The 72,089-nt window shown below is 45.4% G+C and overlaps 1 protein-coding gene across 1 annotated transcript; it reads right to left on the bottom strand.

Annotated features, from left to right (window-relative positions):
• Positions 1-44,417: 44,417 nt before the first annotated feature.
• LOC136626507 (phospholipid scramblase family member 5-like) lies at positions 44,418-69,442 on the bottom strand. Its single transcript, XM_066601575.1, has 5 exons — positions 69,400-69,442; positions 61,660-61,880; positions 54,646-54,807; positions 44,755-44,916; positions 44,418-44,471 (listed from the first exon to the last, which is right to left on the bottom strand). Exons 1-5 carry the CDS (start codon positions 69,440-69,442, stop codon positions 44,418-44,420), a joined length of 642 nt encoding a protein of 213 aa, XP_066457672.1.
• Positions 69,443-72,089: the final 2,647 nt, after the last annotated feature.

The following is a 72,089-nucleotide window of genomic DNA, read 5'->3' as shown; positions in this document are numbered from 1 at the left end:
CGTAGAGTGTAATATGTGTATCTTCATATGAAGAGTGTAATATGTAGACGCCATCCCATAATAGATAGATACTGGAATGAGGAGTGACCGATTGCAGGGAATTGTTATACAGATGGGTAAGGGTCCTTTTACACAAGACAATAATAATTCAGATTCTTCCTGGATCGCGGGAATCTGAACAAGTATCGTTCAGTATCAATGCATGCAGCGACTAAATGACGAATGAGAATTCATTTACTTATCTGCATTAGAGATGAGCGAACACCAAAATGTTCGGGTGTTCGTTATTCGGAACGAACTTCCCGCGATGCTCGAGGGTTCGTTTCGAACAACGAACCCCATTGAAGTCAATGGGCGACCAGAGCATTTTTGTATTTCGCCGATGCTCGCTAAGGTTTTCATGTGTGAAAATCTGGGCAATTCAACAAAGTGATGGGAACGACACAGCAACGGATAGGGCAGGCGAGGGGCTACATGTTGGGCTGCATCTCAAGTTCACAGGTCCCACTATTAAGCCACAATAGCGGCAAGAGTGCCCCCCCCCCCTCCCAACAACTTTTACTTCTGAAAAGCCCTCATTAGCATGGCATACCTTTGCTAAGCACCACACTAGCTACAACAAAGCACAATCACTGCCTGGATGACACTCCGCTGCCACTTCTCCTGGGTTACATGCTGCCCAACCGCCCCCCCTCCCCCGCCACAGCGCACACCAAAGTGTCCCTGGGCAGCCTTCAGCTGCCCTCATGCCACACCACGCTCATGTCTATTTAGAATTGCGTCTGCCATGACGAAGGACCGCAGGCACACACTGCAGAGGTTGGCACGGCTAGGCAGCGACCCTCTTTAAAAGTGGCGGAGCGATAGCCCACAATACTGTACAGAAGCAATGACAAATAGAATCCTGTGCCACCGCCATCAGGAGCTGCACACGTGGGCATAGCAATGGGGAACCTATGTGCCACACACTATTCATTCTGTCAAGGTGTCTGCATGCCCCAGTCAGACCGGGCTTTTTAATTCATAGACACAGGCAGGTACAACTCCCTATTGTGAAGTCCCTGTCGACCCACAGCATGGGTGGCTCCCTGGAACCCACCGGCGGTACACAGAAATATCCCATTGCATTGCCCAACACAGCTGAGGTAGTAATGTCGTGCTTAATGCAGGTGGGCTTCGGCCCACACTGCATGCCCCAGTCTGACTGGGGTTCTTTATAAGTGTACAGATGTAGTAAAAACTCCGTGTGCACCTACAGCATGGGTGGGTGCCAGGAAGCCACCGGCGTTACATAGAAATATCCCATATCCCATTGCATTGCCCAACACAGCTGAGGTAGTAATGTTGTGCTTAACCCTTTCCAATCCAATTTGTATATGGTTTTCCTAGGGGGCTTACTCTTTTTCTGCTGTTATACAACGGCGCTATATGCTGGCTAAAGCCAGTACTGCATGAGCTGACACGTAGGATAGGCTCCGACAGCAGAGAGGCTGGCAATATACAGTAAGAGAACCCCGACGGACGTCTACCAACAACGGAGCTGTACAGCCTTAAACCCTAATGTCTTCACAGGTCACACAGTGGACTGGAAAGGGTTAATGCAGGTGGGTTTCGGCCCACACTGCATGCCCCAGTCAGACTGGGGTTCTTTACAAGTGGACACATGTAGGTTAAACTCCCTGTGGACCCACTGCCTGGGTGGGTGCCAGGAAGCCACCGGCGGTACATAGAAATATCCCATTGCATTGCCCAACACAGCTGAGGTAGTAATGTCGTGCGTAATACAGGTGGGCTTCGGCCCACACTGCATGCCCCAGTCAGACGGGTTCTTTAGAAGTGTACAGATGTATTAAAAACTCAGTGTGCATCTACAGCATGGGTGGCTCCCTGGAACCCACCGGCGGTACATAAAAATATCCCATTGCATTGCCCAACACAGCTGAGGTAACGTCAGCTGTAATGCAGGTGGGCTAAAAATTAATTTGATTACACTGTAGGCGAGGGCCCACAAAAATTGCTGTATCAACAGTACTAATGTACATCCCAAAAATTGGCCATGGCCAGCCAAGAGGGCAGGTGAAACCCATTAATCGCTTTGGTTAATGTGGCTTAAGTGGTAACTAGGCCTGGAGGCAGCCCAGTGTAACGAAAAATTGGTTCAAGTTAAAGTTCCAATGCTTTTAAGCGCATTGAAACTTATAAAAATTGTTCTGAAAAATTATTTGAGTGAGCCTTGTGGCCCTAAGAAAAATTGCCCGTTCAGCGTGATTACGTGAGGTTTCAGGAGGAGGAGCAGGAGGAGGAGGAGGAATATTAGACACAGATTGATGAAGCAGAAATGTCCCCGTTTTGGATGGTGAGAGAGAACGTAGCTTCCATCCGCGGGTGCAGCCTACGTATTGCTTACGTATCGCTGCTGTCCGCTGGTGGAGAACAGAAGTCTGGGGAAATCCAGCCTTTGTTCATCTTGATGAGTGTTAGCCTGTCGGCACTGTCGGTTGACAAGCGGCTACGCTTATCTGTGATGATTCCCCCAGCCGCACTAAACACCCTCTCCGACAAGACGCTAGCCGCAGGACAAGCAAGCACCTCCAGGGCATACAGCGCTAGTTCAGGCCACGTGTCCAGCTTCGACACCCAGTAGTTGTAGGGGGCAGAGGCGTCACCAAGGATGGTCGTGCGATCCGCTACGTACTCCCTCACCATCCTTTTACAGTGTTCCCGCCGACTCAGCCGTGACTGGGGAGCGGTGACACAGTCTTGGTGGGGAGCCATAAAGCTGGCCAGGCCCTTAAAGACTGTTGCACTGCCTGGGATGTACATGCTGCTCGATCTACGCACATCCCCTGCTACCTTGCCCTCGGTACTGCGCCTTCTGCCACTAGCGCTGTCGGCTGGGAATTTTACCATCAGCTTGTCCGCAAGGGTCCTGTGGTATAGCAACACTCTCGAACCCCTTTCCTCTTCGGGAATCAGAGTGGGCAGGTTCTCCTTATACCGTGGATCGAGCAGTGTGTACACCCAGTAATCCGTCGTGGCCAGAATGCGTGCAACGCGAGGGTCACGAGAAAGGCATCCTAACATGAAGTCAGCCATGTGTGCCAGGGTACCTGTACGCAACACATGGCTGTCTTCACTAGGAAGATCACTATCAGGATCCTCCTCCTCCTCCTCCTCCTCCTCAGGCCATACACGCTGAAAGGATGACAGGCAATCAGCCGGTGTACCGTCAGCAGCGGGCCAAGCTGTCTCTTCCCCCTCCTCCTCATCCTCCTCATGCTCCTCCTCCTCCTCCTGTACGCGCTGAGAAATAGACAGGAGGGTGCCCTGACTATCCAGCGGCATACTGTCTTCCCCCGCCCCCGTTTCCGAGCGCAAAGCAGCTGCCTTTATGGTTTGCAGGGAATTTCTCAAGATGCATAGCAGAGGAATGGTGACGCTAATGATTGTAGCATCGCCGCTCACCACCTGGGTAGACTCCTTAAAATTACCAAGGACATGGCAGATGTCTGCCAACCAGGCCCACTCTTCTGAAAGGAATTGAGGAGGCTGACTCCCACTGCGCCGCCCATGTTGGAGTTGGTATTCGACTATAGCTCTACGTTGTTCATAGAGCCTGGCCAACATGTGGAGCGTAGAGTTCCACCGTGTGGGCACGTCGCACAGCAGTCGGTGCACTGGCAGCTTAAAGTGATGTTGCAGGGTGCGCAGGGTGGCAGCGTCCGTGTGGGACTTGCGGAAATGTGCGCAGAGCCGGCGCGCCTTTACGAGCAGGTCTGACAAGCGTGGGTAGCTTTTCAGAAACCGCTGAACCACCAAATTAAAGACGTGGGCCAGGCATGGCACGTGCGTGAGGCTGCCGAGCTGCAGAGCCGCCACCAGGTTACGGCCGTTGTCACACACGACCATGCCCGGTTGGAGGCTCAGCGGCGCAAGCCAGCGGTCGGTCTGCTGTGTCAGACCCTGCAGCAGTTCGTGGGCCGTGTGCCTCTTATCGCCTAAGCTGAGTAGTTTCAGCACGGCCTGCTGACGCTTGCCCACCGCTGTGCTGCCACACCGCGCGACACCGACTGCTGGCGACATGCTGCTGCTAACACATCTTGATTGCGAGACAGAGGAGGAGGAGGAGGGTGCTTTAGTGGAGGAAGCATACACCTCCGCAGATACCAGCACCGAGCTGGGGCCCGCAATTCTGGGGGTGGGTAGGACGTGAGCGGTCCCAGGCTCTGACTCTGTCCCAGCCTCCACTAAATTCACCCAATGTGCCGTCAGGGAGATGTAGTGGCCCTGCCCGCCTGTGCTTGTCCACGTGTCCGTAGTTAAGTGGACCGTGGCAGTAACCGCGTTGGTGAGGGCGCGCACAATGTTGCGGGAGACGTGGTCGTGCAGGGCTGGGACGGCACATCGGGAAAAGTAGTGGCGACTGGGAACTGAGTAGCGCGGGGCCGCTGCCTCCATGATACTTTTGAAGGACTCAGTTTCCACAACCCTATACGGCAGCATCTCAAGGCTGATGAATTTTGCTATGCGGACGGTTAACGTTTGAGCGTGCGGGTGCGTGGCGGCGTACTTGCGCTTGCGCTCGAACACTTGCGCAAGCGACGGCTGAACGGTGCGCTGAACTACACTGCTGGATGGGGCCGAGGACAGCGGAGATGAGGGTGTGGGTGCAGGCCATGAGGCGGTAGTGCCTGTGTCCTGAGAGGGGGGTTGCATCTCAGTGGCAGGTTGGGGCACAGGGGGAGAGGCAGGGGTGCAAACCGGAGGCGGTGAACGGCCTTCGTCCCACCTTGTGGGGTGCTTGGCCATCATATGTCTGCACATGGTGGTGGTGGTGAGGCTGTTGGTGTTGGCTCCCCGGCTGAGCTTTGCGCAACAAAGGTTGCACACCACTGTTCGTCGGTCGTCAGGCGTCTCTGTGAAAAACTGCCAGACCTTAGAGCACCTCGGCCTCTGCAGGGTGGCATGGCGCGAGGGGGCGCTTTGGGAAACACTTGGTGGATTATTCGGTCTGGCCCTGCCTCTACCCCTGGCCACCGCACTGCCTCTTGCAACCTGCCCTGCTGATGCCCTTGACTCCCCCTCTGAAGACCTGTCCTCCTGAGTAAGCGTTGCACACCAGGTGGGGTCAGTCACCTCATCGTCCTGCTGCTCTTCCTCCGAATCCTCTGTGCGCTGCTCCCTCGGACTTACTGCCCTTACTACTACCTCACTGCAAGACAACTGTGTCTGATCGTCATCGTCCTCCTCACCCACAGAAAGTTGTTCAGACAGTTGGCGGAAGTCCCCAGCCTCTTCCCCCGGACCCCGGGAACTTTCGAATGGTTGGGCATCAGTGACGATAAACTCCTCTGGTGGGAGAGGAACCGCTGCTGCCCAATCTAAGCAGGGGCCCGAGAACAGTTCCTGGGAGTGTTCCCGCTCCTGAGCAGGTGTTATTGTAGTGGAGTGAGGAGGCTGGGAGGAAGGAGGAGCAGCAGACAGAGGATTCGGATTGGCAGCAGTGGACGGCGCAGAACTGCGGGTAGACGATAGATTGCTCGAAGCACTTTCTGCCATCCAGGACAGGACCTGCTCACACTGCTCATTTTCTAATAACCGTCTCCCGCGTGGACCCATTAATTGGGCGATGAATGTGGGGACGCCAGAAACGTGCCTCTCTCTTAATCGCGCAGCAGTCGGCTGCGACACACCAGGATCAGGAGCTCGGGCTGTGCCCACACCCTGACTTGGCCCTCCGCGTCCTCGGCCGCGTCCACGTCCTCTAGGCCTACCCCTACCCCTCAGCATGCTGTATTACCAGTGATTTGATTTCACAGGCAGGAAATAAATTGGCGCAAGACTGCAGGCCAAATATAATTTTTGCCCTTTTTGGAAAACGAAAGGCCCCACTGCCTCTAGTGAATGAATTATCTAAGTTTAATAACTGTGCTGTGTCCCTGCTAATGTGTCACAGAACGTGAGGGTAGCAGAGTTATTATAACTCTTGGAGAGCAGGTATTTTTTTCCCAATTAAGGAAAGCAAATGGCGAAGCCAGCAGTAAAGCGTAGCTGGGTGCGTCTGATTTAGCAATGTTGTTCACGCAGCTCACACGTGTCCACCGCCCTTAGGACGGACAGAGGCTGGACAAATAGATTTGTTTTCAGTTTTTTTCCACCAAAAGGCAGCACTGCGTATATTCAATGAACATGAGAAGTTTAATAACTGTGCTGTGTCCCTGCTTATGTGTCACAGAACGTGAGGGTAGCAGAGTTATTATAACTCTTGGAGAGCAGGTATTTTTTTCCCAATTAAGGAAAGCAAATGGCGAAGCCAGCAGTAAAGCGTAGCTGGGTGCGTCTGATTTAGCAATGTTGTTCACGCAGCTCACACGTCTCCACCGCCCTTAGGACGGACAGAGGCTGAACAAATAGATTTGTTTTCAGTTTTTTTCCACCAAAAGGCAGCACTGCGTATATTCAATGAACATGAGAAGTTTAATAACTGTGCTGTGTCCCTGCTTATGTGTCACAGAACGTGAGGGTAGCAGAGTTATTATAACTCTTGGAGAGCAGGTATTTTTTTCCCAATTAAGGAAAGCAAATGGCGAAGCCAGCAGTAAAGCGTAGCTGGGTGCGTCTGATTTAGCAATGTTGTTCACGCAGCTCACACGTGTCCACCGCCCGTAAGGACGGACAGAGGCTGGACAAATAGATTTGTTTTCAGTTTTTTGGCACCAAAAGGCAGCACTGCGTATATTCAATGAATAACAACTGTGTTGTCGCCCTGCCTATACAATTCTTTCCCTGCAGTATCAATGGAGGGTGCAATGGTCTGCAGAGGCGATTTTGAGAAGCAAAAAAAAATGCAGCACAGCTAACAGCAGCCTGGACAGTACTGCACACGGATAAATATGGCCCTAGAAAGGACCGTTGAGGTTCTTGAAGGCTACACTCACTCCTAACACTCTCCCTGCCTATGCAGCACTTCTGTCCCTAATGCCAGGTGCAACGGTCTGCAGAGGCGATTTTGAGAAAAAAAAATTTGCCACTGCTAACAGCAGCCAACACACAGCTATCAGTGGCCCTAATAAGGACCTTTGGGGGGTCTTGAAGCCTACACTAACTACCAATTCTTTCCCTACAGCAGCTCCGGTACAAACAGCACTGTCCCTCATCTAACTCACACCGCATCTGAGGCGAACCGCAGGAGGGGCCGACTTTTATGTTCGGGTGACACCTGATCTTCCCAGCCACTCACAGCAGGGGGGTGGTATAGGGCTTAAACGTTGCAGGGGGAAGTTGTAATGCCTTCCCTGTCTTTCAATTGGCCAGAAAAGCGCGCTAACGTCTCAGGGAAGGAAGTGAAAATAACCAGAACACCGCATGGTGTTCGTTACGAATAACGAACATCCCGAACACCCTAATATTCGCACGAATATCAAGCTCGGAAGAACACGTTCGCTCATCTCTAATCTGCATGCATAAAAACTAAACTACGATCATCTATGTACCACTACCTCTTTACTGGCTTGCTTCACCTCCAATCACTGAGCCATGCTAATCCTTATCCAAGATTGCTCCTGTGTAAAGGCACAGAAGCTATTGTCACTAGGATGGCCATTAGGAGTATCTGCACCTGACGATCGTCCTGTGTAAAAGGGTCCTAAAGCGACCCTCTGGGCCTGTAGAAATAAGGATGGCTGCACCAGCTTCTCTGACTGCCTGATGTACACTGTGCATTAGTATGCATCATTAGTCTAACATACTACACCTGCTTTGATTGACAGTGCTGTCCACATGGGCAGTGTCAGACCATCATGTAGTATCTTAGATCAGTGCTCCCCAACTCCAGTCCTCAGGGACCCCCAACAGGTCATATTTTCAGGATTTCCTCAGTATTGCACAGGTGATGAAATCATTGTCGGTGCCTCAGACATTGCCACAGGTGTTCTTACTAAAGGATATCCTGAAAGCATGACCTGTTGGTGGTCCCTGAGGACTGGAGTTGGGAAATACTGTCTTAGATTACCAGTGCATGCATGTTATGCACACTGTGCACCAGGTAGTCAGAAAAGTAGTCCGGCCATCTTTGATTGTTTTGCCTGGAAGGTCACTTTAGGGTACCTTTACACAGCCCAATAGTTGCCGGAGTAATTGCTCAAGGAACAATTTCGGGCAAGTCGCCCCGTGTACATACGACCCCCGCCAGAGCATCGAGCGAGAAGTCAGTCAGTTATCACTATCATTCCGTTTCAGAAAGCCAATGACTACAGAGTGGCTTTATGCTCAGCGCACATAGGAGGCAGTCAATCTGAGCAACTCCTGGTTACTGTGAATGGAGGCGGCAGCTGATCCCTGCCCTGCTCTCCTCCATTCACTTAAACAACTATCGCTCCTGTGTAAAGCACAAGAGTGTTAGTCACAGGTACTGCACATACCGCTTATGTGCCCGACAATTGTACTGTGTAAAGGTACCTTCACCCTCTAGCTTGACTCATAACGTGATGTGATATCATGATGCCATAAGGGTGGTTTATTTACACTTTAAATTACTTTACAATGGGTTTCTAATAGGTTTAGATAACTTTCTGCACCCTGCTATCACAAGGAAGGTAAGAATGTCATGTCGTTCCAACATATCTTCTAAGGGCTTTTACCCACTAGCGTTTTGTAACGCTGCAATATCACTGCGTTTTTTTTTCAATTGGACTTCCTAATGTTAAAATCGCATCGCACAAAAATCGCAAGTTTGTGCTTTTGCGATTTTAACATTAGAAAGTCCCACTGAAAAAACGCAGCAATACCCTACTGGGTAAAAAGCCCATAGACTGCAACAGCTGCTGAGTAAAGTTATTTTTCATACCCGTGCTCCACCTCTTATTTGCACCTGCATATGGGGATTATCCACAAGTGAAATGTAACAGGGTGATCTCTAACATTATTCATACTGTTCAAATATGTTTATTATATCTTGTTATGTTTCTTTAAATCAGTGCAGAAGTGGGTGCTGCAGGAAGCAGAGCATGAAGTTTTGCCGGTGCCATGTTGATGGTGCAGTTGGCGCTACTGAGTTAATGCAAGAAGACATGGGAGCTCCAGCCTGTGTTGTGTAGAAGGAGCAGTGTGAAGAAACTGCTACCACATGCTACATTACAGGACTGATGACAAGGATCCGGTTTTCTAATATATTAGGCATGGAAGAGAATTCCGGTTATGTTTTGCTTATTGATTCTCAAGGGCCACCTGCTACCTGATTACCACATTGGTTTTGGTTGTTGATGCAGAGTTATCTGGTAGAAGCGGTCCAGACTCATTTTTAATGACTCTAGGGAAGCTGGAATGGAACTATGTTATATTTGTTGTCTCTCAGCTCTCCCTCCAAAATGAAAAATGACTAAATATATTTTAAAAAGTTCCTCTGTTGCACTAAGGTGTTATTTACATGAGTCTGTTTCTAGTGCATGTGCTGCCCTAGTCTGCAATGTACTAGACAGACAGAACATAAGGACATCACAACATGTCCGATTCTGAGTGGAACAGGTTGCCACTGCAGGTGGCGAGTTTTCCTTTAATGGAAGTGTTCAAACAAAGGCTGGACAAATATCTGTCTGGGATGATTTAGTGATCCTGCACTGAGCAGGGGGTTGAACCCGATGACCCTGGAGGTCCCTTCCAACTCTACCAGTCTATGATTTTATGTTCACACAGACAATAGGACATGCAATATGTGTGGCTCCATGCACTGTGTCCATGATTTGTCTGGTGAATTTTGTGTCCAGCTCTGCAAACAGATGGGCTTACTCATGTGAATTCAGCCTAAAGGGTGGCTTCAGACGATCGTATTTGCGCACGTGCCCAAAATTGGCGCATGCATGGCGCAGAGAATAGAACCCAGTTCATCCTCACCGCACTTTTTTGTGCATGCATTTTGCTCACGCAAAAAAAAAAAGCTACATGCTCTATTGCACACCAAAGGCTCCACATATGGGTACGTATGTATGCGCTTACCTGCGAAAACTGGCACCTCATTTAGCTTAATAGCCATTTAGATATGTCACAAATTGCACAACGCACAAATCTCTCACGATTTTCTTGGCTGTGTGAAAGAGGCCTAAAAGTACAGTGAAAATTGCAGTCGCATGACGGGACAAAACAAGACCATTCATTTCAATGGTTTCATTTACACTACTGCTAATAGGACTGCCCTATCTTCTCTGCATATATATAACAGTATGCAGGAGAGAAGTCCAATATCAGACCTCTCTTCTGCACACTGTAATATACATATATAAAATACATATGTATATTAGACGCTGTGTATATATATATATGTATATATATATATATATATATATATATATATATAAAAAAATTTTAAACTCTGGTTTATTAAAAAAAAAATGCTAATAAAATCATCATGACGGATCATTTTTACGTGTTTCCAAGGAATCCACAAAGCGCTTTCCTACCCAAAATACACAAGGGCTGGGGAGTGTGTGGGCAGATTGGATTGGAAAGGGTTAAAATATTTGTAAGCTTCAGAAGAAAAATGAAGAAAAATTTTTAAAAGATAAAATTGCAGATGTTTTATATATAAAAATACGTGCAATGTAAAAAATGCCTTCAAAAGGAGTCCGTGGCCTTTAATTTTGTGCAGTTTTCCAACTTCATTTTTTGAGAAAGGTTAACAAAAAAATTCTATATAACCGGTAAATGACAAAAATGTAATCTCTTTCTTGCTGTTAGACTGGTGCTGCCCTCTGCTGACCGCATCCAGGAAATGTCTGACTATGGTCACCGCAGTAAATGCTCATCACCCCAGCAGTGGCAATAGATACAGCAGAGCAGTACATGTGCTGGAGTTGCTCAGTCAGTCGCAGGAAGGAAGCAGCAGCTTTGCACGGCACATAAGAGCGATTATGCAGGCGTTACGCAGCAGGATAGCAGCGTGCAAAGTAAGGGCTTGTCTTATCATTGCTAGATTTCAGGTTATGCCAAGTTTGAAAAAGTAGCATTCTGTGCAGCATTTTTTTGCTGTATGCCCTACCGGTTTATATATAAAGCGCAAAATTTGTTTGTTTGTGTTGTATACAAATCCACACTGCTGGGCCAGATTTGAAATTTTCATGAGTGTTCTTCAGCACCAGGGGCGAATACTGGCGTAATTAAAATTCAAAAACTCACTGACTTCTCCTGTAATTTTTGTTGCCCAGAGCAACCAATCACATCTCAGCTTTCATTTTTTATGCTGCTGAGGTAAAATGAAAGCTGTACTGTGATTGGTTGCTATGGGCAGCACAGAATTTCTTTTGTACAGCTTTCATAACACTGCAGTGCTGGGTTCATTTTTGTGGCCACTTTGTATATTCCAGGACAGCCAATTTTTAATAACCAATCTTGACCTGGGTATAACGGAGTCATCTCCGCTGTAGCCATTCCCCCTTCAGAACCTCCCTCACCCCACTTACCTAAAGTAACCACTGACACCATTTCATTTTTGGATAATTTTGGCCACAGCAGCCATATTTATTGACAAACAACATTAACATAAAACAAAATTTATAACCCTCTGGAAAAACTGGGGAGAGATCCTTGGAGCCCTGTACCACTCTGTCGCCTCACCACCGGGAAATAGTTGTAACTGCCACCTGTCGCATAATAACCGGCTCGGGCGACTCTATTTCCAAACACATGCCTCCTGCCGCAAACCAACCGACTCGGGAGGCTCACCAACTTGCCTCTAGTCTCCGACCTCCTGACACAGAGGAAGACTAGCCATACCCTGGATAGCCACACCCACCAACTTTGCAGGGCACCGACCTGGTAAAGCAAAGAGACGACAGACCCATCAATTAAAGAATCAAAGGGGAAGTTAGCTATTGAGCCCCTGCCATGCCCCCCCCCCCTCACACCATACTTTTCTGCTGACTCCAAGGACCCCTCCCCTCACCGCCACAGCCAGCACGGCTTGACCCCCTCAAGCCTCCGCCGCCCTCCACAACACTGGAGCTCTTTAAAGCCCTCTTGAATTCCTTTTGAGCACAAATCCATCCCTATGACATTTCCATGATCCCCGTCTGATCTCCAATAATTACCTGTGCCTGCCTCCAAATCTAAATACCTAACTGCCACCCTGCCCTTGCGACCTATGCAACAAGAAAATCCCCGTTTAGCTTTATCCTGGCCTTATTCACCGACCTCACTCCCCTCCAACTCCTCCTAGGGCCTCCCTCCGACCATACAATTACCTGGCCCCGGTATGATGTTAGCAGCCAGCACCTGTCATACCTTATATACCTCGAGAGGTGCCTGAATGGTCTCCTGCCTAAATCGTTCTCCCCCTTGTGCAAAAACTAGTATATCTGGCACTCTATCCAGACTCACCATCCTCTCCACTTCTTCTAACACCCTGCACCACCACACCCCTCTCAAGCCCATCTACCTAATGACTGCCTCGCTTCTTTCAAACCTTAACTGCCTCCCTTCTGGTCTAACTGCTGCTCTTACTGCCCCCCACAAAACGTAGGAGTGCCCCCAATATCCACACTAATGCAGGCTGATGACCTTTAACAAAAATAGAAACACAGAATAATTCGTTACCCCGCGAACACCACCTATCCTCACTACTCCTGTAGTCTTCCCGCACTCGTACGGGGCACATCCGCACACCCTTTAACCAATGCACACTCTCTGTCCATGATCCCCTTGATCCATTTTTGACCGCTGAATGAAAAATTCTAGCCTCCCGTCCACCAATCTAACATCCTCCACCTGTAAACCACCTTTTTCTAGGCGAAACTAACTCCCCTATGCTTAGTGCCCCAAAAAGCACCACTGAGAATGCTGCCTGAAATAACATTCTCTCAAAAGGATCCACACATATGGTATCCAACATTGACCCCATACTATCCAGCCAGCTTAAAGATACTGGTCTCCCCAAATCATGCCGCACCTTCTCCCTCCTAAATCCTCTCACTGCCTGCTTAACTAAAAAATTCTTTGCAACATTCCTCAAGCCCCTCAACTAACCCCCACCCCTAAAGAATGCCACTCTGGCCATAAACCGATACTACTGATCACTACTCCTTCAAAACCGTACCAAGCCAACTCAACAAGGCCCTCCCCCCCACCCCGTCATCCTCAGTGTCCACAGCCTCACACTAATATCCAGGCCTCCCACTCATGCCATGCCAAATCGTATGCCGCCCTAATACTCTGAGCCAGTGACCCTCATCAGGTGTCCAACTGCTCGCTTACAACTTCCAGAGCTGAATCGTGCAGGTCTACTCCTCCATGTCAGCTTCTGAAGCCGGCATCCTGAACTGCTCCCACTGGAAACTAGAGAGCATTGGCAAGAGAATTTTCCATCCCCAGGACGTGCACTGCCACTATCCGCACATTCAATGATAATGTTTCTAGCACCAGATGGTGCAGCAAAGTCACCACTGGGGAAGATGACGCTGTAAGTGTGTTAACTAACTGAATCACTTCCAGGTTATCACCATGAAACCTCACCTTCCTGCTCCAGAAGTGAGCACCCCAAAGCACTATAGCCCCCACTTTTGGAAAAAAGATCCAATAACACCAGCTTCCGTACCAAGCCAGCCTGTTTCCAAGCCTCGGGCCACTCCTCTGTCCTTGGAAATATGCACCGAACCCAGCACTGCCCGTATATAACTCCAAATCAGCATTCTCACTTATTCCGTAAATTCTTACCGATCTGCTATTATACCTTTCCAGGAAGGAGGCCCACACAGCCAGGTCACCTTTGTGACCTTTTCCCAATCTAATGAAATGATGCGGGGCCTTCACACCAGCCGTGGCTGCTGCCACTCTCCTACATAAGACAGCCCATGGGCAATATCCTGCACGCAAAGTAAAGTTTTCCCAGCCACGACTGCAGCCCTTGCAAGGAAATTTTCTTTTCCCTAGGGCCTTTGCCACCTCCTTCTTTAAATCCTACAACTTTCCCTGAGCAATCGGCAAACCCAATGCCTAGGTGTCAATGGTTATGCCCAAAAACTTGAACATGTAGCGGGTTCCTCCCTCTTATCCGGGCCAGTGGTACCCTAAAACGCTGAGCAGTCCATTAAAACATAGCCACCAAAGACGCACATCGGCGACCCGTTCGCCCCAAGCACAAAATCATCCAGGTAACGGATACCCGACTGGGTCTCGCACACCCACTCTGAGAATGAGCTAAACGCTTCAAGAAATATGCGCATGAGATGAAACGTCACATGGGCAAACAATGATCAGCCAAATAACTTCCTTCCCAAAATATTCCAATATCCTAGTGCTCTCTCCGGCACCACCAGTAGCAAGCGAGAGGCCAATGTGATATGTACCTTTTCCAGTAAAGCCCTGTGTCCATATATCCGCACCCAACGCCATGCAGTGTCAAAGGACGTATAAACCACCGAACAAATGTCAGGGTCTCTGCCATCATTTACGGACGCCCTTTTGGGGTAGGACTAGTGATGAATTTAACCAAAGCTTGTTTGGTTCCTTTCTTTATGTCTACTCCCAGCCGGGACACCACCAAATCCTGTTAAGGGGGGTTTCTGAACAGACCCGACATATAGCCTAAGCTAACCTCCTTACCCAGTTTCTCTAACACCTCACTCGGGTACTCAAGTGCCGAGCACAGAATTTCTGTGGAAAAACGGGACTTTATATGCAGGGGGTGGAATAATATATCCCTCGCTAAAAACACTTAAACAAGAACGCCTTTTTCTCCCTGTCCAGATATGTATTCAGAAACGGCACGATATCTGCCAATTTCAGCAGAGTCCTCTCTTTTTTTCAAAATCCATGCCCCCCCCTTTTTTTGAAGCATTTTGATGCTCCGTGCGACCCTGCGCTATAATGGAAGCAGGCATGCTTAAACTTGCATGCTGCACCAAACCTACACTGGCCTTCATTGAACTGCCAACAAAAGCCAAGTTTGTTTCCCTGCCCACCTGTCCCCCTTGACCCCTTGCCACGGATGTGGATTCTGAGCCAGAAGACCCTGCTCCCCCCCTGCAAGGGCAGCCCAAAACGCACTGGGGACGTTACTCTCAGCCCCAACCCAATGTTCTCTTGATCTCATCAAATCAATGGATGGACCGCTTTCCTCTGCCTGAATTGCTCATCATAGCACAGCCAGGTCTGACCCCTATAAACCCAATAAGCTTCCCAGATCGACTTCAAGTAGCAGAAAGAGGCTGGAACAATTTTCTGGCGCCTTTTCATCTATGACGCTAGCCAAAATGGCAAAACCCTGTAAGCAGTTTGTGAATATCCACCTGTCCTTTTCCTCCTTTTTGTACTCTGTCTGTTTTCCCCTGTCCAACTGAATTTTTAAGGGCAAGAGGGAGAATATCTCAACGTATTTATCGCTCCAAATTTTTTTCCCCGTACCTCCTTCTTCAAATTAGCCGCCAAAGGCCACTCGAAGCAAACATATACCTCGCCAGTTGCCCTATCATCCAGGCAGATCCCGTCCCCGCCATTCTCCGTCTGGACCGCTACTGCGACTCCTACCCCACTGGCGGAGCTTTTGCCTGGGACACTCTTCCAGCTAGACAACCCGCCATCTGGCAGGTTTAATGCCGTAACCAGCACTGGGGTGGGCCAAGTTTCTATCACACCCACCACCTGCTCTATCCCAGTCCCTCCAGACAAGCTTCTTACAGAAAAACTCTTGCTGTTGGATGACACGCTCCCCGGCGTGCTTCGCACCACCGCAGGTGACAATGTTTGCCCTAACTTCTGGCACCGTAAGAACTCCCACATACACCCCACTAAGGCCCTCATCTGCTCACCAATGTCTGGCGCACCCGTAAGCGCCTCCCCTCACCTGCAAATTCCCCCCAACTACCTCCCGCCGACGCCAAGTGACTAAGCACATTACACATACCAAGCATAGATGGTATCTTACTTGGCTACGCAAGAGCTGTGAACCCACCAGCCGCCGATCCATCTTCAAGCCGATCCATACGGTCCTCATCGCTACTGTCCCTCTGCGCTAACCTGCTTCTCCCTGGCTGCGACTGTTCCGCTGTATTCACAGGCGCTGCTGACCTTCTGGGTGCCGAACTGCAGCGGGCCACCGCTGTCGCTGCTGTCTGCCGCCCGCTGACCTTTTCTCCAAGCCTGCCTCCATCGCTGTCTCCCTCTATACAGTTGCCGCCAGCTCCCGCTAGATCAGCCACGTGGCAGGTGGAGGGGGGGAGGGCTTTTGACCCCTGGAACTCCCTCCACCTTATCTCTTCTCTCCGACAACTGTCCGGTGCTAGGTACCGCCCCCCCTACAGCACGGCGCCCAGTAGCGGACGCAGCGCATGGAATTTCTTCCAGACCTGCCCCCCTGCTTGGTGGACTTGCGATGTGGCACCTGCAGGAAGGTGTATGCCTGGGGCTCAGCCACGCCAGTGTCCTCCGCGGCCTCCTCTTTCTCACCACTCCTGTAGCCGGCTCGTCCTGCAGTGCTTCCCAGGTCAGCCGCTGCAGCCACTTCTGGCCATGTTTCTCCGCTGCCGCCTAGATCTTCACCAGCACAGCCTCCATCTTTGATAGCTAGCAGCCGACCTCTTCAGGCTCTTACTTCTTCTTTCTTCCTCCCTCTTCCACCAGACTTCAGGAACCTCTGCTGCTGCTGGACCCACTAACTACAATCTTCTTTCTGCAGTTTTCCCTCAATCTTCTCTCTTCTTCCCTATTCTTCCATGGCTCTGTTCTTCTTTCTCCTGGCTCTTTTCCACTGGTCTGGCTCCTCCTCTCTTCCTCTCACACTTTCCTGTAAAATCTCCACCCCCGTAGCTCCCAGCATTTCCCTGGATTAGTTAACCCCTTCCCTCCCCCATTAACCCTGTCATGCTGCCTACGCTTAGTGCCCTCTGTGCTCAGCTTTGTCATTTCTTTACGCTTATAACACCGTGCCACGCACGAGTATTTCACCTAGTTTTATATAAAATGTGACCCAAGCCAAGGAATTTGAGTCATATCATTATATGAATCATAATTAGTGCATATGACCCTTCTTCTTCATACCGAAAAATTAATACAGAACTCAGATCAGATATACAGACCAGAGACCCCCTATACCAGTGATGGCGAACCTTTTAGAGCCCAAGTGCCTAAACTGCAACCCAAAACCCACATATTTACTGCAAAGTGCCAACATGTCAGGGGGCGGGGCTTATCACTACATATGATTTTACCCCCGTCGTTCTTAAAAGGACAGGGCCGCTTCAAAATAGACAGGGTGCAGATTTTGACTGCTTTTTGGATGCGGAAATACTGCAGAATGTCCTCAGCGGAAATTTCTGTTGCAAATTCTGCAGCATTTCCGCATCCAAAAAGCAGTCAAAATCTGCACACTGTCTATTTTGAAACAGCCCTGCCCATTTCTGCCACAAGTAAACATACCCCAGCGGTAATAGTGACCCCTACCACCGACCCCAGTGATAATAGTAACACCTAACCCAGCAATAATAATGACCCCCACCCCAGCGGCCCCCGGCGTAATAGCGACACCCCCCAGCATAAGAGCAACGTCCCACAGTGGCCCCCAAGCATAAGAGCGACATCCCACAGCGGCCCCCCAAGCATAAAAGCGACATCCCACAGCGGCCCCCAGCGTAATAGCGACATCCCACAGCGGCCCCCAGCGTAATAGCGACATCCCTAGCGGCCCCCAGCGTAATAGTGACATCCTTAGCGGCCCCCAGCGTAATAGCGACATCCCATAGCAGCCCCCAGCATAAAAGCGACATCCCATAGCGGCCCCCAGCATAATAGCGACACCCCCCAGCATAATACAATAAGAAAAATAGCCGGCAGCATGCATGGATGTGAATAGCACAAAGACTTTTATTGCCCCATCACATATGTGTCTTTGTGCTATTCACATCCATGCATGCTGCCGGCTATTTTTCTTATTGGATTATCACGTGAAATCTGTCTGGTTTGGACTCCGGCCTGGCTTTACATCTTACCAGCCTGATCCTGAAGTGGGATTATCTGAAGTGCTGCTAGTGGAACTTTCGCGTATTCCTGGACCCCCCAGCATAATAGCGACATCCCACAGCGGCCCACAGCCAAATAGTGACATCCCATTGTGTCCCCCAGTGCAAAAGTGACATCCCATAGCGACCCACAGCCTAAAAGTGACATCCCATAGTGTCCCCCAGTGCAATAGTGACATCCCATAGCGGCCCACAGCCTAATACTGACATCCCATAGTGTCCCCCAGTGCAATAGTGGCATCCCATAGCGGCCTACCCCACTCACTCACCTCAGTTGTGGTGCGCTCTCCTCTTGCGCCTCAGCCTCTGCCGCCGCAGCTCCCTGCGCCGCTGGCCAGGCCCTGCACTGCCTGTGCCAGCGCTCCCAGCCTCGGGCCCGCAGCTCTCAGGCTCGCCGCAGTCGTCCGCCCCCTGCCAATCAAAAGCTGGGGGAGTGAACCAGTTGTCTGAGAGGTGTATTATGTCGCCACCCCTTACTTCTGGTGGCGACATAATACTCCAGTGCCGTCCAATCCCAGCTGCACACTGACATCACGGTGTGCGCCGGGATTGGCGCTGTTAGCAGAGCAGCTGAGTGAATGCCGGCAGGGGAGCTGCGGTCCCTGACGGTATTCACAATTGGTGGGCGGCCGATGGTGGCGCGTGAAAGTAGGGAGGGCTCTGCGTCCCGCCTCTGGCACGCGTGCCATAGGTTCGCCACCACTGCTCTATACTAATACAGACCCAGACCATCGAAATCACCCTTGTCAAACATAAGGTCCACCACAACTAACAACCACTTGTCTGTGAGAATGTATGTATGTGAGTGTTTCTGATGCGCTGCCCCTGGTGATATCATTGCTCTGCCCCTGGTTATGTCATCATAGGTCCTACAACATATATAAAACACAGAGCCTGACCGACACACGAACACAGTTAGGACTCTTGGAAGGAGATGGCAAAAATAACACACTGAGAATACAACTAAGCCGTTTTTATCTCAGACACAACTCAGCGGTCCTGACAGAACACACCGACCTACCGCCATCACGGAGATAAGGTGCGCTGAAGGACCTGCAGTAACATCACTGCTGTGGGAGGAGCCATTGTGCAGTTTGGTAGAAAGTACTGAATACTGGATAAGCTGACAGCAGCCACCAGGACCTCTGATGACGTCACCGTCATGTGATCGCCTGTGTGGATGGAGTGAGAGATCACATGACCAGAGGCTGATCGCTGTATCCTGCAGTCTGCTTAGCTGGTGATGTCTGGAAATCGACATGGATGTACCATGTAGTAGAGCTGTGTGTGTGTAATATGTGTGACTCAGGAGGCATATAGTAGAGCTGTGTGTGATGTGCTGTGTGTGTATTGTGTGGGGGTCAGGATGCATATAGTGGAGCTGTGTGTGTGATGTGTGGATCATAATGGATGTGCCATGTAGCAGAGGTGTGTGGCGTATTGAGCCACCAGAAACACTGGTACTACAATTTCCTAATAATTACTAGTCGTTTTATGTGGCCCACCTGCGGTGCATCAAAATAACAGGAATTATACTCACCCAGCTCTAGTCCGGCGGCAGCAACCGAGTCTGCAACTGCTGACCTTGGCACAGATGCCAGCGGCGCAGTACAGAGTCTGGCCTGTAGGGATGCTGCCTGGCTAGAGGCCAGTAGGGGGGCGGGGGGTTCTATTGGCCTCTTGTCGGGAAGCATCCCTGGGACTGCTATGGGGGCCACTATTGCTACTGGGCTCACTATGAGGTCACTGTCACTATTGGGGTCACCTTGTAGGTGACAGTTACTACTGGGGCCACTGTGAGGGACACTATTACTAGTAGAGCCACTAGGGGGTTCACTCACAACTGTTGCCACTATGGAGGTCACTGTCACTACTGGGGTCACCTTGGAGGTGACTGGGGCCCCTGTGGGGGGCACTAATACTACTGGAGCCCCTGTGGGGGTCACTTACTACTGTGGCCACTAGGGAGGTCACTCTTATAGCTTGTTCTCACAGGCGTAAGCATATTTGTGCATGCAAAAAAGAGTGCAGGCTGGCTCATTGAAACAGTGCGCAAATATGCGGTGAATACGCAGGTTTCCTGTATATTTGCCCCCTCCCATTTACTTCAATGGCCTACTGCAAACATGAGCACCAAAATATGTCATTTTTTCCACGTGATTGCACATTGGGTGAAAAAAATCTGTTCATGTAAACAAGTCCTTATGCCAATTTCATTCAGGCGATCATATCACCGCAAGAAAATTATGGCAATATCGCAATTTTGCTCATGAGCTGTCTGAGCGTCAGTGCTTTTGTTTTCTTACAAAAACATTGCTGCCGCTCGCGATTTTCTTGTGTGATTTTCTCGCGAGAAAAACAATAGAACTTTCTAATGTTAGAAAAGCAACGCACAAAGAAGGTGGGTGTGTCCGCAAAAATGCCCCAAAGGTACTGGAAATCGTCTATGGGGGGTGCACAAATGTGCGAGCAAGGAAATGCGCAATTCTGCTGGAAAAAGAACACGGAACATATTTGTGTCCCACACGCAAATAAACATGCCTTGCGGGCAGACAAAGTGTAGGATACGCACAAAAAAGACTAATTCGCACCACAAGTACTTTGCGCTGAGGCACGCTCAATTGCGCAAACATGATTCACAGCCCAATATCGCACTCGCCCGTGTGAAGTTAGCCTAAGGGCTCCCACCCACTAGCGTTTTTTTACTGCGAAATTCGCAGCGTTTTTTTTTTTTCTGCAGGGGTCTTTGGGCTATGGGAGTTGTAAAGCTAAAATCGCGATTGCGCAAAATCGCGATTTCGCGGTAAATCGCGATTTTGCGCGATCGCGATTTTAGCTTTACAAGTCCCATAGACCCCCTGTAGAAAAAAAAAACGTGCGAATTTCGCAGTGAAAAAAACACTAGTGGGTGGGAGCCCTTAGAGACAAGATAATACTACATAATGTTGTCATAATTCACTTTGAATTTTAAATAAGGGCATAACCGCCATTGATCTGCGTATATATGTTTTTGAGCCCGATATAATTTATTTCTTTGACCCATAACAGCAGAGGGTCACAAGTGGAGGAGGAATGGGCTATGAATTCTTCATTCACTAGGTACAGTGACTACTTCCACGAAAGCTAGGTGGCCACTACTAAGACTTTGCTTTACATGATGCTTGTCTGCCATCTTCTGGACATTTCTTGTACTGCAATTGTTAGATACAGTGCTTATTTATCTACATCTCTACAGGGCTTTCAAAATACTGACGGTTGAATCCCACAACAGGTAACCGCACCTGCAGAGACACAGATAGTGTAGTCGGATCCTGCGCTCCAGCTAGCAAATACGGAAATAGTTTGTAGCAAAGGTGGAGTCACAGATTTGTTGTGAAAATTTCTCCTGCGCAATGTATTTGCACAGTGAAGGAGTGTCTTTTGTGCCCATGCCTGCGCAAATACTGAAGGGGAATCACCTCCACACTAATTTTAAAAGCTAGTTAGCTTTTACGAGGTCCTGTGTTTTGTACATATATATGTACTGTGAGGTACTGAGGGGCGTAGTGGTGGACAGTCGCTACGTCGCCCCTAGGTTCCGGTACTATACATAAGAGGACTGGAGGAGGGTCACGTCCCGCTCTCAGGGACGTAAGAAACCAGGAGCGTAATGTGGTCTCTTGCTGGAGATCTGTTCTTTAAAAATAATCGGGCCTGTTTTTTTTTGGAATGGATGGCAGGTTGGTAGTGGGGCCGTCCATTCCACCTCCTCCACTCCAGGGTGTGGACGAGCTCAATCAGCCCAGGTACTGAGGCTGAGCCAATTCTAGTGTGCACATAAATAGCAGGTGCATGGACACAGGGGAGCTAAGATGGCTGCTGGACCCTGGCAGCCTGTGTGACCGGCTGGAGAGAGAAACCCTGCTGTGTGCTGCACCTGCTAAGTGCGACCGGATCAGGTCGGGATGGCCTGATAGCGGGATTGTGGACTGTTATTTGTTTTGCCTGAAGCTAAGGTTTGGACTTTTATGTTGCTGTTTTGCCTGAAGCTAAGGTTGGACGTTATGTTGCTGTTATAAAATAAACGCAGGTCATGCCTGCTTTGGACTGCATCCGCTGGTGTTCCGTCTCTAAATATCACGAAACCTGCACGCTACCAAGCTATTACCCCACAGTACATAGACTCCTATGGGCGCCCGAATGCGAGCAAAAGTAGAGTATGTTGCGAATGCAAAATAGATGTGCAAATAAGAACTGTGAGAATAAACCCGTTGATATCAATGGGTTCTATTCGCTACGAATTGCACGCGCAAAAATTGCCCATGTAAATACACAGGCAACACTGGCGTATTTGCATCTGCAAAATTTGCGCTCGGAATATGCAGAGTATAGAACCCATTGATTTCAATGGGTTTGTCTCCATGTCCCTTTTTTGTGTGCGCATTTACCCACCAAAAGAAGTCTATGGAGGAAGAAGTGTGCAATGTGCAATAGGATGCGCAATACTCTGCGCAATTTCATGAGAAAAACAAACACATCTGGAGCTCATTAGGCTAAATAGCCATTAAAATCGTGGTGTGTTTGTTTGCTGGGCGCAAATGAATATGCCATGCAAGTGCAAAAAGTGCCGTAAAAAATACTGATACACGCTCAAAAAACACTTGTTCATAGCATAAATACATTGCATGCAGCAGCACATATGCCGCACTAAGGGCTTCTTCACATGGGCATATTTGCGCACTTCTTTGCCGAATAGAAGTCTATGTGCGGTGTGCAATATGCAACTACACGATGTGCAATATGAAATATAGCAGTTTATAGTTTTTTTTTATATTTTGCTACTTTTGTACAATGAAAACACTTAATAAAAAGTAATTTGTTTTTATGTTGTCAAATTCTGGGATCCTTTTTTATTTCTCCATCAACATTTTGGTAGGTGAGATTAACAACATTCTGGCATTCCTTTTTTTCCAGTGTTTACATAGTGAGTTATACAGCATCTAATCTTATAGTTTTAGTGCCCTAACAATGTTGTGTTTTTTTTATTTCTTTATTTTTTTCAATAAAGCATTTTAAATTGGGAAGAAAGTTTATTTAACTTTTTTGCACTTCTTTTTTAAGTCCCACTAGGAGACTTGACAATGCAAATTGGTTGCTGGTTTAATGCTCAGCAATATTTCTGTATAGCAGTGTATTATACCCCTCTTGACCTATGCCTGTCAGCATAGAGGAAGCACCTAATAAGTGTACCAATATGGCATACCTGGGAGCCTCCGTTAGCTCCTGACTGCCATGATAACCCACAGCCATTTCCCTCCGTCTAACCACTTAGATTCTGCTGCTGTTGATCTTTACATCCAAGGAGTAAAGTGACTGTGATCCAGACAGCTACTATAATATACAACTATCAGCCATTGCTTATGGTGTGGACTCAAAAGCTGTATATTTTGGTGTATGTATGGCAGGTCGCACAAGCCCCCTGGCAGCAGTGCTGTATATACATACATGCTATATGTCACTAAGGGAATCATTTTATTACAAAAACCACAGAACAAGAAAATGACAAGTGCTAATTATGTAAACTGCAAGGTCGGTTCTTTCCAGCATTTATTGTACATTATATTTACAAACGTCTTAAACATTCTTCTGTGACATCTTCCCATAAGGTTATCCTGTGTGTCTCTCCCTGTGATCCTTTCTGTCATCAGCTCTGGCTTCGTAAATCAAAATGAACAGTTCCTTGAAAAATCCTCATATACCATCTGACGATTGCTCAAAGTACATCACATCCTGAAAAATAAAGAACGCATTATTAACTAGTGCTTATTTCTAAATATGTACATACGATATTATGACCAGAGAGTTATGGAAACTTTATGAAAGTTGGATGAAAGTAACTCCAAATGAAGGATAATGAATGAATAATTAAAAATTGGATGAAGTAGGTGTATACGTATGAAGATCATGGGGGGCTTTATCATGCAACATGCTACATTGTTTTAGTTTATAAGTCATAAAGTGTATTATGAAAGAAGGTCCTTTTTGTCCAAAGATTGTCGAAGACCTGATATGCCAAATCATAGAGGTCGAACTCCATACACCCAAATGTCTGACTTTGAGGGAGGTTGGATAATTGGCTTGTTCAAACTTTGTGGTATCCTATTGTAAAATCTCCTAAAAGGACTGTCCATAGTGCAATGTCAGTACAGAGAGTGGTTACTCAGTGGACACGGGAAGGCTCCCAATACTTGTGACCTGGCACAGGTCCACAGAAAAGGGCAACGCTACCTGAAGACCGCCAAATAGACAGGTGCCTGCAGCACAGATCTCAGCACTGGTTGGGGTCAGAGTCACCCCATGAACAATTGTAAACCAATTGATGAAGCTGGGTTTCATTCTCGGACCCCCATGCAGTGTGTTCAGTTAATCCAATTTCACTGCCAGCAACGACTAACCTGATGTACTGCTTAGATGCAACTAGACACATGAACGGAGAACAGTGGCCCTTAGCGACGAGTCCCAATTCTGTCTGGGGCAAAGTGATAATCATCAATGTATCTTTCAGCGTTTTGGAGAAAGGGTCCACCCTGCTGTGATTTCAGAGCACCATACAGGTTTAACCCTGGGGTCACAGCTTGAGGCCAATCGATTATGACAGCAGGACTGAGTTGGTGGTTGTGGAAGGCACAATGACTGCCCGACAGTATGTGGACACAGTGGTACACTCTTGTTGTCATAATGTTCATGACCACCATCCAACAGCATAATGCCCATCCACATACTGCAGCCATCACAAGACACGAATTGCAAGGTGTCAAAACCATGACCGTATTTACGCAGGTATTTTGCGCGTTAAAAAGTTACACAAAAAACACAACCATGCGATCCATTGGATTTAAATTGCTTCATTCAGACTAATGCGTTTTTACACGCAAAATATTTGTGCAAGAAAAAAATAGGACGCAGTCGATTTTTTTTCGGCCGTCTTGAAAAGATAGGTCTTACCCTATTTTTTGTTCTGATACGCAGCAAGCTCCCTGTTATGTCCATCCTTCCTTCCATGCTCAAAATATGAACGCACACACATAGCCAGATGCAATAACAATAGAATGTATGAGGTATTAGTTCGTATATTGGCCAAGATGCTTAAGCCCGCGAGCACACATCAAGGGTCCTCGTTGTCTCACAGGTCCCTACTCTAATGAGACAACTATCCCCAGGAAATCTACCTGCAAGCAGGCAGATTGTCTTGATAGGGACGCCCCCGTACTGGAACCTAAGGACCTAACTCGCCCAGAGGTAACATAGTAACATAGTATGTAAGGCCGAATGAAGACATTGTCCATCTAGTCCAGCCTGTCTATCCTACTGTGTTGATCCAGAGGAAGGCAAAAAACCCCAGGGCCAGAAGCCAATTAGCCCTTTTGGGGGAAAAATTCCTTCCCGACTCCCTAATGGCAATCAGACTGTTCCCTGGATCAACCCCTAATAGTTCCTACCTGCCTGTATACCAGGATTGACCCTTAACCTAATATTTATATCCTGTAATATACTTCTTCTCCAGAAAGACATCAAGTCCCCTTTTAAACTCCTCTATCGATTTTGCCATCACCACTTCCTCCGGTAGAGAGTTCCACAGTCTAACTGCTCTTACAGTAAAGAACCCCTTTCTATGTTGGTGATGAAACCTACTTTCCTCTAATCGTAGCGGATGTCCTCTTGTTACCGTCGTGGTCCTGGGTGTAAACAGATCGCGGGAGAGATCCATGTGTTGTCCCCTCATGTACTTATACATGGTTATTTGGTCGCCTCTTAACCTTCTTTTTTCTAGAGTAAATAGTCCCAATTTGGATAGCCTCTGTGGGTATTCCAGTCCCGTCATTCCATGTATTAGTTTAGTTGCCCTTCTTTGAACCCCTTCAAGCACTGTGACATCTTTCCTGAGCACCGGTGTCCAGAATTGTACGCAGTATTCCATGTGAGGCCTGACAAGTGCCTTATATAATGGAAGGATAATGTTCTCGTCCTTCGCCCCTATACCTCTTTTAATGCACCCCAAGACTTTATTTGCCTTTGCAGCAGCTGACTGGCATTGGTTACTCCAGTTTAGTCTATTATCCACTAATACCCCTAGATCCTTTTCCATATCACTTTTCCCCAGCGGTACCCCATTAAGTGAATATTTGTGACATCCGTTCCTCCTGCCCATGTGCATAGTCTTACATTTTTCAACATTGAACTTCATTTGCCATTTTTCTGCCCAAGCCCCCATCTTATCCAGGTCCGTTTGTAGCCGCACATTGTCCTCCGTTGCATTAATTATATTGTATAATTTTGTGTCATCTGCAAATATTGATATTTTGCTGTGCAGCCCCTCTATCAGGTCATTAATAAATATGTTGAACAGAGTGGGGCCTAATACTGAACCCTGTGGCACCCCGCTAGCGACTGTGGTCCAATCAGAGTACGAACCATTTATTACCACCCTCTGCTTTCTATCGTTGAGCCAATTTTTTACCCACTTACACACGTTTTCGCCCAGTCCGAGCTGCCTCATTTTGTATATTAGCCTATTATGTGGCACGGTGTCAAAGGCTTTAGAGAAGTCCAGATATACAAGATCAATAGATTCTCCCTGGTCCAGCTTAGAGCTTACTTCATCGTAGAAACTGATCAGATTTGTCTGACATGAGCGACCCTTCATGAATCCATGCTGGTGAGGAGTTATTCCCTTAATCTCCTTGAGGTACTCATCGATGGCGTCTCTCAGAATCCCCTCGAAAATTTTTCCCGTTACTGAAGTGAGACTTACTGGCCTGTAGTTACCAGGCTCACTTTTGCTCCCTTTTTTGTAAATTGGAACCACGTTGGCAATGCGCCAGTCCAATGGTACTACTCCGGTCTTGATAGTGTCTAGAAATATTAGGTATAGCGGCCTAGCTATCTCGTCACTTAGTTCCTTTAGTATCCTTGGGTGTAATCCATCTGGGCCCGGTGATTTATCAATTTTAGTTTTCTTTAGACGCTTCCGCACCTCCTCCTGCGTTAGGTATGAGATATTTTGTAAGGGGTTCGTTTTATTCCCCTGCATCTCGTGTGGCATTTCCTTTTCTTTGGTGAACACACTTGAGAAGAAGCTGTTTAGTAGATTTGCTTTCCCTTCGTCATCATCAATGATTTCTCCTGCATTGTTTTTTAAAGGGCCAGCGCTCTCCCTGCAAATCCTTTTGCTCTTTATGTAGTTGAAAAATAGCTTCGGGTTGTTTCTGCTCTCTTTTGCGATCCGTCTTTCTGCTTCCTCCTTGGCAGTTTTGATCGTATCTTTGCATATTTTGTTTTTTTCCCTGTATGATTTTAGCGCTTCTTCGCTGCCTTCTTGCTTTAGTAGTTTGAACGCTTTCTTCTTTTCGTTTATTGCCCCTCGTACAGTCTTGTCGAGCCACATTGGTTTCCTTTTAGTTGAGTTTCTTTTATTTTTAAAGGGAATGAACTGCTCACATGAGGTGATTAGGATCCTTTTGAACTTTTCCCATTTTTCCTCCGTACTGATATTTTTGAGGATGTTGTCCCAATTAATGTTACCGATAGCAGTTCTAAGCTCATCAAATTTTGCTTTACTAAAATTTAGTTTCTTTGTCTCTCCCTGATAAGGCTTCCTATTGATTGACAGTTGGAAGTTGATTATATTGTGGTCGCTGTTCCCCAAGTGCCCCTCAACCTGTACCCCCTTTATTCGGTCCGGTTTGTTAGTTAGCACTAGGTCCAGAATGGCCCTCCCTCTTGTTGGTTCCTGCACAAGTTGGTTCAGGTAATTGTCTTTAATTACTCTCAAGAACTTATCACCCCTGTGAGATTTGCAGGTTTCGTTCTCCCATGTTATATCTGGGTAATTAAAGTCCCCCATGATAATTACTTCGTTTCGTTTTGACACCTCTTCTATCTGCCTTAGTAGTAGGTCTTCAGTTTCTTCTGTTGCTTTTGGTGGTCGATAGAAGACCCCTATCAGGATTTTGTTATTTTTTCCTCCCTGTATTTCTACCCACAGAGATTCCACCTGTTCGTCTCCTACCCCTATATCCTCCCGTAGCCTCGGCTTCAAGTTCGATTTAACGTACAGACATACCCCTCCCCCTTTCTGGTTCCTTCGGTCTCTTCTGAAGAGATTGTACCCCTGCAAATTCACCGCCCAATCGCACTTATCATCAAGCCATGTTTCAGTAATTCCGACTATGTCATAACTTTCATCAGTCATTCTTGCTTCAAGCTCGCCCACTTTACCGATCAGACTTCGTGCATTCGTGATCATACAATTTATATCATTTTTTTTGTTTTTTAAATTTGTTTTGTTGCTATTCGTACTTATGGCTGATCTATCAGTTCTAACTGTACTAACCCCACCCCCTGCTCGTCCCCCATTCCCTTTGCTTGGACCCAGATCGCTAATTACACTGGCTACCTCACTATTTCTCATTTTGCCCTCCCCCCCAGTCCCTAGTTTAAACACTCCTCCAGCCTTCTAGCCATCTTTTCCCCCAGCACAGCTGCACCCTCCCCATTTAGATGCAGCCCGTCCCTACGGTAGAGCCTGTAGCCGACCGCAAAGTCAGCCCAGTTCTCCAGGAACCCAAATCCCTCCTTCTTACACCAACTCCGGAGCCACTTGTTTACCTCCCTAAGGTCCTGCTGCCTTTCTAGTGTGGCTTTAGGTACAGGTAGTATTTCCGAGAAAACTACCCTGGAGGTCCTTGCCCTGAGCTTGGACCCTAAGTCCCTGAAATCATTTTTGAGGGCCCTCCATTGACCTCTAACTTGTTCATTGGTGCCAACGTGCACCATGACTGCTGGATCCTCACCAGCCCCTCCCAGTAATCTGTCAATCCGATCCGCGATGTGTCGAACTCGAGCGCCAGGAAGACAACACACCGTTCGACGATCCCGGTCTTTATGGCAGATTGCCCTCTCTGTCCCCCTAATAATTGAGTCCCCCACCACTAGAACCTGTCTAGCCTGCCCTGCGCTCCCCGTCCCCGTCTCACTGGAGCAGTCATCCCCCTGGCGTTCAGAGGGCGTGTCGTGCTGCAGCGGTGCTGGCTCTGTAATGGCATCCCCCTCATCTGCCAATCGTGCAAACTTGTTGGGTTGTGCCAGTTCAGGACTAGCCTCCCTGGTTCTCTTCCCTCTATCCCTCCTTCTTTCTGTCACCCAGCTGACTGCCTGCTCCCCCTGCACTTCCGTACTACCGTCCGCCCCCTCCTCTGCCCCAGCGAGTGCCTGCTCAGTGAGCACCAAACTCCTTTCCATGATGTCAATGGCTCTCAGTGTTGCCAGTTGCCCATTTAGATCCAGAATTTGGGCTTCTAAATGTTCGACGTGCACGCATCTTGCGCAACAGTATGCACCCTTGATCGGCTGATCAAGGACCGCATACATTGCACAAGTAGCACACTGGATGACATTGCCAGGCATGGAGCTCATCCTAATGGGGATCTACAATTTACTTGTGGAAGTAGTGAAGATAGACTTGTTCACACTCCGCTCACGCGCTGCTGCAACCGCTCAACCGCTGACCCGCTGCTGCAACCGCTGACCCGCTGCTGCAACCGCTGACCCGCTGCTGCAACCTCTCACACCCTGCTGCAACCTCTCACACCCTGCTGCAACCGCTCACCCGCTGCTGCAACCGCTCACCCGCTGCTGCAACCGCTCACCCGCTGCTGCAACCGCTCACCCGCTGCTGCAACCGCTCACCCGCTGCTGCAACCGCTGCCGCAACCGCTGACCCGCTGCCGCAACCGCTGACCCGCTGCCGCAACCGCTGACCCGCTGCCGTAACCCCTCACCCGCTGCTGTAACCCCTCACCCGCTGCTGTAACCCCTCACCCGCTGCTGCAACCCCTCACCCGCTGCTGCAACCCCTCACCCGCTGCACCCGCTACTGCGACCACTCACCCGCTGCTGCGACCACTCAACTGCTCACACTCTGCTGCAACCGCTCACTCGCTGCCGCTCTCGCGCAAACGCTTACCCGCTGACACGCGCTCACAAAAATTTTTTTTTTTTTTTTTTTCTTTCCCCCTCTCACAAACACTTAGACCCCCAGACACACACACACACAAGACACAACTAACCAGATACACAGAAGACACAACTAACCAGATACACAGAAGACACAACTAACCAGATACACAGAAGACACACAGCTCACAAACACACACAGAGGTAGAGGTAGATACTTATCAGCACACTCTGCCCTCCTGTCTCAGTTGCTTCGTTCTGGTCCCCTCCGCTACTGCCGGTCTCTGATTGCTGCCCCCGCACCTGCACCTGCTTCTGCTCCGGCGGCCGCTCACTCCACCTGTCACTCTGCCCTCCTGCTGCTGCTCCGAGACCCGCTGCTGCTCCGCTCCGCTTCTGCACTCCTCCTGCCGGCTCCTGTCACCTTGGGGCGCCGGTATCGGCTGGTCCGTTGTCTCCCTCAGACCCCCCGCTCGTGCCTCTGCCTCGGCGCGCTGCTACTGGCGTCTGACGTCACTTCCGGTCAGCTCTCCGGGACTGTCCCATCATCTCTCCGGGACTGTCCCATCATCTCTCCGGGACTGTCCCATCAGGTGGTAAATAATCCACAGTAGGACAGGACACAGTTCACACCTACACAGCAACACACTATGAATTGCATGCAACACTGAACAGGACAGTTTACACCAAATGTTTGGCCACCTGTACAGACCCAACAGAACACATCGCTGTTCACACCACAGAACAGGACTCCACTCAGAACTCTCATGCATACAGATATCAAACCATAGCTAGTCCAAATGCCCTCACACCAAGGGGAAAGAATCAGCCACCATGCTGACATAAAGGGAATCATGTCAGGAATCACCCGTCTGACATCAGAGGTCTGGAGGCCTCACCTTTGAAAGGGGCAGGGAGAACAAGGTCCACATAAGATGCAGATGGGGACAACTGTCCTCAGGGAAGGTGAGAGAAATACTTCAGACCAGCATGCATAACACCCAGTTCTGATTGAAGGCATACCAGCTTTCTTATGCAGATGAACTGATATATATATATATATTCAGCAGACCAGTAGAGATTGGCTGGCTGTAGAAACTCCACACCAGCTCAATTATCCCACACCTGTGAAGGTGTGCTCCTGGAAACCTGTAGAACCACAGGTTCCAGAACGCACACCCTGACACTCCCAATGACTTCTATGGAAACTGGAAAAAAGGGAGGGGGAGGGAGTAACCCTACGTACAACGTTGGGAAAAAAAGAGGCAGCTTGCCCTAATTAGGCATTAACTGGCATTCCAAGCATTTTATTCCGATTGTTGCTTGCCATCGCTTTGTCGTGTTTTTTAACATGCACTCAGCAGCGCCACGCGTGAATGGCTTGAAATACGCTAATTAAGATCAGGACTCGATTGTGGCAAAACTTCATTCATGCGAATATACAGTGTGGACTGGAAAACATATAAACACATAAGGTCTTGGGAGGGAGCCCTTAGGCAGCGTAGGCGTGCCAAAAAAATCATGCCTATTAGAACCAATGGTTTCCTATGGAAATATGTAGATAAAGGAATTTTAGCTGCTCCCAAAAAGCGCTCCGCCAAAAAAAGGACCTCAGCGACTGAAATTCAGTAACTCAAATCCTCTTCTGCATGAAAAGAAACGACCTGACCTATCTTTCGTGCGCCCTGTGCAGCAGTGTCCATAGACTCCTATGGGAGACACTTCAAGCCGGCCAGCAAATGGAGAATGAGGAATTCCCTGCAGTGGGGAGAGAAGAGTTACCCTGCAGGAGGTAATTACACTGACTGTCATTATGCCTTTTAGCCCTTAAACTACCCAATAGCTGCACAAATGTTAATGGGTAGTTTGAGGGCTAAAAGGCATAATGACAGTCAGTGTAATTACCTCCTGCAGGGTAACCCTTCTCTCCCCACTGCAGGGAATTCCTCCACGACAAAGCGGGGCTGGAGGGGTTCCCTTGGGGAAAGCCCCATAGCAGAGGAGAGAGGGGAGCTAGAGAGGGAGTGGGGCTAGCAGGGAGAGAGAAAGCAGGGTTGGAGGGGACTCTCTGAGGGAATCCCCATTAGCAAGGAGAGAGGGGGTGGGGCTAGAGAGGGGGCAGGGCTAGAGGGGACTCTCCATAGCAAGGACAGTAAGGGGGTGGGGCATACCTCTAGCCCCGCACTCTCTCTCCCAGCTACAGAGGATTCCCTCAGGGAGTTCCCTCTAGCCCTACAGGTACTAACAGAAGCTAACAGTAGGATATTTAAAAGTTGCTGTTCAGTACTTTGGGGCTGCTTCTATGACATTCCAATTTTCCCGCACAATAGAGGATCGCAAGTGTTTCCCCTTTGATTTCAATGGGAAACCCTGCATCGCACTCGCATGCATATCACACAGCATACGAGTGCAGTGCGATGTCTTTAAGGTCCCAATGAAATCAATGAGCAATACATTTCTCAGAACGTGAAAAAATAGGACATGCAGCATCGCTGTGAGGGAAATCATCGCTCATGCGTATGACTTCATTCAAAAGAATGGAGTTCATATTCACGGGAGCTTTGAGGTCGTGTATCTTTATAGATGAGGGACGCCTTTTCAACCTAAATTCTATTAAAAATGGGAAAAAGGTTTTTAATGTTACATTTTCACACAGGGAGTTCCAACAAATAGTTTGCACGCACTCAGAAGCCTCCAGCCAGAGACGAATTGCCTATAGGCTCTACAGGAATGGATCCTGGTACGCTGGTGAGGCCATGGGATAGTCTGCTCAAGCAGGGCTGGAATCATTACACTGCGATGGAGTCAGTAGAGTTGATCCAAGATAAAGCACTTGCTACGGGCCCCGCTCTCCCACTGACTGAGGGGGAACAGGGAGCATCTGCAGGCTGGCTGTAGGGGGCATCTTTCACAGAAGGCAGCATGTAGGTGGCGCTAGCTTCTGTGTTATCATCAGGCGGCTGCGGCATCTCTTCTAATATAAATATCCTCTCTGCTTCCTCTGCGCTCATCTCATCCAGGCTCAACAAGGAGCAAATGAATGATATCTTAAAGCACAGATCTGGCATCAAGTGATACTTGTATTGGCCCCTCTGCTAGTAATTTGCATCCACCTTCAATGTGAAGCCACATTTTTTTTTCCTAGGCCATCTGCATTGTGAATTGCATTGCAAGAGAATTGAAATAATGTGTTGCCCAGTTGGTATCTCACCCCTGTATGTCTTCACTCGCTGTATCTTGGGGCACATGCTCTTTTTTATAGCACTGTGCAAAAACTTTAGTCGATTTGGAAAAAATGCTGCAAAGTAAGAATGCTTTCAAAAATAGAAGTGTTAATAGTTTATTTTTAGCAATTAGCAAAATCAAAGCGAATGAACAAAAAAGAAATCCAAATCACATCAATATGCATTTTGTTAATTGACAAAAAACTATTAACTTAGGAGAAATGTAGAAGAATGTAAATGAATGTATTACGATGAACGATAGAGCTATATAAATAATGAACAACAGCTATTCCAGTCAATAATAAACTTTAAATCCATCTCTTCGCATTTTGCTATACTAGGAATGTGTATTTATTGTGCATAGACTGCCATCTTGTGGCCAACAAGGAGATTAAGCCAATAAAGAACCATTTTTTTTATTATTAGCTATGTTATATTTATTGGAGTTTTATGCATCAAAAAGGAGACAGTCTGAAGGTCAGGGCACACAACACAGACAGGGCTCAGCATGGTGCAAATAGACCAGGATTTGGGGCAGGCAAGGCAAATGGTCAATGAAGCAAGCTGAGGCCAGGAGTGGAGAATGCAGAGTAGTCAGCGTACAGCCAGAGTCAGTAACCAGAACATCAGAACAAGTAGCACCTTCAGCAATATCTGTAGCCTTTCCTGTTATATACAGTGTAGATGTAATTAGTCTAATTGTATATTTGTGATATCAGATAGATATTTTTAATAGGAAAAGATCTTGTAAATGTTAGCAGTGATTTACTGCTATTTAATGAAACTCTTAAAGAGACCCTTTGGTCCTGGACAAAGATGGCCGAACCACTTCTCTGACTACCTGCTGCACACTGTGCATTAGTATGCATCATTACTCTAAGACACTACACCAGCTTTGATTGACCAGTGCTGCCCATGTGAGCCACACTGACCAATCAGAGCAGCACAAGACTTCTGATTCATACGAATGCACACTGTGCATCAGGCAGCGGTCATCTTTGCCTGTCCCAGACCAGAGGTTCACGTTAAGGCCGAATTCACACAGGTGTATTTGCGTGTGTAATATGCAGAAAATAGAACCCATTGCTTTCAATGGGTTCATTCACATGTATTTTTCTTGCACATTTCAGCCCTGCAAAAAACCCGCAGCATGCTCTATTTTCCTGCACATTTGAGCACCAAGAGTTCCCTAGAGCTCATTAGGGTAATTAGCGATTCAAATCGGTCCATCTTTGTTTGAAACGTGCAAATGAACATGCATTATGGGCACAAACAGTACAGTAAAATATACGGATACACGTGCAAAAAAGCATTGTTTGGTGCACAAAAAGGTTGTGCTGAGATGCAAGCAAAAGCGCATACGCCTGGGTGAAGGGGGCTTAAAACATGCCGATTTTGTGATGGATTTGTTTTGTTCAAGTCCCCTCTTGGGAGTAAGAAAAATGTAAAAAAAAAGTTTAATAACACTTTTAAAAATGTTTAAAAACTCAAATAGTAAAAGTTTAAAATATTTTAATTATGAAAAATCTTCAATAAAAATATAATCAAGAAAAGAATGTTACAAAGTGTGTAATCAATGGTTTGATTGACAAATCTTTGAATCTTACATGCCATTGTTTTATTACTACGGATGACATAAGTCCATAATTATAAATGATATGATAAAGGACGTCTATTTACAAAAATCGTGAGGGAGCGCTTCTGAAATGTACGATCCATAGTGCCGTGGTAATGTCAGTGAGGGGGACTGTAAGCAGATGTGACAGTGAATGAGTATGACTAATGCTAAAGTACAATGGCAGTGACTCAGCGAACAGTGTTACTGAGCAGCTGCATCAAGAATTGGCATAATGCAAGTGAGACAAACAAGTGTTTAGACGGTGGGCGCTGAAAAACAGATTACATACAAAATGATAGATAATTGTTTTCCTCCCAGCTAAATCTTAGGTCGGGTTCACATCTGCGCTGGAATCTCAGTTCCGAGATACCATCACATATCCGACACAAAATAACAGAAGAAATTACGCTGCATGCAACACTTTTTCTTCTGGTAAAAAGCTGGGCAGCTGAGCAGAATGCAAATGGACCCGATTGTAGTCAATGGGGTCCATTTGACGCTGTTCGGTTCCATCGTAAGACGGATTTCCCTGATGCAGATGTGAAAGTAGCCTTACTGTGTCTTACAGTCCACCGCTTCTGATGCAAAACAGGTACAATAAGAACTAATCTAAAACAGTAAGATGATATTCACCACTAAAGGCCCATTTACACCAGCCGATGATCACTAAAAAAAAAATTGCTGATCGGTGTGTGTAAATGTGCGCCCATCGTCCGCTTTCCGGGCACTGCTAGCTGATCGTTAAATTCAGTCCAACCTAAAAATCGGCCTTCACTTTTATCAGTAGTTCTCCACGGGGAGTGCTGATAGCATTGTTTCCCCATGGAGAAGAAAGGATCTGAGCACAGATAATAGCCTCGGGCTATTAACTGCATTCAGTGAAGGCTTCATTTGCATACATAATTGGTATTTAAGTAGCTGAGTAGATACTTAATACTTTATGCAAAATGATCGCTCAAAGCTGTCACTCAAACTGTCGTTTGAGCGATCTTTGAGCGATCATCGGCCCGTGTAAACCAGCCTTAAGGGACTCCAAAATTGACTGTCAATTTGCATGACTATCAGTGGTGGAGCTAAAGGCTCATGGGCCCAGCTGCAAAAGTTCAGCATGCCCCACTCCCTCACAATTTCCCTTCATGGCTGCTGAAAAAACTCTGCAAAGAATTTTACGATGCGTCACTGTGTTTTTTAAGTGACCAATTGATGCAGCAACGATGTTAGGGGTATGCTTAAACCCCATTCCCTCCAAAAAAAGAAAAAATATATATAAAGATACACACATAGACAGATAACAGTGCGGGCTGAGATACAGCAGCTCTGCTCTAGTAGAGCTCTAAATAATGCAGTCACTATGTAATCGTCAGATACCAGTTCTACGCAGTGATAGTGATTACAGTGCAGTTACCTCCAGTGATCACAGATGATGCCTCCTTTTTGCAAAAATGATTTGACTCAGCGTACTCTCCTCATCCTGTGCCACCCTCTCACTGCCTTCCCATAGTAATAATAATGCTTGCATTTGTACCCCAAACTGTACTAGTGCCCCCTGTTGTGCCCTGCAAAGCAACAGTGCTTCAATATAGTAAGTGAACATTCACACATAGCAGAATTGAGGAAAATCACCATCAAAATCTGTGTAAATTTCCATTCCAAAATCCGCTGTAAACGTACCTTTATATTTATCCTCTAGTACCACCACAAGTATTAATTCTGAGTCTGAGTCCCCCTCCTGGTTAGGGTGACCTCCCTTTTGCGCCACCTCAGTGCTAACCAATTACAGAGCAGTAGCCTGAGTTTGTCTGTTTACAATGTAATCTCTCTCTCCAACCATAATCATGGCCACATAAGAGAACAACATGAAACCACTGATTTCCATAGGAGTTTCAGTGGTTTTGTTTTCCCTATCAGGATTTTTTGGTTGCGAATACTACAGTTCTTCCCTGCATGTAGTGAATACATCACAGGGAGAATATCAGGCTGCCACTATCTTCCCGCGGTTATTTTCAAACCCCTGTGCTCTGGCGCAGAGTTTGAAAAGCTGGCAAAGGAGAAGAAATTGTTCAGGCATAGTTGCGCCTACTGCAATGTGTTTTCGCCCTTAGTGTAGTGTGATCTAGCAGTATATTACTTAGTGTGTGATTATTTAATGTGTAAGGCTACATTCACACGGGCGAGCATGATAGTGTCCGCGTATATGTAAGCGTAAAAAAAAAAAGGTTCCCGCTGTGTTCCAGACCTCGTCCCAGTGATCCCCCAGTGTTCTTTCATCCCCCAGCCCATAACATTATTTCTTGTGCTACTTTGGGTGTATAATAAATGATTATATCTATAGTAGGGCCCTCAGGAGGTTTACTGTGGAGGAGGCTTATGCAATCATGGCGTCTGAGTCAGACTCAGCTAGTCAGGATGAGCCAACCTTTCTGGCATTATCCTCCTTATCATCAAGTGAATCTGAACCCCCAAGAAGGCGCCCTAGGACTTCTACTTCAGAGGATCCAGATTCATCTGATGCTCAGTGGATTACACCAAAAACGTTCCCACCTCAGATCCCTGATTTTACTCGGAACTCGGATGCAATTTAATATAGCAGGGCTCAGAGGGAGGAGATGTTTAAAGTTTTTTTTCCGATGATTTTATTGCCCGTTTTAATCAAATCAATTTATATTTTTATAGAATTTTATCTGAGATCACAAACGTTTGGGGATCATATTATGTATGGAGCTGGAAAAGAAGCCAAGCATTAGGGCCTGCTGGAGCATGGATATCTTATACCACGCCTCAATGTTCCGCATGGCGATGTCAAGGATGCGTTTTGAAACGATCATAAAATTGCTGCATTATTATAATGACAATACGCAGAGCCCACCCAGCGATGAAATACAATCAGGCTGATAAGAGAGCATTTTATGTTTAATCAACGTTTATTGGATTTTGTAGAAAATAACAGTGCAGGTCACGCAGGACCAAACTACGACAATAACAGAACGCAGAAACATTAACAATCATGGGAAAAAGGAGTAAATGGTCCATCGGACTGCCCATAATCTCCACAGCAATGTATGGTAGGCAGAATATATGGGGGAAAAAGAGATAAACATAGCCAAAAAAAAACCACCATAAGCAAAAAAAAAAGTCTTAACATAGTTTTCTTTTTTTTTTAAATGTTTTTTATTGGTATTTATATTAACATTGAAATAACATTGTGATTGCAGACATCTGGGTATAATGAGATGTAAAGTCGATACAGTGTTACATAGAAATTAGTCTAGGGATACAAATTTGCTTGATAAGTTTAACTCTAACCTGAAATGTCCTAATTGATTTGTTGAAATCTCTATGAACATATAAAACAAGTAATAACACGTATCTTTGTACACAATTTTAATGAGCCCTGGGGTTTGGTGAAGGGGGTTTTCAATATAGTTTTCAATAGCATGGCCATTGCTGGGAGCTGTACATAGAAAGATTCCTTACATAATAGCTTAGAACAGCAAGGGACCTGGACATATCCCATAGAGTCCTGCAAAGTGACCAATATAATGGACAGAAAAGGAACAAAAAAGAAATTAGAATGCTAAGAGAAAGGGGAAAGAAGAAGAAAGAGGGAAAGGGAAAAAAAGTGTTGTCATTACAGTTTTCATTACACTATATGGTGTTGGCAGATCCTGTCAAAATGTAAAAGTCATATAACTGGAGAGTGCAGCCCGGTTTCTGAGCGAGAGAGGGCTCGGGCAGAGACCAGGACAGTGGATGACCCATTCATTATTCCCAGTGTGACAAACATCTCACATACCAACAGTTTCACTTAACTCCTGGGAATTCTGAGGAGCTATCCAAGAAGACCAAGCAATATACCAGGCAGGACAATGAGTCTCTCCAAGTTCTGGATTTCTTCTAGCTTGGGAAGCCATTAAGACCACCTGCACACAGGTGGAATTGTATTGCAGAATCCGGAGTGGGCGTCCGCCTCCGTATCCCACAGCAAATGCTGCCCATAGCATGCTGCCCATGAGTGGAAATCGGTTGTGATTTTCTGCTTGCGGAGAAGAAATCACAGCATGCTGCAGCTTCTGCGCGGACAGCTTTCATTGAAGTCAATGGAAGCCATCTGCCAGGAACCCTTCCGCAATCATTATTGCAGAAAGGTCGCGGGATCTGCGTAATCACCTAGCAACGAAGCGGCATAATCTGCACTGCGCATGCACACTGGCGCACCAGTTGCACATTTGCAATACAGATCCGGACAGGTATGCGAAGTTCACTGTCCGGGCACATGGTCGGATTCTGCTGCGGGATCCTGCATGCGGAATCCGACCCGGCCATATGCAGACAGCCTAAGACATGAAGGTGGATTTCCAGAAAGCCAGACACAGGATCTAGCAGCATTAAAAAAGTGCATAATAATATTTCATTCATGGTACGAAAGCAATGAAAGGTCTGATAGGCGCAAGAAACATATGTTTGACTTGATTTGGTTCTAGAAAAACTTGTCAGAAATATTAGAGAGGCAAAAAACATGGATTCCATCACTGCGAAGACGAGTCTTCTGAATAAGAGCTACCTGTATTCATTTGCTCCATTGGAGACAGAGGAGAGATGAGCTTTTCTCTGGAAAGTTTAAACCCTACACATTTAGAGAGGGAAATGCAAGAACGTCCATGTCAAAGTCACGGTCAGAGAACAGAGGGGGAACGGAAAAAAAAAACTAAATAAAATGAAAAGACGAAATGCGAAGGCTGAAAAAAAAGGGAGGATGAGAGTAGAGGGAGGTAGGAAGAAAAAAAACCTGAAAGATGGCGCAGATCACGAGAAACTGGAACCTGCACACTATGCTATAAATGGCTAGTCCAGATACAGTAGATTAACAAAACGGGGAGAAATTTCACTAAGGCAGATCCAGGATGACCAGAGATGATCTTCTAGCCAATCCATGAGCCACCATGTCTAACTGGAACCAGAATCCACCCTCAAAATCACCGCAGGGCAAATAGAAATAGGAGGAAACTTACAAACCCATATTATAAGGATGAGTGAGAGACAATTTAGCCAGCACTCCTAGCAAAAGGACGGGGCAAACACAATCCACAAACTATAAAAAAAGTAAGTCCCAGAATAGAGATACATTGGGGGACAGCAGATAGGGAGTGTAAACAGTCACAGAATCTAAGAACACTAATGTTAGTTGGTACTAGAAGTTTGCAAATGGAATAAAAAATGATACATTCTGTCATTCTTCCGAAAACCTCAAGGAAGACTGGTGGTAAATGGGGGGTCTTGAGGGGAATTGTCAACGAGGACATTGAGTACAGGTAGCTGCGGAGAAGCAGGAAGAGGGAAATCCAGCCAATCCAGAAGGTGTAAATCAGTCAAACCCAGGAATTAAGGCAGCCCTGCAACTCAACCCGGAGAATGTAGGATAATAGGTTGTGCCGTTTCTAAGGACCACAAAATGAAGGGAATAGCATATATAATGGCCCCAGCACCAGAGTAATCTTAGGGTGTGCCACAGACTGAGAAGTTAGACATGAGGGTCTCTCACTATTTAGAACCATTGGTGAGAGTGCTCTAGTGTTAGGCATGCGCTCCTGCTCTATTCTGGGAAAGGCAGGCCAGTCCTCTGCTAACAGTGAAAGGGATTATTCTTCCTTATGGCTAGAGACCCTCCCTCCAGTAGCGGTGTACGCTCAGCAGGTTGGGATAGCAGCACATGCTCCTGCATGGCAGGAGGAAGATCTGTTCCCAGCCAGACAGTCAATGCTGCAGCTGCTTCCTCGAGTGAAGTGCTCAGTTGGGATGGCACCTGTAAATGGCGTGGTGGTGCCTCGGTAACTCCAGGATCCTGCTATGATGAGGCCTTCAGGGAGAGCAAAAACTTGGAGATGCGGGACTCTGTTGATGCCAAGGTAAATCCTCTCCATGCAGAATGCTTCCCCATCTGCTCCATTGCTTTCAAGCTGCACTTAGCAAATGGCAGGATCATTGCAGGCAGGAGTAGGGTACGGAGCACTAATTTAGAGCGTCTTCATTGCTCCATGTTCAAGCCACGCCCAGTAATAGAACATTTTAATGCTAAGTTTGCCCAGGTATACACCACTGATAAAAACATTTTTGTAGATGAATCCCTGGTACATTCGAATGAGAGGCTTTGATTCCACCAGTACCTGCCCAGTAAAAGGTCATGGTCAAGCGTGAAAATGTATAAGCTGTGCAAGAGTACATCAGGGTACACCCATAAGTTCTGGATTTGTGAAGGGAAGGACACCAGAATTGAGCACTCAGCAGAGCCCCCACCCCCCTCCTGGGAATTACAATAAAAATTGTATGGGAATTGGTGCAACCACTACTGGACCAGGGTTACCACCTCTGTCAAGATACTTTTTACACCAGTTTATCCCTATTCCAGAGCTTCACTGACAGAAAAACTATGGCATGTGGCACTGTTAGCAAAAAAAAAAACAGAAAACCTCCCAAGTCGCTGCTTGGGCAAATGCTCATGAGAGGTGAGAGTGGGCACTATGCAGTGACAATGTATTGTGTGTCATTGGCACTATAGATGCCAGAGTACTTCGTCAATGCAGGACTCGACACATCATAGGTGCATAAGGTACAAGTCCATTGCATCTTTCTCATCTCCCATACACTTTCATTGGTACCTAACGCCACTATCACAAAGTGCCTTGTCTTCCTGTTACAACAGTATGTATACACATAACATCACTTTGCATACAAATGCAATTAACCAGCTTACTGACTCAACTTCATATGCTGTCATTTACTAATGCAGTAAATACAGACATGATGTCAGCATGCCCATATAACTACAGTCCTCTTTGAGGAGGTAATACCCAGTCCATAACCATCAAACCATCATTGTTTGTACTGGTCTCACATGTGCGGCAGCTTTGTCTTTATCCAAGCTCAGGTCCATGATTCTGTCTATTTCCGGGACCGCATGCTGCCTCTCCTTCCATGCAGCTTGCTTTAATCCTCCTTGCACCGGGGTCATCAGGGTCTGTTGGTCTTCCACCTTCACTCTTGATCATTAGGGCCTTTTCATACACACCCATGCTGCTTCCCAGCATGGGGACAGTGCTACAATTGCCGTCACCTGCTTATGCCACCTCAACCAGTCGCCACCTGCTTATGCCACCCAGGCTGCCCAGTCCTCCTGCTGCTTTAGTCCTTCTTGCTCCAACAGGCTGCTATGAAGCAGCTCTAATTGCTTTTTATGGCCAAGATGTCTGCCACAACCTCTTCTGGGCAGGTTTTAACCTCGTAATACTTTGTTCCAGACATGGGGCTAGATCTTCATAGTGGTGATGTGCTAGCCATCTGACCACTGCATCCCTGGGGTGCAGAGCCTCCTCCTATTCAGCCACAGCTGTGGCTTCAACCAAATGGCACCTACAGTGCCTGACATCTATATTATAAATAATATGATGTGTAATGTTATTGGGATTGTAAGGGTGCAGCAAGGCACTTGTTGATGGACAGTAGCATGTGACATTAGAGCTGTAAGTGACACGGAAGAAAGACCATGGGTTTATTGTCGGGAGAGAAACCTCTGGATATATATGGCATCAACAATGTCATGCGTCCTTGTGTGAAAAGGGAAGCTGCTCCTAAAGAGTATGTGAGGTCTGGGCTACAGGCGAGTAAGATATATGCAATGAGTTGTACTGCAATTGAATAAGAAGGCCTGTGCTGAGGACATTTAGGATGTAGGGGGTTCTGTATTTAGGGATGCAACTCCTATGGAATGAGAAGGGTCATTCTAAAGAAAGTGACGCAAATGTCGGTCATGGTTAAACAAGGCCTGTTGAACAAATGCCTTGCTGCTGCCAAAGAGAAGACCTTAGAGTTACTGTAAACTACATATTGGTCTGCAGTGGGTAATTCAATACTGTCACTTTAAAAAAGGTTGTGCCACGAGTTATAAGGTAATGTTTAAGTATTTTAAGTATCACAAATTTTCATGTGGAGTGAAATAAAGTTCAGGCCAATGTTGTTAAGTAAAGTTATTTTAGATGAAAATGTGCTGCTTCCCCTCCTCCGTCAGTCATTTTATACTCCCCTGTCTTCAATGAAGTCCGTGCGTGGTCTGAAAATAGGACCTTTTTCAGGCAGCTCTCACATAGGCTGAGTTTCAAACTACCTGAGTTCTTCCCCAAAAGACAGCACAGGAACGAGGAGTATATGAAAATACACCCCCGTCTCCTAATCACCTCCTCGAACAGCACCATTAACCCCTTAAGGACCTGACACTTTTTAGGGATTTTACCCATGTGGTGGTTTTACTGCCCTATTTTTTTTCCTTTAGCTACCAAAATTATTTTTGCATCTTTTTTTCCATGACATATAGGAGGATTTTTTAAATATCTATTTCACTGACTTTTTTACCAGTTTTTTTTTTCATTTTATTGGGGGGAAAAGCTTAAAAAAATGATTATTTTACATTTATGGTTGTTTTTTTTTTTAAAATTAGTACATGTACGCTAAAATAAAGTACGGGAATGGGTTCCTCTATTCGTTTCAGACGTTTTGATATATAATATGTATAGCTTTGGATTACAGGGCGCTTTGGTTTGGTTGGCGTCGGTTTTGGGTTATTTTCTTTCTTATGTATACATTGTTGTTTTATTCTGTAATTTTGTTTTACTGATGTATGTAATTGTGTTTTTTTACTATCTATGTCCCCCATGACGTCATATAAGACCTCTAGGGGACATTCACTTGTTTGTTTGTTTTTTTTATTTGACACTTTCCCACTGTAGCTAGGGCATCCATAGGGGCCCCGGTTACAGGGAAAAACAACCCCTGTAGTGACATTAGTCACTGTCAGAGCTATCCAGGGTCTAGTGTGACCCTGCAACTCTGCCATAGCAGGGAATTCAGGCAGTCACGTTACCCCCCGAGGTCCCGTAATGAAAGTTAAACTTTTACTTTCACTTTTGAGTACACAGCGCTCATTGAGGGCTGTGTACTCAGGGAAGAAAAAGGCAGAAAGGGTTAAAAAACCCTGCTGCTTTCTCCTCTGGGTTATCAGCTGTTACTAACAGCTGGCAACCCTTCCTGTCTGATTGATTGCACAGACAGAAGGCTTAAATCCCTGCCGTAATTTTACTATCGGCGAGGCTTTAAGCCCAGGACCAGGCACCGTATATTTACTGTGCCTGGTCTTTAATGGGTTAATGATGCTATTCGGAGGTGTAAGGTTCCCTTTAACACTTAAACTAAGATGAAATCCGTTGCATTTCCTTATTCATATATTCTTATATGTTTATATAGTAACGTGCCAATTGGTTCAAAGAATATTATCTGCATGAGATAACAATAAATGATGGAAATTCTGGCCACATTGCTTGCATGCATGCTCTGTACATGGCTGGGGAATGTGTTGCTGCTATAGAAGGTACAAGAAAGCAGACAAGAAGTCTGGTCATTTCTTTAAGAAAACATGTATTAATTCCATAATATTATTACACTTTTATATTACACATTACAGAAAATGTTTATTCTCACTGGTCCCTGGCCTCATAATTCCCAATAACAGGCACACACTTAACTAGTTAGAAGCCAATTAACCTACCAGTATGAGGTTGAACGGAGGGAGGAAAACAGAACCCTTGATGGAAACCCCTGCAAACATTAGGAGAATATACAAGGTTCATATACATAATACTCTGTGTGGATTGCAAGCAAAAGCTCCAGCACCGCAAGGTAAGAATGCTAAGCACTGTGCCACTGTGGATAAGGTAATGCTTTTCACCCCCTAGGCTTTCCCTCCCTCTCAGTCAGCTGGGATACTGTAAGAATTACTCTGAAAGCATGATCAGAAGGCTTAATTAAATACAGATATCCATGGGAGCCCAGCTAATTATCCAGCTCTGCTATGTATAACAGACGCATTTACTGTACTTACTATAAGAAAGCAGGTGCCAATCAAAGCAGCTTTCAGCTTCACGTCAAGGTCTGCTGGAAACTCTATTCCAAAGTTATCAGCATTAGTGAACACCTCGTTTACAAATCCAGACCAGTATTTGGAAATCTTCCCAATCATTGACTTTTCTTGTAATGTTTTCACCTACAGAATAATTAAACAGAAAGTAAAGATATTGTCAAGAGGCATTTCTTCCTTCATCTTCTCAATCACATCAAGGATATTCAGTAACTGTGTCAGTGTTCTACAACTAGAGCTCTCCTACGTACTTACTGATTAGCAAAAAGAGCACATAAAATGCGCAATTCAGTATATACTAAGTAGCCAAAAGTATGGAAGTATGACGATATTACTGGTAAATATAAGTCCTTGAGTTAATTTCTTCTGTAATGTAAAAATTCATATTCAATTTATATTATGTTTCCATGGTATATGCTGGTTGATAACCAATATGGTCATTATGAAAGCCTCTTCAGGTAAAGGGGTAACTTGAAACTCTTGGGCTCCCGGTAAATCTATAACAGGGTTCCCCACCTACTATGAAACTTAAACAGTATTAGTGTTTTTTTATATACCAAAGACACTTTTGGACCCTCTCAGGCATCGATGTACTTCTTATAGGCTGTGCCCCTGAACTCAGGGGTTGTGACCCCCTATTCTCATTTGCAAACTGTACAGTCTTTTAGTGATGCAGTACGTTCCCTGGATTTTATGTGAAGGTAGGAAAAATTCCAGTTGAAGAGACCGTAGAACTAAAATGTCCGATATTGTCACCAAGATGTTCTAAAAACACAGAAGGTGAAAATATATATATATTTTAATTGGCAGAAAAGGAGAAATGAATTATATTTAATAACAATTTTTGCATCTCACTGGGAGGTGTTCTTAAATATGAATAGTAAACTCTTTTAGACTCTTTCAAGGAACTTACCATCACTACTTCTTCAGAATGCAAGTTCCATAGTTTCACTGCTCTAACAATAAAGAACCTCATTCTATGAGGATGTAGAAACTTTCTTTCTTCTAAATGTAGTAGATTTATAATCTTGGCTATAAATATGGGCATCGCTACAAAATTCTCTATATTGTCCATTCATATATTTGTTCCTATAGAAGTTATTAGGTCATTTCTAAGCTGTCAATTTCCAAAGTCAGCCTAAAGGTCCAGATGAGATGGCTGCGTGGGAGAGCGGTCAGTAATTTGTGATCTCTAATGGGACTAGGTCACATGTCTTGGCAGGAAAAAATGTTCAGGCCTGCTCGAGTACACTATACCATGTTCGAGAACACTGCTGGTCCAAGTGCTGTATGTGAGCTACAAGTAGGTCAGGCCTGCTCAACTTGTGGGATAGCAAGGCTGTTTGTAGAGGCCTGGGGGCCAATTAGGGGGAGGGAGAACTGTGCAGCTGATACTCAGTTAGTCATTCAGTTCCTTCCCATTTTTGCCTTTGATTGTACCGTTGCGTACCATGAAAGGTTTTTGGGCCATCTTGACCTGTGAGAATAGGCCTCAGATATGGCCTTTCATATCTTTTGGTTCGAGTTGTTTGCAACGCTCATTCCAGTCCATTTCCTTGTCTTTCCTTGCCGCTCGCTGAAAATCAGTATTTAGTTGCCGAACTCTGTCTTTGTGGCCGGCCGCCTTTCCTGCTTTTCTTTTATCAGCTATTCTGATAGAACTTTGCACAGGTAACAGATGCCATAGTTCTTAGGTGTAGCATTTCTTCACCACTTATATGAACGTTGAGAATGAGCTTGTCATATCAACTGTGTAGTTTAATATTGAGAAATTGTATTAAACATCTTTCCCCATAAAATCTTAAAATGATGAGGAAGGCCCAATGCACACGGCGGGTCGGATTCCACATGCTGAATCCTGCAGCTGAATCCAACCCTGTGCCCGGTCGGTGACCCCTGTGTACCTGGCTGGATTCTTCATAATCTGTATTGCGGATGTGCCAGCCGGTGCACCAGCGCACATGCACAGTACAGATTATTTCATGCTGTTGCTAGGTGATGACACGGATTCTGTGACCTTTCCACAATGATGATTGCCAAAGGGCCACGGATTGGACAGCTTCCATTGACTTCAATGGAAGCCGCCCGTGCGGAATCGCACTGAAATGGAACATGCTGCGATTTTACCTCCGTAAGCAAAAAAATCACAATTGATTTCCAGTGTTTTTGCAAAACTGGAGTGGTTCTCCTTAAAGCGGCCCACTATTCCAGGAGACAAAATTTGTCCTGGGACTAGAGAGGGGAGTAATATAACTTGCCATTCTGCATTTGTGGTTATGCACTGCTGATACGACGGTTTCCAAGATGGCCTCAGCCCTCCTCTCGCTACTGAATCACAATAGTCCAAGACAAGTCACACTGGTGCATTGGGTAGTCAGGGAAGTGCCACAGGCCTCTTGGAAGACTAAAGAATGGCCTGGGAAATTGGAAGACTGTGGCACATCAGCATAAATGAGGGGTGACAGGTAATATTCTCACCCCCTCTTTAGTTCCTGGTCGATTGGAGGGTGGCTTTGAAATAATGCTCAAACTGTGATAAACCTGTGACAAACAGGTGTGTGGACTCAGTCGGCATCCAATGAAATTGGCCCTTGAGTGTGTGTGAGTAATGTGGGTAACTGCAAGTGGTCTACAGTAGTATGGAATATAATGCTGTGTGAGCCGCACATTGGGTTAGCCTTTGAATAGGCAACATTTCCATTGAAGGTGTTGTCAGCAAAATAATACAATGACTCCCTGTTTGATGCACTGTAAATATCCTTGGCATGTACATGATGCTGTGTGAGTCGCACATTGGGTAAGCCTTTGAATTCTGCAGCCAGCCGTAGGTTTGTTTTTCAGCAGCTAAGTTTTAGGTCAGAAATATTCTTTATTCTTATCTTTCTGTTCAGTCAAAATGCGGTTGTGATTGTTCTCCTAGTGCACCACACACAGCACAATAAAGCCTTCACTCTTATTTTTTGTGGCAGGATACCAGAACCTTCCTAAAGGTAACATATTACTGGCAGCTCTGAGCTCATCATATCGTAATCTCACAGAAAGGGAATATTTAATGTGTTTTTTAGTAAAATCTTCAAAGCTCAAAGCAGACGTCTTTGCCTTGTAGGCTGCTTTTAGTTTCAGATTTTCCTCACTACACCTGCAAAGCATGCTGGCTTCGGTGCCAACAAAAAGAACTTCAGAAACAAAGAGCCGTTAGATAATTAGATGCAAAACCATGAGCTGGTGAATGTATACGAAGGGTTCAAGAAAAGTCCTGCCTGTCAATGGTAAGTTTATAGGAATTGTTAGGTCTACAGATTGGCATAAAATAAGGCTAGGCATAAATGGTAAATAATTTGTCTATTTTCCTTTGCTGAAGGTAACAGCATAATATACTGTGTTAATATGCTGCAACTCGACAGTAATACTAAAGGATTAGATGGCCTTTTTAGAAGACATTCCATTGTAATAAATGGTACATGATATGTCTAAATTAAGTGAGCAGTAAACACGAAGTACAATGCTTCGGTATGTAAATGTTTCCGGGCATTATCAGAAATAGATATACAGTATATATGTGTCACATTAATCAGAGGAAGCTTTATATTCAGTATACTCATTTAAAGGGGCTTAAGCACTTATAAAACCAGACTCAGTCCTATGTGAGAGCACGTGGGTGTGATCATTCCTTAAAGCGAACTTGTTACCATCCAATTTTGTCTCATCTTAAAGAGGACCTGTCATGTTCTCATGCTAACGAGGCCGGCTGCATAGCTTTGCAGTTGTGGCCATGCTGACTGAAACTATGTCTTTCTTTTGCTCATACTCACCCTGTTCTCTTCTATTGGTTCTTCTTGCATTTGGCTCCTGACACTGAATGTGTCAAGTGGGCAAGTTCCACTGCTGACGGTCAATCAAGGCTGATGTCATCAATTGACAGTGCGCAGTGGGGATCGTCAATTTGACACATTCACAGCCACTGGAGCCAAATCTAAGAGGCCATATAAGGAAACGGGGGTATCAACAAAAGGAAGACACCATCAGAGTCAGCAGAGCTGCAGCTGTAAAGCTATGCAGCCAGCCGTGCTGGAGATGACAGGTCCTTTATAAAGTGAATTATCATTATTTATCAGAATGTGTTTTTTAGGTCCAACATTCTGTGCTTTTTAATATGTCTTTAGAGTAGTCAGAGCACATACGCCCACTGTCTTAAAGGTCTAGCACACATCCTGCAAATCTACCCCCCTCTGTCCAACTCTGCCTATATCTAGGGCCTTCCCCCTAAGGAAGATGTCTAGGCTTTAGGTCTTCTGATTCTAGTTACAAGTGTCAGTTATTTGTTCTGAGTTCTTGGTCCTGATTCTAATTTCTCTTGACTACTCTGCATTCTCCATCCCTGACCCCGGCTACATTTATAGGGAATACTCTCTCTGCCGGCTGCCTGCCCTGACTCGAACTGTTTATCATTTAGCACCTGCTCTGCCAGTCCTGACTGCTTGCCTCATACCCATAATGAAGTTTATGCCTCCTGCCCTGACCTTGGCAAAGTCTTCTAGATTTGTTTCTGTTCATATGCTCAGTTACTGCTTAGCCTCTGTTTATATAATGGGGGTATAATTTGGTTATTCAGTTGCTCCTTTTATATGACTTCCTAAATTGGATTACAATATATAGATGTATATTCTCTGGTCGATGGTGACCTATAGTGGCAACATACCGTATATGTGTCTGTTTTGTCTTTTCTTTTGCATTAGCTTTAATGCTGATTGGCTGTGGTCACATTAGTGTTGGCAGTCTCCTACGTGAGGAAGTGATTATGGCAGAGTACGAGAAACCTCGGAGGAGGAAAGAGCAAATTGAGAGGTCCCTCATCTCTGTGATTTTCTGTATCAGACCCCAGGACGAAGTGGAGTGATACGTAGTACCCAGGCCTATTCCAGAATGGATCAAGGCGCTGATTAACCCTGTTCTATGAGCATGATCCGCTTAGAGACTGAACTTCGTGTTAGGTTGTGACAACCTAGAACTGATTGTTTACAGCCCAGTGGGATTATTGTACCTTTTAGACACAACGAGAATCTCACCAGATTGTTGAGCATCATGCAGTACTTGTTCAATTCCAGTTAAGTGAAACACTGAATGATACGTGCATGAGTCTGTGATAACTTCTATTCTGGCTGAAACTGAACTCATGATTCTTGTTCAACGTTCAGTCATTGGCTTGCATTTAAACTGAATGATGTCGTTCAGTTTTGCTAGTTTGAACAATTATTTGAATGATAATTAGAGATGAGCGAGTATACTCGCTAAGGACAATTACTCGATCGAGCATTGTCCTTAGCGAGTATCTCCCCGCTTGGGAGAAAAGCTTCGGCTGCCGGTGCGGGTGACAGGTGAGTTGCGGCAGTCAGCAGGGGGGAACGGGGGGAGAGAGGGAGAGAGAGATCTCCCCTCCGTTCCTCCCCGCTCTCCCCCGCCACTCCCCGCCCGCCGCCGGCAGCCGAATCTTTGCTCCCAAGAGGGCAGGTACTCACTTAGGGCAATGCTCGATCGAGCAATTGCCCTTAGCAAGTATACTCGCTCATCTCTAATGATAATCCTTTGTCTAAACACAGCACATCACAGCTTCGCCAGCACCTCCAACCGTAAGTGCGTAACACACATCTGCAGGGGCTACTAACATGGGAGTGTCCTGTTCCTAACCACCAAACTGTTCGCTGACTTGGTGCCCCTCCTTGTGAGATGAAAGTCATTATTGGTAATGAAACTTCTAGGCATAAATTCCTCCCTCATTACGAGGAGATTAGGTAAGAGTAGTGTGTAATACCAGTTTGTTGTTGGAGAATAAACCTTTATTGAAGCAAGATGGTGTACAATGCTATGTTCTTTTTATGGAAAGTACCTGCTTTTAGCCATGTGATCGGCAATATTATGTGACCCATCCACTAACAGCTCTCTTACAGGGGTCACCCAAGGAACAGTTGCTTGCCGCCAACCAGTACCCTTAGGCAGGGCACTTATTGACCACCTATCCTGTTCCACCAATACCTCTGAAAGCCCCTGCTACGTCCACCCCATTGAACCAGGGGTCCTTCATTCACACGCTCAGTTACTGCATAGCGTGTGTTCGCATGCTCAATTGCTGCATCCTGGTCTATCTGTAGAGTCAACCGCCACATTACTAATACTGTTTAATAGGTAGTGCAAACTTAGGGTCCTTTTACACAGGCTGATAAATCGTTCAGATTCCTGCATTCAATGGGAATGCATGCATATCATTCGTCATGCAGATTATGCATGCATGAAAATGAAACAATGATCGGCCCGTGTAAACAGGCAGCCAATTATCTCTGAATAGCTGCCTGTTTACTGTGAATGGAGGCGCGCGGGGGAAAACAATCTCCTGCCCGCTTCACCCCATTCACTAAGTGATGCGTGTAACTGTGTAAAAGCACAGGAACGATCATCACTGGGACGACCTAGCGGGCATCTGTGCCACCACATCCTGTGTACAAGTGCCCGTAGACTGGACAGTCTTTAAATGCCCGTGATCTACAAGAGTGGCTCTGCTGAATGATAAATCTGTTGAACTTTAAGACTGTCCAGTTTAACTTTATACCATCTTTTAGTTGGTGTAGTTTATGACAAAAATTGCACCAACCTTTTTTTGGGCAAGTTATGCTGCAATTTGGCACATGTTCCTTTTTCCACAAAGCCACGCCCCTTTGTCAGACGTGCCAAAAAACAAAGGGCCTGACATGTCTAAAACGCATCATAAGGCCGGCTTCACACATAGCACTTTTTGGAAAACATTCTTGCAGTTTTTGATGCAGTGTTTTGCGCCAAAGCCAGTGGGAAGGAGCAGTACAGACTAGAGATGAAGGAACTTACTCGTTTCGAGTAATTACTCGATTGAGCACCGCCATTTTCGAGTACTTCAGTACTCGGGTGAAAAGATTCGGGGGGCGCCGGGGGGCGGAGAGAGGCGTGGCGGCGCGGGGGGTAGCAGCGGGGAACAGGGGGGAGCCCTCTCTCTCTCCCTCTCCCCCCCACTCCCCGCTGCAACCCCCCACTCACCCATGGCGCCCCCCGAATTTTTTCGTCTGAGTACGGAAGTACTCGAAAATCGCGGTATTCGGGCAAAAAAGGGGCGTGACCGAGCACGTTCGCTCATCTCTAGTACAGACCTTTCATTCGGAGTTCTCACTCTTTTTTAATCCACTTCTGGCTTTATCAAGAACTGCAAAAATGTTTTCCAAAAAAGGCTGTGTGTAAAACAATCCTAAATGTGATACAAATTGTGCCAAAAATTCTTAATAGTAAATTTGCCCAAAAATGCTTAAATAATACTCGCCAGCTATCTGTAAATTCCTGGGCAGCTTTTAAAAATAGGGAATCTTTTTTGGTAATTTCAATGAAGAAAAAAGCATCTGACCATAATGTTTTAAAGCCATTCTCACACACAGCGTCGGTAAAATGCCGCAATTTTACTGGCATTTTTTATTACTGCATTCAGCGTTTTTAATGCACCCTATCATTCTAATGAGTGATGAGGTGTGTTAAAAAGTGGTCCAAAATAGAGCAGATAGCGCTAGAAAATTGCGGCGTTAGAAAACGTCACGTTGGAGTGCAAGTCTGAGAGGTCCCATTAAAATCAATGGGAGTGTTGTATCACCATTAGTGCGGCGTTCAAAATGTAAAAAGTCTATGTGCTAGAGTGGCTTTAGGCTGGAGGAGCTTATAGAAAATACTGTGATTGTAATTAACACCATTTGACAATTCACATTAAATACTGCTCATATCCGTAATCTGACACGTGGACATAGAGCACTTACATTAAACTTCAGCCGTGACAGCAATGCATACAAGTGCAGAAAGTAATACTTTCTAACATAGTTTGTTGGCAGAATGTGTAACTGAACTACATATCAATATTAAGTGTATCAGTCTAACTTTACTTAAACAAGGAGTTAAGGTGACCTGTGTAGTGCTGGGTCTCCCTTTATAGATAGTAGCAATAAGTGATTGCTTTAGGCTAAAATCAGGCGTAAGCGGCTCAATGCAATAAAATAGTATCATAGACAAGAAATGCGCTGGACCCATGCTGTTGTTTGCGTTACATTTTACATCCCCATTATTTCCTTCAGACATAATAGTACAGTGAACCATAAACCAGTTAATACTCTTGGACTCAAATGAAGAAATACAAGGTAATGGGTAGAACAACATTAATATTCTCACTATGGGGCACGCAGCCCACAGAGTGTAGTCTAATCTGGTCATTGCACTTTATTGTGGATAATAAAATATATGATTGCATTGGAAGTGGTTATTAACAGGAAAATGGTGGAAAGGTTAACTTATAGTGACAGCGCTACAATTGTTCCTTTGACACTGCAGTTACCTTTTCATCTATGGGCACAGAAAGGATGTGCCAACCAATTCCTGTAGCTTTACCATGTATAATATTCACACTGATATATGATCCAAATATGTTTAAGTTTGCCACTAATTCTGGGTAAAGAAAAATGTTGTATAGTTAAATTGAAGAGGTGACTGTATGTGGTCTTTGATCCACAATTGTGGTTATATAGATGTTTTTTGTTTGTTTACACTCGTATGTTCATAGAGAAGTTGTAATTTAGCATTTCCAGATCAAGCGATGCCTTCTGCTGGCGGCCGTGACTCTCATAGTCCTGGCTACGACTTGCCTTTTCTACAATGCTTGTTCCATCTGGTTGCCATAGAAACAAGCATTTCTCCATTTGGTAGGACTGGGAGCCTAAAAGTGATGTCAACCTCACCACCTCATCTATTGATTAAGGTACCTCCATTGTATGGCTCTGGTTCCTGATTAGTGATCCTTAGCCTGACGCTGAACTTGACTTGGATGGCACTTATGCCTCACTCCTTGGATGTTGCTTGGTACCTGTTGTCCTACTATTGTTTCTGACTTCTGCCCCATCCTTTGACTATATGTCCATCTCATCCTCCAACTTTTCACACCCTGAATGCTTTCTTGGTGACCACCCTTGGCTACACTACAGTTCCTCCAGCACACATGCCTCCAATCAGTGACCATGGACCACAGTCGAATCTAGCAAAGTCTACACTTCCATGTGGAAGAAAGAAAAAACATGGGTAGAACATACAAACTCTGTGAAGATGTTGTCCTTGGTTGGATTTGAGCCCTGGACCACAGCACAACAAGTCAACAGTTCTCACCACTGAGCCACTGTACTTTATAGAAACACTGCATACATGGAACACAAGTTAAAGTGGTTGTCCCATCTTGAAACCCCTCATGTAAATGAGACCTGCTAGCAATTGTGGGTCTGGAAGCTGTGGAAAACCCACATTTTCCCAGCATTAGCTCTTGAAAGCGAAATCTACTAAGGCATAGTGCTTATTCAAGTCAAGTGTGTAGCTACTAGTACAAAGGTTATAGACGTAAATGTAGCCCTAAGGTAAGAGTACCTAAGGGGGCCCAAAGGCCCATCTGTTGCAATAGAAGATACCAGTATTATAAATGGCACATGAGATTTACAGACGTTTTATGTTGATCTTCTGATGGGCAGCCATGTATCAGATGGTTAGGCTGAGTCCGGTAGAGTAGGAGCTGCTCTTTCGAATATCTCACTATTCTACCTAACTAGAGAAGGGGGAAGAAGGGTCCTGAGCAAGAGAGCCTTCATTATGCCTATTATGGCATATAGTCAGGGGTTGTCCTAATAAGACAATGGGGCATTGTGCACAGTGGGAATGGAATGTTGCTGTATAGTAGCAGTAGCACTAAGAGAATGATGTATCTTCACCAATTTTATGCATTATATTGACAATAGGATCTAAAAATTAATATTTAGTGAGTCATACCTCAAAATTGACATCACCTAAGCAACGAAATGTTAAATATGGACCAACAATCTTCAATACATCTTCCTTACTCTCATTTTGAACTGTGAACTTTGGCAAAAGAGGATCCCATTTCTGGACAATGAAGCCAACAGTTGTCCCAGGAGGAGCTTGTACTTCAAGCTAAAAAGAAAAAAAAAGTTCAATTAACCATATTGCAGAATGATGTCTAAATTCATCTAGAACAGTAACTTTCAATACCCTTGACATTACCAGGGGGCTGTCACTTAGAGCTGATTGTCAAAGCAAACCGCTCAGCAATATCTTTCTTCAGCAATATGTCCATTATAAAACAAAGAAAGCTGTAATTTCCACTCTGTGTGTCAAAAACCATCACAAATGTTGTAAAGTGTTTAATTGTGCACAAAAATACATTACTTAAAGCTCCATGCATCTGAATGAAACGAGCGAAGTAGCTGTGTACATGCTATTGTATACCATATGTACATATATTTACTTTTTTATTTCAAGAACTTTTTCATTTCATTCTTCAAATAAGATATATATTTGTACAAAGAACAAGGCAGATTAGTGATGGCTGTTTAAATAGTAAGAAGAAACTTTCTGACAATGTAAAAATAAATGGAAGTTTCAAGACATCTGAAAAAAAAGAATAGCAGGAGTGAAACTATAGAGAGTGCAGAGACTGTTCTTTTAACCAAGCCCTGGAGCTTGACAAGGCCTAAAACTTCCCTCTGCCCATGTGAGAAGAATAGCATTACAAACGGCATGGGAGTCCTGCTACAGGTGTGCTAGTAATGCCACAGAGTTTCAAGTTACACCTTTGGAATGGAGCACTCGCTGGATTAAAAGTCTTTTTGGGAATAGAAGGAATGTTGATGATGAAATAAATGAAGAAATTTGCAATGTCCAAATCTACTAGTACGAGTTTCAGGTGTCACTGTGAGAAGGTACAGGTCCATAAAATGGAAGAATCTGTCTCAAAATGTCCGCTCCGGCTACAATGTGCTCTTTTGAACCTGGCTACTCTTCTTTCAATTGAGTATCCTGGTTCACAGGGGGGAGGGGAAGGCATAGGTGATCTAGGTATTGCAGATCAGCTATTTTTAAATTGTTTGCAACAAGATTCTGATCTTTTTGAAATAGAATATCAGCATGATTGTCTAGTAGTGATGCAACAAGAAAATGTAAGTTTTAAGAGGTTACTGAAGCCCCTGTTAACAATGCATATTTTGAGTTGTTTTTTATAGATGGTACCAAGGTGATGGACGACTCCACATCGGATATACACAACAAGATGTCCTAAAAGCAGAATGCCTCCGCATGTTTCAGGACAAGAAGCGGTACTGAAGGCCCTCACTGAGGCGTGTAGAGTGGTAGAAGGTAAGATGGCAACCTTTTACACTGACTCCCGGTATGCATTTGGCATAGCTCATGATTACGGCCCAACATGGAAGGCCAGACAGCTTGTTACCTCAGCAGGACAGCCAATTAAAAATGGTGCAGCGGTGCAGAGTCTCACGGAGGCCCTACTTACTTCTACCTGACAAAGTAGAGAGCTCACACCAATTCCTGCACCAGAGAGACAAGAGGCAACGCCATCACAGACCACAAAGCAAAGGCAGCGGCCCTCAAGCCATGGAAGAAAAGAAGAAAAGAAGAATTTAACAATAACTTTGGACTTTGACTAAACCTTGGACTTTGATATGAACTTGGACTTTGATAAAAACTTTGGACTTTGATATGCTAAAGACTTTACAGTTACAAGCCAGCAAGAAAGAAAAAGACAAATGGACTAAATATGGGAGCAGCAGAAATGGGACGGTGTATGGCAAACAGTCAACAGCACTTGCCCAGCACGGTCCCTGTGCCCCATGATGGCCCAGCTGATGCACAGAAAGACACACCTATCAAAGCAGCAATGATGTCGACGCTTGAACGAGGACGGGTGACCCCTGGGTTTTCTGTAGCTGCTGCATCATTATTTGTCCAATTTTGCATGATCTTTGCCGTAAGCAACAGGGCAGAAGTCAATTTGCCACACAACATTTGCCTAGACCACTCTACCCATTTCAGGGATTGCAAATTGGCTACATTCAGCTCCCACTTGTTGGGAAGTATGAATATGTGCTTGTTGTTGATTTCTTTTCAGGTTGGAGACCTACCCTGTTACCAAAGTAAATAAGCAGGTAACCGTACAGAAGCTCATGAATGAGGTAATCCGCAGATATGGGGTACCAGAAGTGATTGAGTCAAACAAAGGTACAAATGTCACAGGTGAAATAATGCAATACATCATGTCTGCTTTGGGTATATTCCAGGCTTTTCACACACCCTACCGTCCACGGAGTAGTGGGAAAGTAGATCCATGGGCAATGAAGGAAACGGGCAAATCTTGAATTGAGTGTCTTCCATTAGTTTTTCTTTTTCTCCGGAGGATACATGCCACAGTAGCCAAGTTTGGGAAATGATTCTCTTGTTAATTTTGTCATAGGTCTCTTCAAGGAATTGTCAATAACGCATTCTGTGGTCTCTGCTTCTCTCTCAGGTCCTACAGACGAGCGTCACAATCTGAAACCAGGTGGCAGGTTTGATCCACATGTGTGTATATATGGATGCGGTCGGAGTGCCAAGGGGGGTGCCGGATGGGTTTGAGGCCAGGGATCAGGTTGGGGCCGGATTTGAGTCCCTGTTTGGAATAGTAACCATCAATAAGAATGTTTGTATATATATTACAACCAGCAGGGGTTCGTGAGCTATACAAGAGATGCACTTTAGGGGCTTGCTGATCAGTTGGGCCCCACGGCCACCATGGCTTTCCGGAACCGAGTGGCTCTGGATATGATGCTAGCCGAGAAAGGTGGTGTTTGTAAAATGATTGGTGAAACTTGCTGTACGAATATTCCAGATAATACAGGCTCCACAGGTAAAGTGACTATTGCAATAAAGAAATTGGCCACATTGTCAGAAGAGCTGAAGCGTAATTCTGGGATAACTAACTCCTGGGATGAGTGGTTTGCATGGACCTGACAATGGAAACAATTCTTAATGCAGATAGGAATAGGGATTCTGGTTACTCTTATCATACTCCTGCTACTTTCTGTCTGTATTGTACCCTGCATAAGACGCTCCTGTGCTAAGCTTACAGATCAGATGGTGCCTGTTGCTCCCGTGTATGTTGATGCAGAAGCCCCAGGCGATGGCTATATGCCTATAATACAACAAAGCGATTTGTCCCCTTATGGATCTGTCTCAGCAGAAACAGGGGTGACCACTCTAGTCTCCCAGCCATTAGAATAGAGTAGCATGTGTGTTGTAGATCCCTTCTGTGTCTATTAGGTCTTCGCGTTTAGTTAGCTAGGATTAATTGTCGGGGAAGGGATTAGCCCTTGGACAGCTGACCAACAATGATAGGTAGGGCATAGATCATAAACTAGAGATAGGGAAAGCAAACCTTACCCCGCCCAGTAGAAGTTATAAGGTATTGTTTATTTTGAGACAGTTTCTAGGGGGGTTTGAGAAGGTACAGGTCCATAAAATGGAAGAATCTGTCTCAAAATGGCCGCTAGATACAAAATGGAGCATTACAAGATGTAAATAAGCTTGTGCGTAGTGAAACAATAATTCAAGCAGAAATAACTTTACAGCAGAATATTCGGTGCAATGTCTAATGATTTGTTTTTATTCTTCCGAGAGCCAAGCCTGAAAAAATCGTTATCAGAAGAGACTCCCCCACGCCCTGAGCTCTGGGAAAAGAACGAATCGTGCTAATAAGATGCTGCGACCATCCAAACTCACAAGGGAGGAATAATCATTTGAAGGACATTTCACATATTTATTCTCACTGCGCTGATTGTTGAACAAAGCACAATTCTTGATGTTTTTCTAACCCAATAAGATTAACCCCATGACTAATGATGTATTCCTTTCCTGTATTAGAACTATACTCAGTCAATAAACGCTCAGTGTACGCGCCTTAAGCAGAGTGGGCTGTATACTTGCCGCGGCTCATCTCTACGTATCTGTGGGAACTAATTACTATAAATCATATAGTTTTTGGCCTCCCTGATGCATCAAGGTACAAACTAATTTGGAACCCAAGGCTTGAAAGGTTAATGTGACCGGTCATGTGTAACGGTCCTTAACAACTGGACGGACTGGACTACTATGGGTCAAGTGGCAATGTTGCAGTTTGTACGTTGACGTATCAGCAACACACCAATCCCACTGGATTTTTTGTGATCGAGTCATGGCTTCAGCAACCTCCAACTGCAATGTGATCATACTAATTTGCGTTATGTTGCGATGTCAGAACCTATGTATGTGCAACCAGCCAAACAGGAGGGAGTGAGCAGCATAAAATGGTGGTTATCACGGTGGCATAGTTGCTTCTCTCTCACACAAACGGAGGTATGCAGTCTGAAAAATAATAAATTGTCTTTTGCGTGCTACCCACAAAGTCAGACAGGATAAGGTGTTAATTCTCAGTTCGTGACGGCAGTCCGTATACAGACCAAGGTCTGTGTTGGACAAAATAATAATAAAAATGAGAAAAATAAAACGTTTCTTTCCCCTGAAGTCTAGTGTGGTACCTCAGTGCGGATGTTTGGTGGTGGAAAGGGACTAAAGGAGGCAGAATGAACAGTGAAAACCATTTATTTCTTTAGAGAAAAGGAGTCTTTGAGCTTCTTCTATACAATCAGCATTACTTTACTTTGAGGTAGACTTTACTTTCCATTACATTGATTCTTACAAGTGCAGACTGAACTTGTCTAGGTGAAGTGTGGTTGACCAACAATCAATTGACTTTTTTTTTTAAGTGACATTTGCATTATATTACTTCAGAGTCCACATTCAATTATGTAGTGTACAGTCCTGTACACTATATATGTAATCTATCAATCTATTCGCATACAATGCAGAATTTTTCATTTACATTTCTAGCCCAATATTAACAGATTCCATGAGACACCTCCCAGGATCAAAGTGATCACAAAACCCTTAAATGAATACTTTCAGGTGTGTAGTTTCCAAAATGGTGCCTCTTCATGGGGGGGGGTTTATGGCACCTCATGGCCCCCGCAAACCCGAAATGGTGTATGGAGAAAGTCCTAATAAAAATGAGGCCTCAAAATCTACAAGGTGCTTCTTCATTTCTGAAGCCTGTGTTTGAGTCATATTGTACACGAGGGCCGCACTTATGATTTTTCTAAATATTGAAGAATCGGGGTAATAAATACTCAGTTATGTTCCTCTGTTAACTCCAACTGTGCTACAGAAAAATTGTCTAAAGTAAAATTTTTAATTTTCGCCTCCACTTTGCTTTAATTCCGGTGAAATACCTAAAAGGTTAACAAATTTCTTAGATCCCATTATGAATACTTCCAGGGGTATAGTTGTGGCAATGTTTCTGTGGGGGGTGGGGATCGGCAGCAATATAGAGGCTCACTCAGTCCATGTAAGTGTCCGGATAACTTTATTTTCTTGAGTTCAGCATTGTAACTGAAAACCCAGTGATAATCCACAGCCAATGGGAGCACATATGCTGTGTGCAATAAAGAAAACAAACGCTTGCCTGTCAAGACGCTTACCAGACGGTAGTTTTCTCACTTACTACTAACGTGCAGCAATTGTGAACAAACAGCAGAAGCCCACTAGTGTAGATGTGCTCACTCCAGGCTCTGACTTTCAGCAGCAGTGCTTCCCCGCCTTCAGCCTCCTCTCAGCTGCCCTCTCCAGAAGTAGCTCCAGCTCTCTATGGCCACCTGCAGACGGCCGGGTCGGATCCCCTGCGAGAATTCTCGCAGTGGGATCCAACCCGCGCCCCTGCAGGGACCAGTGTGGCTCTCACCTTCTCCCGCAGCTCCAGCTCTGTGATGTGCCGGCTGCCGGCCCGCCGTTGCATGCGTAGAGCAGAGCAAAGGTGCCGGGAGTGACATTTCTGTGCGGGCCTCTGCGACTTTCAGCAGCAGCGCTGCTCTGGCTTTCCGCCGCAGCTTTGCTCCAGTGTAGCTTTGCCTCACTGAATATGTCTGGACATTTTAGCTCCTCCAGACACACCTGCACAGCTATCCCTGCTTATTAGCACACCTTTCAGTACACAGAAGGGCTGTTTACAGCCCCCTGCAGGCCATTCTGTGTACTGCCTTACACAGTGTATAGACTTGAACGAAGTGGCCGACACTACAAAGGCTAATGATAGAGGGATCATAGTTAGTGGCATTACAGAATTACAGGTGCATTTAAAATCGATTAATAAATAAACCTTCACTATACTTCCTCTATAAGTATCTATGCTGGATCTTCTTATATTTTATTCTAAATACGAAAGTGCTCGTGATATATATGCCAACAATTCCCAGTACTTCTAAGACTGGCAGATGTTGAGGCCGGTCATGTAGAGCTATGGTACTGACAGGCTGAATAGCTTCCTGCTGTGCTTGTTGCGACATACAGACAGAACAAAGAGTCTGAGCAGGAGAAAATCTGAAAAACTATATATAGATATACAGACTGACACACACTATATATATATAGTCTGAATGACTACAATAGAATCCAATGCTTTGGATGGTCGCAATTTTGCAGGATTTTTTGACACGCCTCAACAGCTGCGTATATATGGCCGTGTGAAGAAGTCTCATGAATAATCTCATGGTGCATCATAAATTTTCATCATGGGTCGGAACGTCTTAATGGTTCACATTTTTTCAGTTTACATTCACATTTTATATAGGAATATGGTCATAGTGATAATCCTGTGCACTGTGGGTTTTGCGGGTTTTCCTCATTACATTGTTTACATCTAGATAAGCCTAATTTGCTAGAATCAAAGGTCATGAATACATTCGCTAATTTCTTTCACTATTATGTAGGAACTATCCTTACATGAAACATATATTGAAGCTATTTGTATCCTGGCTATGACAGTTTAGAAATGTTTAACAGAAAACATGTACAACTCATCACAAAAAAGCAGTAATAATAAGAAGCGATCAACACAAAGTCACTAACCTCTTGCAAGTAGCAGGGAAAGCAGCAAGTAATGCACCTCAAGGGTCTAATAACTGTGATTACTTCCCGGCCAGCGTTATTAGCAATGTGCATGGTAAAAGGCCGCAATGGTCCACACAAGTTTTTATTGAGGTAGATATTTTCCTCTCTTGCAAAATAAAGTCTTTGTCCAAAGTTGTCTTTTATTTCATACTTGTTGCTCTTCTCAGTTCCAAGAAAACCTAGAGAAGCAAAAACAGACAAGATATGAAGCTCACATACATCAAGTGAATGACAAAGGCATGAAAGGTCTGGATTCTCTCTGATTGCTATTATTTACATTGCTGTATTATGTATGATCAAAGCAATAGTCTTCATTATAGAGCAGGACCCCCACATGCAGGTGGATTCAGAGACAGAGCAGAAGTTGCAGTTAACTATAGCATTCCATACTTGGTAGCTAAATTAGAGTACAGTCATTTTACCTTGGCACACTTTAATTCGGCGGACTGTTTAAAATACTTGGCAATGCAAACTATAATACTTGACAATACAGACTCTGGAATCTTGGCAACACTATATCAGTTTGCCGGCACTTGCCTAATCAAGTCTTAGTCTGTTTGAATATGCAGTATTCTCTCTATATATTCAAAGTCTTGTAGTTACTTCTCAGGCCTTGGTCACACGAATTCATGAATGGGTGTGAGTGAGACCTGCCTCTGATTGGCTCAGCGCTGAGCCAATCAGGGGCAGCTTTGAGTCACACCCCCTTCACACCCACTGCAGGCCGGCCGCGCTGAACTCCGGCTGCCGGGACAAGGTGAGTATATATATTTTTTTTATTTTAACACATTTCTGGATGAATTGCAGGGAAGGGCTTATATATTTAAGCCCTTCCCGACAATTCATCCAGCGCTGTCCGGCAGCCCATTGCTTTCAATGGAGCCGGCTGTATTGCCGGTTCCATTGAATTCAATGGGCAAACATCGTTCTTCTCTGCCACAGCTGTTACAGCTGTGGCAGAGAAGAATGATTTGTCTAGTATATGTTCTCAATGGGGTCGGCGCTGCTGCCGCCGGCCCCATTGAGCGCATATAGAGAAGAGAACAGGAATCGTAGATCGCAGATAGGTGCGATCTGCGATTTCTGTTCTATAATTTATCGGACGAGCGCATAAAAAGCGCTCATGTGTCCGATACCATTGCAAAGCAATGGTTTTAAAAAATCGCCGGACACATGCGCATGCGCAAATCGCGCGAAAAATCGCCCGTCTGACTGAGGCCTCAGGTTTACTCAGTGGACACTCTCAATAGATCTCTAAGTATGCACCAACAGTGTTTTAATTAGGCACTTCTACTCTCTCAGCACTACAGAGGGTCCATGACCAGAGCTCCCGCAGCTACAGTTGTCCAACTAACCAGGAACCTTTTGGTCTGACCAGGAGGCTCCAGGGAATTTCACAGCTTTTGCACTCAAGCTGCACCCAACCTTTTCACAACAGGTTTCTAGGGTTTCTCTTGTGGCTCAAAACTCAGGCCACATGCAGTCTTGTACTGCCTTCATGCTGCTCACTCCCTAACAACAATTTTAATACCTTGCCACACCTTTTACAACAAAACGGGCACCACCCTGCAGGGCAATATGTGCTCTACCATTCATCTATTACACGCATATGCCCCCACCAGAATGGTACCCAGTGATGTTCAATCTCCAATGGCTCCAGTGACTGGGATCTAGACCACACATGCAAGGTCCATAGGGGCCACAACAGAGACTGTTACAATATCCTAACTGCATAGTCACCCACAATCATCAGCAACAGTCATAACAATAACCATCACATTTTTCCTCAGTAAACATTAACACATACATAAATCACTTGCATGATGCATACTAGATATGCACAACTTACATGTACCTCAACAGCTATGCCATAATCATCATTAACTAAAGTTTTTCCTAAAGTAAACCCTAGCATTTCTATCACTTTCTTACATAAACATTAGTGTCTATGCCACTTTCCTAAATGAGCATTAACATTCTACCTCATCCCTCTAAATGAACTCTAGCAGCAAGTATAGTATTTACCCAACTTCACTGGGTTAACTTATGCCCCTTACACATGGCCATAGTAGTATGGTTCTACTATAGTTCCGAAGCAGAATTAGGACATATGTAGTATGCATATATGAAACTATCCTCATTGTTTCCTTTTCTGTTGACGGACAATGTTCCAAGAACTGTTTTTACACGTGATGCTTCTTGGATATCCAGTGCAAATGTTATAAATGACCAATATAGATTATTATAGGATGTGTCATTCCCTCCATTCAGAAGTAAAAGTAGATTGTATCAGTGACTTTATTATGAGATCAGCAAATGATTTAATACATTTTAATGTAATTCTTAAATTTATAATTTAATTACACTGCTCAACAGCATTTTGCATCTGGTGTGCAATATATCACTTCTTATGGATTTTTGGCTGTAGAATCCGAATTTACCATGAGAAATGATGTATCACTTAAGGTTTTTATGTAATTTAGATTTTTTCATTTTTTTTAAAAAGGTTTTTGTGTTTGTGCTCATTTTCTGGTGAATTATTTATATAAAATTAAATCAGTGACTAAGCTAAACTCTTTATTTGAATGTAATACACAGTGGATGAAGTTCTAAAAATGGTCACTAGAGGGCAGAACAATGTAGTTGAGCAGGAAGGTTACCGACATGAGCCTATCTGTACTGCTGCCCTATAGTGTTTGCTGTAATCTGCATGAAGCACTTCTCCTCATTCTTACCTCACCATATCAGTATTTTTTGAGTTTCATTCACAAATACATTACCAGAAAAACACTATTGAGTTCTTAAGGTTATTTTTTTTTGTATTCAAAACCAGACAGTATTTGTCAATACTGTATTATTGTCTATGTAATAGTGCTATGTATCTCAGGAATTTGACGTGATAGATAGAATATGATTCTTCCACTAAATTCAGCACCCCAAAATAAGTTAAATCAACCTGTTTCCAAACCAGATACAGAATTTTTTTTTTTTTGGGGGGGGGGGGATTTGTTGACCAGTGTTATTTTCCCTCTATATTTCCATTAGGTGAACAGTATTTATATGCTTTTACTTTTTCAATTACATTTTGAAGGGTATCTGACACCAGGTGTATGCTGTTCTATCTATCTAGTGACAGAGACATTTATTCCGGTGAAAGGTTGTGTACTTCATTTAGGTTAGTAGTTTTCATAAAATCAGCTTTTATCAGCTGCAGTTGGAAATGAGCATGTAACCCTCTCCATTCTGTGCATACGTCCTGTAGTCTTCAATAATCAAGAGCTGCAGCCGCCGCTTATTCTTCCTATTTATTATATAGGGAGAAAGCTGTCAATCGGCAATGAGAAGGCCGGGTTAACTGGCTGTTCATGAGTACAAGGATTCACTCTGCAGCTGATTTTATGAAATCTACAGTACTGAATCAAATAAAGTAAGTCACGCATTGCTGAAATCATGGTCTCCGTCACTAGTATATGCTGCTCTTAGATAGGGCAACATAAACCTGGTGATAGATGCCAATGCGTTAAATTTTGAAGAAAATCCATCTATCTATGAAATTTATTCTGAAGTGTAATTGCTTTACCCTTATGATTTAGGACATGCTGTTTCTCTATCATTTTGTAATTTAGCTCGGCACTATTGGTTAATTTTTTTAAGCAATATTTAAATTCTAAACAAGTAGCTAAGGCAAAAACAACAAATGTGAGTGATGAGTGGAGCATTACGAAAAGCCTGAGGGATGTTTCACAGTTCCTATCATGGAGAATCCATCAGTGAATATTATATTAAATACAAAATATGCATCCCACAGTGATCGACCAAGCTTGATTTTTTTTTTACCAACCTCCTCAATACCTGGTTCTGTTTTTGTGCAAGGAAACCATTAAATAACCCAGTCTTTGTAAAGAAAAAAACTGAAGGCATCAAAGTTTGTATAGCCGTAGGCATGATTATCTGCGTGGAGTCAGTTACAAGCTGGGCCCGTTCTCCTGTGGGGTCCTTCCGCTACATTGTTTAATACTTGTCTCCTACTAAGACACAAGTCTTAATTGAATCTTAGACAAAATGCCCTTTTGTTAAATCTCACTCTCGTCATGTACATTATCTCTTTCATATTCCTTCCTGAAGTCTGCCAGCTAATTGGTGGCACTTTTCTGTAAATACAACTAGCATTATGACAAAAGTGAAATATTATAAAAATGCCCACGTAAACGGTGCCAATGCTTTGTGATATGCAGAGATGCGCAGTGATCCAAAGTGCTCTCATTTAAAGTCAATTTAACTTTCTCTGGGGTGCCAAGCTTGAAGTCATTTTAATACTATAAGGAACTGTATATGAAAATGGATGTGAGGGAGAGTGGATTGTGTACACATATAATGATTATGCATTTTACATGATTAACGTATCTCTAGACATTTGGAGCATGTATGTCACATAATGGATTTTACTTTCTAAACAAGATTTGAAACTTTGCTTTGAGGCCCCTATGAATATTATATTAGGGTACTGTAAGGCCCAATGCACACGGGCTAGAGATGAGCGAACACCAAAATGTTCGGGTGTTCGTTATTCGGAACGAACTTCCCGCGATGCTCGAGGGTTCGTTTCGAACAACGAACCCCATTGAAGTCAATGGGCGACCAGAGCATTTTTGTATTTCGCCGATGCTCGCTAAGGTTTTCATGTGTGAAAATCTGGGCAATTCAAGAAAGTGATGGGAATGACACAGTGACGGATAGGGCAGGCGAGGGGCTACATGGTGGGCTGCATCTCAAGTTCACAGGTCCCACTATTAAGCCACAATAGCGGCAAGAGTGCCCCCCCCCCCCCACTGTCAGCATAAAGATCGTCCTCCTCTGGCACAGCTGTAACAGCTGTAGCAGAGAAGAACGATGTTTGCCCATTGAATTCAATGGAGCGGCAATACAGCATGTTCCACTGAATGCAATGGGCTGCCCGCGATCGCAGGATGAATGGTCGGAAAGGGGTTAAATATATAACCCCTTTCCTGCAATTCATCCAGAAATGTGTTACACTAAAAATATATACCGGCGTATAAGGCGACGGGGCGTATAAGACGACCCCCCAACTGTCACCTTATACGCCGGCAATACAGTGGAGCAAAGAATAAAAAGCATTACTTACGTTTTTAGATGATCTGCGGCGCTCCTGCAGGCTGTCACTCCCTCCTGGTCCACGGCAGAGTATTGCTTTCTCTATGAAAGGCTTTAAATCCCTGCCTCCAGAAAGACACGTGCCTTCAGCCAATCACAGCCAATGACAATGATGTCATTGAATGGCTGTGATTGGCTGTGTTTCTGGAGGCGGGGATTTCAAGCCTTGAAATCCCCGCCTCCAGAAACACAGCCAATCACAGCCATTCAATGACATCATTGTCATTGGCTGTGATTGGCTGAAGGCACGTGTCTTTCTGGAGGCAGGGATTTAAAGTCTTTCGTGGAGAAAGCAATACTCTGCCGTGGACCAGGAGGGAGTGACAGCCTGCAGGAGCGCCGCAGATCATCTAAAAACGTAAGTAATGCTTTTTATTCTTTGCTCCACTGTATTACCGGCGTATAAGGTGACAGTTGGGGGGTCGTCTTATACGCCCCGTCGCCTTATACGCCGGTATATATTTTTAGTGTAACACATTTCTGGATGAATTGCAGGAAAGGGGTTATATATTTAACCCCTTTCCGACCATTCATCCTGCGATCGCCGGCAGCCCATTGCATTCAGTGGAACATGCTGTATTGCCGCTCCATTGAATTCAATGGGCAAACATCGTTCTTCTCTGCTACAGCTGTTACAGCTGTGCCAGAGAAGAAGGATTTGTCTTCTATATGTTCTCAATGGGGTCAGCGCTGCTGCCGCTGGCCCCATTGAGCGCATATAGAATGCATCCATAGCGAACCGCGGGAGGGGCAGACTTTCATATCAGGCGGACACCTGATCTCCCCAGCCACTCACAGCAGGGGGGTGGTATAGGGCTTAAACGTTGCAGGGGGAAGTTGTAATGCCTTCCCTGTCTTTATATTGGCCAAAAAAAAGCGCTAACGTCTCAGGGAAGAAAGTTTAAGTAACCCGGACACCGCATGGTGTTCGTTACGGATAACGAACATACCGAACACCCTAATATTCGCACGAATATCAAGCTCGGAAGAACACGTTCGCTCATCTCTAACACGGGCGTATTTGCACGGCAGGATCCGGAGCGAGCGTTCTCCTCCAGATCCCGCGGCAAATACTGCCCATAGACATGCTGTGCAAGATGCTTCTACATGCCCATGAGCGGAAATCAACTGCGATTTTCAGCTCGCAAGGGGAAAATCTCAGCATGTTCTATTCTAGTGCAAGCTTCGCAGAGACAGCTTCCACTGCAGTCAATGGAAGCCGTCTGACCCGGCAGCGAGTCGCCATGGTTCCGCATCATTGCCAGCGCGACTGCGAATCATTCTCTGCACTGAGCATGTGCAGTGGCGCAACAGCCGGCACATTCGCAGAGCAGAGAGAGAAGACAACAGGTACGCGGGTCACTGCCGGGGCACCGAGTTTGATTCCGCTGCGAGATCTCGCAGTCGGAATCCAACTCAGCCATGTGCATTCAGCGTAATATGAGAGAAATACAAATTGAACAGCGAACCAGACTTTAGTTAATAATAATAATAGCAATCACCTGCATTTACACATTGCATGCATGTTACGCAGCACTTTACATCAATTAAAGGAGATGTCCCGAGGCAGCAAGTGGGTCTATACACTTCTGTATGGCCATAATAATGCACTTTGTAATGTACATTGTGCATTAATTATGAGCCATACAGAAGTTATAAAAAGTTTTATACTTACCTGCTCCGTTGCTAGCGTCCTCGTCTCCATGGTGCCGACTAATTTTCGCCCTCCGATGGCCAAATTAGCCGCGCTTGCGCAGTCCGGGTCTTCTCCTCTTCTCTATGGGGCTCCGTGTAGCTCCGTGTAGCTCCGCCCCGTCACGTGCCGATTCCAGCCAATCAGGAGGCTGGAATCGGCAATGGACCGCACAGAAGCCCTGCGGTCCATGAAGACAGAGGATCCCGGCGGCCATCTTCAGCAGGTGAGTATGAAGACGCCGGACCGCCGGGATTCAGGTAAGCGCTGTGCGGGTGGTTTTTTTAACCCCTGCATCGGGGTTGTCTCGCGCCGAACGGGGGGGGGGGTTTAAAAAAAAAAAACCCGTTTCGGCGCGGGACATCTCCTTTAATATTGGTTTTTATCCCCATTGGGGCTCACAATCTGTAGTTGCACTTAGGTGAATTAATTTGTGGTCATTGATACCGCTCATTGGTTATGTAGCAACGTTTCAGATCTATGGTCCTCCATAGGAGTTACATTAGATGTAGCATGTCTTGGTGGGATCTTGAAAATAGGTCATCGATAATATAATTTCCAGAAAAGCCCTTTAAAAACTCTGTTAGATTGTCAGGGCTTATACTCCTCACCACAAGAATATGATGTACATTTCTTTATTAGACTTAAGCTCATTAAAAATGAAAATTATAGGTGCACATACCTTTATATATTTATTTAGTCTGGGGTATCTATTTACCAACAAGTATTTGTATTCCAAGTTTTCTGACTTTTACCATTATTTTAAGGCTCCTCTGTAATTTTCAAGATTATTTTTGTACCATTTGACATGAAAGAATATTTACGTTGCTTACCTCCCAAGAGTTCCACCTCCTGGTGAATAATTATGTGCTGCATCTATAAAATATATAAAATCAGTTGTGAATTTAATATATTAATGATGTATACCTCAATGTATTGGTACTAGAGATGAGCGAGCATACTCGTCCGAGCTTGATACTCGTTCGAGTATTAGGGTGTTCGAGATGCTCGTTACTCGTGACGAGTACCACGCGATGTTCGAGTTACTTTCATTTTCTTCCCTGAGAAATTTGCGCGCTTTTCTGGCCAATAGAAAGACAGGGAAGGCATTACAACTTCCCCCTGCAACGTTCAAGCCCTATACCACCCCCCTGCAGTGAGTGGCTGGCGAGATTAGGTGTCACCCGAGTATTAAAATCTGCTGGCCCGCGGCTCGCCACAGATGCGTTCTCACTTAGCTGAGGGAAAGTGCTGTTGATGCCGGGGCTGCTATAGGGAGAGTGTTAGGAGTGATTTTAGGCTTCAAGAACCCCAACGGTCCTTCTTCTCTATATGCGCTCAATGGGGCCGGCGGCAGCAGCGCCGACCCCATTGAGAACATATAGAAGACAAATCATTCTTCTCTGCCACAGCTGGAACAGCTGTGGCAGAGAAGAACGATGTTTGCCCATTGAATTCAATGGAGCCGGCAATACAGCCGACTCCATTGAAATCAATGGGCTGCCGCCGATTGCGGGATGAATTGTCGGGAAGGGCTTAAATATACAAGCCCTTCCCTGCAATTCATCCAGAAAAGTGTTAAACTAAAAAATATATATATACTGACCTGCTACCGGCAGCCGGAGTTCCGCACGGCCGTCCTGCAGTGGGTGTGAAGGGGGTGTGAGTCAGACCTGCCCCCTGATTGGCTCAGCGCTGAGCCAATCAGAGGCAGGTCTCACTCACACCCATTCAGTGGGTGTGAAGGGGGTGTGAGTCAGACCTGCCCCCTGATTGGCTCAGCGCTGAGCCAATCAGGGGGCAGGTCTGACTCACACCCCCTTCACACCCACTGCAGGACGGCTGCGCGGAACTCTGGCTGCCGGGAGCAGGTCAGTATATATATATTTTTTAGTTTAACACTTTTCTGGATGAATTGCAGGGAAGGGCTTATATATTTAAGCCCTTCCCGACAATTCATCCCACACTCGCCCACAGCGCATTGCTTTCAATGGAGCTGGCTGTATTGCCGGCTCCATTGAATGCAATGCGCTGGACAGCTCCGCCCGATTTTCGGGCGATTTTCGGGCATCGGTCACGCAATTTGCGGATGCTCATCCGTCATGCGATCCGCAAATCGCGCGAAAAAACGCCCGTCTGACTAAGGCCTTAGTCAGACGGGCGTTTTTCGCGCGATTTGCGCATGCGTCCGGCGAATTTTTTATCGGACACATGAGTGCTTTTTATGCGCTCGTCCGATAAATTATAGAACAGAAATCGCAGATCGCACCTATCTGCGATCTGCGATTCCTGTTCTCCTCTCTATATGCGCTCAATGGGGCCGGCGGCAGCAGCACCGACCCCATTGAGAACATATAGAAGACAAATCATTCTTCTCTGCCACAGCTGTAACAGCTGTGGCAGAGAAGAACGATGTTAGCCCATTGAATTCAATGGAGCCAGCAATACAGCCGACTCCATTGAAAGCAATGGGCTGCCGACGATCGCGGGATGAATTGTCGGGAAGGGCTTAAGTATATAAGCCCTTCCCTGCAATTCATCCCGTGATCGTCGGCAGCCCATTGCTTTCAATGGAGTCGGCTGTATTGCTGGCTCCATTGAATTCAATGGACTAACATCGTTCTTCTCTGCCACAGCCGTTACTGCTGCGGCAGAGAAGAACGATCTTTATGCTGACAGTGCGGGGGGGGGGGGGGCCCACTCTTGCCGCTATTGTGGCTTAATAGTGGGACCTGTGAACTTGAGATGCAGCCCAACATGTAGCCCCTCGCCTGCCCTATCCGTTGCTGTGTCGTTCCCATCACTTTCTTGAATTGCCCCGATTTTCACAAATGAATACCTCAGCGAGCATCGGCGATATACAAAAATGCTCGGGTCGCCCATTGACTTCAATGGGGTTCGTTACTCGAAACGAACCCTCGAGCATCGCGGAAATTTCGTCGCGAGTAACGAGCACCCGAGCATTTTGGTGCTCGCTCATCTCTAATTGGTACATCATATACTTGTTGCATTCCATGTACTCCATCCACAAGAAAATCTCCTATGTCTTTTATACTTTAAGGGGGTGAACTCATGAACACAACCCTATCAAGCTATGTGGATATGGTAAAGGTGTAAATGAGTGTAAAGCAATAATTCTTAATTCTAATCTTCAAGTATCCTGAAACATGTCATGATTCCATGATTTGACGATATCGTATAGGCAGAACACCTGTGACTATTTCTGAGGTCCTATGCAATACTAAGGAAGTCCTGAAAACATGGCCTGCTTGTCACGGGTACTTGAGGACTGGAGTTGAGAAACGCTGGTGTAGAGTTCCTGGTGAAAACACAAAAGTTAAAGGGGTTGTCCAAAATAAAACATTTCTATAAAAATAGCTCTCCTGTGGCCAAAACATAACAAATAGATGATACCTCTCTCTGCTCCCCTCTGATCTCTGTCATTGGCTGCAGTGGCAGGTTTAGGGAACGTCAGGGTATAACTGCAGCATATAAGCAATTTCTCTACAGGAGAGACCCAGAG

This window comes from Eleutherodactylus coqui, chromosome 1 (genome assembly GCF_035609145.1).
Source record: "Eleutherodactylus coqui strain aEleCoq1 chromosome 1, aEleCoq1.hap1, whole genome shotgun sequence".
In the NCBI taxonomy this organism is placed as follows: Eukaryota; Metazoa; Chordata; class Amphibia; order Anura; family Eleutherodactylidae; genus Eleutherodactylus; species Eleutherodactylus coqui.
The sequence above is the reverse complement of the archived record's forward strand: the minus strand, read 5'-3'. Positions and strand labels throughout refer to the sequence as shown.

Bases quoted from the DNA above. Each gene is read 5' to 3' on its own strand.
- LOC136626507 (XM_066601575.1), bottom strand. From the start codon at position 69,442: ATGCAGCACATAATTATTCACCAGGAGGTGGAACTCTTGGGAG. The intron at 44,917-54,645 runs GTATGACTCACT...ATTATTCTGTAG, and splicing joins TAGGTGATGTCAATTTTGAG to GTGAAAACATTACAAGAAAA. The intron at 44,472-44,754 runs GTAAGTACAGTA...TAATGTTTGCAG, and splicing joins TTGGCACCTGCTTTCTTATA to GGGTTTCCATCAAGGGTTCT.